The sequence below is a fragment of the Loxodonta africana genome, chromosome 7 (genome assembly GCF_030014295.1).
Source record: "Loxodonta africana isolate mLoxAfr1 chromosome 7, mLoxAfr1.hap2, whole genome shotgun sequence".
Lineage (NCBI taxonomy): Eukaryota > Metazoa > Chordata > Mammalia > Proboscidea > Elephantidae > Loxodonta > Loxodonta africana.
Genome location: NC_087348.1, coordinates 77,738,515 through 77,799,462, shown reverse-complemented (window position 1 = coordinate 77,799,462; position 60,948 = coordinate 77,738,515). Strand labels below are relative to the sequence as shown.

At 39.7% G+C, this 60,948-nt stretch overlaps 3 protein-coding genes and 1 pseudogene across 3 annotated transcripts; 1 reads left to right on the top strand and 3 right to left on the bottom strand.

The window, feature by feature from the left end:
- Positions 1–315: 315 nt before the first annotated feature.
- On the top strand, positions 316–3,589 carry LOC100657361 (olfactory receptor 10A4). The gene is given in 2 exon segments (XM_064288496.1): positions 316–646; positions 648–3,589. Coding segments are annotated over 2 exon segments (945 nt in total). The 5' UTR covers positions 316–553; the 3' UTR covers positions 1,500–3,589.
- A 5,521-nt stretch (positions 3,590–9,110) lies between these two features.
- Positions 9,111–12,464, bottom strand: LOC100662729 (olfactory receptor 2D2-like). Its single transcript, XM_064289477.1, has one exon. The coding sequence runs from the start codon at positions 10,056–10,058 to the stop codon at positions 9,111–9,113; it is 948 nt and encodes a 315-aa protein (XP_064145547.1). The 5' UTR covers positions 10,059–12,464.
- A 5,632-nt stretch (positions 12,465–18,096) lies between these two features.
- LOC100656790 (ubiquitin-conjugating enzyme E2 variant 2-like) lies at positions 18,097–20,427 on the bottom strand (annotated as a pseudogene).
- A 22,649-nt stretch (positions 20,428–43,076) lies between these two features.
- On the bottom strand, positions 43,077–44,475 carry LOC100656504 (olfactory receptor 2D2). Its single transcript, XM_003412200.4, has one exon. It carries the CDS (start codon positions 44,158–44,160, stop codon positions 43,213–43,215), a length of 948 nt encoding a protein of 315 aa, XP_003412248.2. The 5' UTR covers positions 44,161–44,475; the 3' UTR covers positions 43,077–43,212.
- Between the last annotated feature and the right edge of the window lie 16,473 nt (positions 44,476–60,948).

The following is a 60,948-nucleotide window of genomic DNA, read 5'->3' as shown; positions in this document are numbered from 1 at the left end:
TCCCCAGAATGAGGATGAGCTTCTCAAAACTGAGACACATTCAGGTCTCCTCTTGAAGGATCATTTGGTAATTCTTGGTTCACTTCCTTGATTTTCTCCTTCCCACTCTTTTGCAAAAAAAGGTAGCTGCTAGACCTTACCACCTTTCATTGTACATTAAGACCTCTCTATTCAGAAATGCTTAGATCTGATTTCTGTTTTAGCACCACTAATCGTTGAAGAGAAACACAGTAGAAGCACAAAAGTGAAGCTGTGACTGTGACCATCGTCGATACAGCAGAGAAAAGTCAGGCCAGCCATGTACAGATACACAATATGTCGCATTTCAGTCTGAAAATAAAAAAAGAAGTCAGTATTCTTCCCCCAAATTATGAATCCGGTGATCAGGTTTGTTTATTACATTTTGGGGAGTACAGCTGTTTGATTTTCAATAGCTAGGAAAAAAAAGAAGTGCAGGATGCTCCCTTTCTAAAAGTATAACAGAGGTCTAACATATGGAGACTTCCCCTGCCCTCCTGGGGTTTGAATATCCAGTGAAATCTTGGGCAGAAGAATGATGCGGGGAAATTGGACAACTGTCAGTGGGTTTGTTCTTGTGAGCTTCTCAGCTCTGTCCTCTGAACTACAGGCTGTACTCTTTCTCTCTTTTTTTGGCCATTTACATGGTTACCCTAATGAGCAATGTCCTCATTATCTTAGTCACTACAGCTGACTCTGCCCTACAAAGTCCTATGTACTTCTTCCTGAAAAACTTGTCCTTCCTGGAGATAGGTTTCAATTTGGTTATTGTGCCCAAGATGCTGGGGACTCTGATCATGCAGGACACAACCATCTCCTTCCTTGGCTGTGCAACTCAGATGTATTTCTTCTTCTTCTTTGGGGCTGCAGAGTGCTGCCTCCTAGCCACAATGGGATATGACCGCTATGTGGCCATCTGCAACCCTTTGCGCTACCCAGTCATCATGGGCCGCAGGGCCTGTGCCCACCTGGCAGCTGCCTCTTGGTTCTCAGGTTTTCCAGTGGCCACTGTACAAACTACATGGATTTTCAGCTTCCCATTTTGTGGCCCCAACAGGGTGAATCACTTCTTGTTTGACAGCCCCCCTGTCATTGCACTGGTCTGTGCTGATACTTCTCTGTTTGAACTGGAGGCTCTGACAGCTACTGTCTTATTCATCCTCTTCCCTTTCTTGCTGATCTTGGGGTCCTATGTCCATATCCTCTCTACCATATTCAGGATGCCATCAGCTGAGGGGAAATGCAAAGCCTTCTCCACATGTTCCTCCCACCTCCTGGTTGTCTCCCTCTTCTACAGCACTGCCATTCTCACATATTTCCGACCACGGTCTAGCACCTCTCCTGAGAGCAAGAAGATGCTCTCACTCTCCTACACAGTGGTGACTCCTATGTTGAATCCAATCATCTACAGCTTAAGGAACAGTGAAGTAAAGGCTGCATTGAAGCGGGTCATCCGCAAAACCCTGGCCTTCAGAAACTAAGACCAGGGTTTGATGGAACTGAGGCAGCAGAATGTAAGGAAAAAAGGAAAGAAAAATTAATTTCAAAATGGGTTTTTGGTCTCTACTCCTACCAAGATTCACAGTATACAAGCTGGGATTTTGGACTTTGCACTGGAATTAGTTTCTGAAGGAAAGAACGTAAGTGATAAAAGAAAGAACTATACTAGGCCCAGTATTCTGTGGGATTGTGGTATCAGTGACTCCAAGGATGCTGCTAGTTTTCACATATTGGAAACTTATCTGATGGTTGATAAAATCATTAAATTTCTGCCACTTTCTATTTATTTTAAACTTTCTTCAACTGTGTCAAATATTTTGTAATCTTCAGCAATATATTCTTCTACTTGTCAAAATACTCTGCAAATTTTCAGGCCTTGTTGTTGACAAGGCAATTAAAGAAATGATTTAAACAATCTTTTTTTTTAGTCATCAAATCATTTTTTCAGCAAATATTTATTCAGCAACCAACATGTTTCAGGCTCTATTCTAGACCAAGAAGATACAATAGTAAACAAAACAGATTTCTTGCCTCATGGAGTTTACATTCTAGCAAGAAAGAGAAGTAATAAAGAGGTGCTTAAAATCACTAGAGATTTATCAAGTACACATGTTTAGAGGGCAGCAATTGATGAGTTTTTCCTTTGTACCATAATCAATCTGTTTGTGCAATGTCTGGAGAAAGATGACTCTACATTGACAATTGCCTCAGTCTCAAATTATTTATTTGGTATATGAGAGTTTCTTGACAGGAATGGTGTACAGAATGCCCCAGTCAAGTGTAAGTGGACAGGTTATAGGAAACTGCTGTGAATAACCCAAGGATTCCCTGTTTTTTAGATTTTCTTCTGTAATCTTATTTTGAAGAGATGAAATCGTCTTTTTTCAAGCTTGCATATCACCCAACCAACACAGAAACCCCTCTTTGTGACTTTTTCCAGTGAACTAGCCCAATTCTTGACTCACAGAAAGCAGCAGCCATGAGCCATGGGAAATGTAGCTTTGTGTAAACACATCCTTGACAATCCATTGTTAATTCACGGGGTAGGCACGTGCTCTCTACAAACTCTATAGACAACCCTACCTCTGTGGGGTTGGCGAGAAGATACCAGGGCAAGTTGAATATTTCATACAAACTGTCTTTTTCCTCATGTAGCAGGGGTCCCAGAATGGCAGTTCATTCTAAAAAATCACCAGAAGAATTTATAAAATGAAAAGACAACTCATAGGGTCCAGTTTGCATAATGACAGTCACACAACTAAGCAGACTGGTACCATTCTAAATTTTAGACAAGCTTTAATCATTCCTCCACAATTATTTTACCTGAGGTTGGTGTGGTAGGGTGAATACTGACTCCTCTTGGTGTCCAACTGGTAATCCCCAGACTTCTGGATATATTACCTTGCATGGCAAAAGGTACTTTGCAAGTGTGATTAAGTTAAGGATCTTGAGATAGGGAGATTATCCTGAATTATCTGGATGTGCCCACACAATCACAAGGGTCCTTATAAGAGGAAAGCAAAGGGATCAGGCTGAGGGAGGAAAAAGTACAAAGGTGGAAGGAGAGGTAAGAGAGGAGTAGAGGAGATGCTATACCACTTACTGGCTTTGAATATGGAGGAAGGGGCCTTGGGCCAAGAAACATAGGCAGCCTTTAGGAGCTGGAAAAGTTAAGGGAATGAATTTACCCCCTAGAGCCTCCAGAAGGGCATGCAGGCCTGCCACTACCTTGATTTTAGCCCAAGGAAACTGATTTTGAACTTCTGGCCTCTAGAACTATAACATAATAAATCTATATTGTTTTAAAACACAAAGGCTAGGGCAATTTGAGGCCATATCCTATTCTTCTCAGCTGATGCCCCAAATGTTGCCATTCTTCCCTGTTCCACTCCTTTCCCCCTTCCATCCAAAACAATAACTTCTAACTTCTACTTCAAGATAACTGAGGTGATCAAACATAAACGACTTCTTTTTATGCCCTTACATCTAAAATCTGTCCATCTATGCCCACATCTTTATGTTTCTCTTTTGTCAGAAAAGATGACATGCTTTTCTTCTCCATCTGCATTCTTCATTGTATGTAATCCTCCCATTTCCTAATAGACCACTCATGGAATACTACTTAGCAATAAAATGGAAAAGACTATTGATACATACAGTGTCTCAAAATGGATATGTCTTAAAAATAATAATCTATATAAAAGAAGCCAGATCAAAAACTCCATACTGATTTATTTTATATACCTAAAATTTTAGAAAAAGTAAATATATAGCAACAAAAAGCAGATCAATGATAGCCAGGGGTTAGCAGCGGGTGGAAGTCATTGACTGAAATAGGGCATCAGGGACCTTTTCAGGGTGATTAAAATCTTCTATATCATGTGTGGTAGTGATTATAATATGGTTTACATCTAACAAAACTGAGTCATGATACAGCACTCTTTACCAAGAAAAGCAGTTGACCCCTGCTGATATGTTGATTACACAGGTCCACTGCCATCATTTAGGAGTTAGTAGTGCTATGTTCTCATATGAACAGACTTACGGAGTTTCATTTAACTTCACCATTCACTGATTTTTAGAACTCTTTTCAATATATAAATGTATCCTACGTAACATCAATCCCAGCTAGAAGACACATTTTATGGTGAAGAAAATTTTGGTAGTAGCCTCAACATCACTCTATCTTATCAACTGATTCAAACTCATAACAACCCTATTATCCATACGCAGTTGACTTGATAAAATTGTAGAATGACCTGCTGAAGTCTGAACTGCAACACCAGCTAGAGGACAACCTCTGAGAACTTGTCGTTCTGTCTCATAAAATGCAGGATACACTTTAAAATACTGGTCAACATATGATGCTGTCCCTACAATAACCAGAATGCAGTGGTTGGCAAACCAGGAGCTACAGGTGCAGTGGCTCATTTCGTGATTACACCAGCAACTCAAGAGTTTTTACTATCCATGTCTACATTCTTGGGTTTGGCTGATTTAGAGTTGTTACTGTTCAGAAGTTTTCACTGGTTGATCTTTCTCAGTAGACTGCCTGGGCCTTCCTTCTTTCCAGCTAAAAGCAGAGGATACCAGAAAGATGTTTACCTGTGTTTTATTGACTATGCAAAGGCATTTGACTGTGTGGATCATAACAAATTATGGATAACATTGCGAAGAATGGGAGTTCCAGAAGATTTAACTGTGCTCATGAGGAACCATTACATAGATCAAGAGGCAGTTGTTTGCACAGAACAAGGGGACACTACATGGTTTAAAGTCAGGAAAGGTGTGTGTCAGGGATACATCCTTTCACCATACTTATTCAATCTGAATACTGAGCAAATAATCTGAGAAGCTGGACTCTATGAAGAAGAACAGGGCATCAGGATTGGAGAAAGACTCATTAACAACCTGCATTACACAGAATGACACAACCTTGCTTGCTGAAAGTGAAGAGGACTTGAAGCACTTACTAATGAAGATCAAAGACCACAGCCTTCAGTATGGATTGCACCTCAACATAAAGAAAACAAAAATCCTCACATGGACCAATAAGCAAGATCACGATAAATGGAGAAAAGATTGAAGTTGTCAAGGATTTCATTTTACTTGGATCCACAATCAACAGCCATGGAAGCAGCAGTCAAGAAATCAAAAGACGCATTGCACTGGGCAAATCTGCTGCAAAGGACCTCTTTAAAATGTCGAAAAACAAAGATGTCACCTTGAAGACTAAGGTGTGCCTGACTCAAGTCATGGTATTTTCAATGGCATCACATGCATGTGAAAGGTGGACAATGAATAAGGAAGACCGAAGAAGAATTAATGCCTTTGAATTGTGGTGCTGATGAAGAATATTAGAATACACCATGGACTGCCAAAAGAACGAACAAATCTATCTTAGAAAAGAACAACCAGAATGCTCCTTAGAAGCAAGGATGGCGAGACTGCGTCTTACATACTTTGGACATATTGTCAGGAGTGATCTGTCTCTGGAGAAGGACATCATGCTTGTCAAAGTACAGGGTCAGCAGAAAAGAGGAAGACACTCAACCAGGTGGATTGACAGAGTGGCTGCAAAAATGGGCTCAAGCATAACAACGATTGTAAGGATGGTGCAGGACCGGGCAGTGTTTCGTTCTATTGTGCATAGGGTAGCTATGAGTTGGAACAAACTCGATGGCACCTAACAACAGTGCCCAAAGAAGGAATGCCTTCATGGTGGTCTTGAATCACTCATGATCCTAATAAACTGGAAACAGAAAATACCCACAGGTATTGGAGTCTTCAAATTACTGAACCAGAGGGCAGACAATAGGAGCCAATCCATTGTCTGAAGTGATCAATCAGCTCACAGCCAAGTCCATTAACTGTTTACACCACCCAGTGACACCTCCTTTAACAATAGCCCTGCTCAAAGGGAAACTTCAGGAATCCAATTAAAAAAAGTATCACCAACATGAATAGACACTTCACTAAAGAAGACATTCAGGTAGCTAACAGGTATATGAGGAAATGTTCATGATCATTAGCCATTAGAGAAATGCAGATCAAAACTACAATGAGATTTCATCTCATTCCAACAAGGCTGGCATTAATCCAAAAAACACAAAATAATAAATGTTGGAGAGGCTGTGGAGACATTGGAACACTTATAAACTGCTGGTGGGAATATAAAATGGTACAACCACTTTGGAAATCGATTTGGCGCTTCCTTAAAAAGCTACAAATAGAACTACCATATGATCCAGCAATCCCACTCCTTGGAATATATCCTAGAGAAAGAAGAGCCTTTACACAAACAGATATATGCACACCCATGTTTATTGCAGCACTGTTTACAATAGCAAAAGGATGGAAGCAAACAAGGTGCCCATCAATGGATGAATGGATAAACATCAAACTATGGTATATTCACACAATGGAATACAATGCATCGATAAAGAACAGTGAGGAATCTGTGAAACATTTCATAACATGGAATAACCTGGAAGGCATTATGCTGAGTGAAATTAGTCAGTTGCAAAAGGACAAATATTGTATAAGATCACTATTATAAGAACTTGAGAAATAGTTCAAACTGAGAAGAAAACATTCTTTTGTGGTTACGAGAAGGGGGAGGGAGGGGGGTGGGAGAGGGGCATTACTAATTAGATAGTAGATAAGAACAGCTTTAGGTGAAGGGAAAGACAACACACAATACAGGGGAGGTCAGCACAATTAGACTAAACCAAAAGCAAAGAAGTTTCCTGAATAAACTGAATGCTTCAAAGGCCACCGTAGCAGGGGCAGGGGTCTGGGACCATGGTTTCAGGGGACATCTAAGTCAATTGGCACAATAAAATCTATTAAGAAAACATTCTGCATCCCACTTTGAAGAGTGGCGTCTGGGGTCTTAAATGCTAGCAAGCAGCCACCTAAGATGCATCAATTGGTCTCAACACACCTGGATCAAAGGAGAATGAAGAACACCGAGGACACAAGGCGATTACGACCCCAAGAGACAGAAAGGGCCACATGAACCAGAGACTACATCATCCTGAGACCAGAAGAACTAGATGGTGCCCGGCTACAACCAATGACTGCCCTGAATGGGAACACAACAGATAACCCTTGAGGGAGCAGGAGAGCAGTGGGATGCAGACCCCAAATTCTCGTAAGACCAGACTTAATGGTCTGACTGAGACTAGAAGGACCCCGCTGGTCATGGACCCCAGACCTTCTCTTGCCCCAGAACAGGAACCATTCCTGAAGCCAACTCTTCAGACATGGATTGGACTGGACAATGGGTTGGAAAGGGATGCTGGTGAGGAGTGAGCTCCTTGGATCAGGTGGACACTTGAGACTATGTTGGCATCTCCTGCCTGGAGGGGAGATGAGAGGATGGAGGGGGTTAGAAGCTGGCAAAATGGACATTAAAATGAGAGAGTGGAGGGAGAGAGCAGGCTGTCTCATTAGGGGGAGAGTAATTGGGAGTGTGTAGCAAGGCGTATATGGGTTTTTGTGTGAGAGACTGACTTGATTTGTAATCTTTCACTTAAAGCACACACACACACACACACAAAAAGTATCACCAAGAACTCAAATCTGATAGGAAGGAAATTTTAGGTCATCACACCAGAGAACACAACAACAACACACCAGGTAAAGAACCCCATCCAAATGAGGCACTGGCAGGAAATAAGAAAATCATGAAAGGGTGGTGAAAAGAAAGAAGTTATGATTATCAACTTAGGTCCAGGGAGCAGAATCAAAAACTATAGCAGCTATGTTTCCTGTTGTTTGCTTTTTACCTGTTTATCCCTCAGCTTTCTTAGGTAAATAGTCCTTGTGGGAGCTATTATTTTAGATACTAAGTAGAAGTGTGACCTAACTGATGTCACATTGCTAGGGTTAAGGTGCTAATGAAGCTTTATGTGTTCCCTGTATTGGGGACTTGAATTCACCAGAAAAAGGACAAGTGCATCCTGAGGGTAAAGGGGTGTACCGCAGCTTACATTTGCCACGTCAGACCCAGTCTCTATCCTCTCCGCCTTCACATGTGCCTCAGAAACCTGACTTTTATCCATTCTATCAACACGTGCTCTTGCTCTCTGGCTTCTAGTTGAAATACAATAATAGACAATAAGGTTTAAATATTTATTTGCAAAACATCCTCACCTCCATATACCTATATCCGGTGGCCTTCTACATACAGCTACCCAATCCAGGTACTCTTGGTCCTTCAGGTGTAGGACTGGTAGTAGCTCCTCTCTCTTGCTAGCCCTGGGATATGTTACTATTTCATGTTGGTTTCCAAAATCCTCTCTTCATTTTTGTAAAGTGTATCCTGATAGAATCGATCCTGATATTTCTAAGAAGAATGTGAGAAGGCTAGTACAGGTCATAAGTTCTGCTTCACTGTACCCATGCTCTCCACTACCCACATAAAGCACACACACACATACTCACACAGCATCTAGCTCACAGTAAGCGATTAATGTTTGTTAATGGAGCACTGGTGGCACAAGGCTTAAGTGATCAGCTGCTTACCAAAAGTTTGGCAGTTCTAATCCACCCAGTGGCTCCGCAGGAGAACGAACTGGTGAACTGTTCCCATAAAGATTACAGCCTAATAAAGCCTATGCGACAGTTCTACTCTGTCACATCGGGTCACTATGAATCTGAATCAACTCGACAGCACCTAACAACAATGTTTTTAAACCTCTGGTCATTTGATGATGCAAAGAAATTCAGAAATATAAAACAATAAAAGAGTTGCAACAGGATCTGGGATAGACAGATATTATCATACAGAAAATTAAAAAGATAGATTTTACAGGTTCCAGGGCTTATAAACTATGAATGCTTCTCCAGAGATTTCTTAACCCTCATATGTCAAAGAACCAGTCAGAAGGAAGCACACACACCTTCTTATTGCTCCATGTGTTACTGTCCTTCTCCTTCTACAAAGGAAATCCTGGATGAGGCATGCTGGGTACACAGAAGGAAAGGCCCTAAGATGAGAATCTTTCCATGTTCCAGATTCACAAGAAAGGCGACTACTCATCAAATCTTACACATAGGGAGATGCAGGGTCTCTGAGCTCGCTATTAGTGGTAGATCCCAAGGTTGCATGCAAAATGACTTGTGGTTACTTTTCTCAGAGCTCCTTTCACATCCTTGTTCCTCAGGCTGTAGATGAGGGGATTGAGCATGGGGGTCACCACAGCATAGAAAACAGACACTATCTTTTCCTGCTCTTTGGAAGACTTCGGGGTCATGTAGGTGATAACTGCTGACCCATAAAAAAGGATGACCACTATGAGGTGGGAGCCACAGGTAGAGAATGCCTTGAGCCTCCCAGCAGCTGACTTCATCCTGACCATGGTCACTACAACACAGCCACAGGATACCAAAATTAGTGAAACAGGTATGAGAAGGATCATGACCCCCACAAGAAAAATGGCCATTTCTGAAGTGTGGGTGTCAGTGGATGCCAGGACCAACAGTGCAGGGGCCTCACAAAAAAAATGAGCGATGCTGTTGCTGCCTTGGTAGGGTAGCCTTAGAGTGTAGGTGGTATCCACAACAGACACCAGAATGCCACTTGTCCATGACCCTGTGGCCAGCTGGACACATATTCTCCACGTCATGACATCAGAGTAATGCAAAGGATTACAGATGGCCACATATCGATCACAGGACATCACTGCCAGAAGGGCACACTGCGTACCCCCAAAAATGAGGAAGAGTAGAAGCTGAGCTGCACAATGTATGAATGAAATGGTCTTCTTTCTGGATAGCAGGTGTACGAGGGCCTGAGGAATGATGTTAGTAGAGAAACAGAGATCAGCCAGAGACAAGTTGCAGAGAAAAAAATACATGGGTGTGTGAAGCCGGGAGTCAACCTGAACAAGGGACATAAGAAGTAGATTTCCAAGCACAGTGACTAGGTAGACACCCAGGAATAAGATGAAAAGCAGTTTCTGGGTGTATGGGTCATCAGAGAGTCCCAGAAGGAAGAATTCAGTCACCTGTGTCTGGTTTGACTGTCTCATAGTTTATCTCTATTTTTTCATGATATGCTAAACAACGGCATGCATGGCCTACAAAATTATATATTTCAGGGTTACAAGGCCCAGGATTTTCCCCTAATCACTCTCAACCATTTCTAGAATTCCCTTTATAGGGTCCTTAGCGGCAATCATCCTCCTTTAGTTGGAACATTTCCAGAGCTGCAAAACTCAGTACGTTATAAGATGTTGCAGTCCATCACTGGTGTAACCTGTCAAGAGAAGAGTAGAGCAAACTAATCATATTCTTTATTCTGCATTTCACACTTTGGATAATATAACGATAAACTGATTCATCTGTGAGTCATACCATTTAATCTCACTGTCTCTTAAGCTGCTCTTGCCACATGGCTCCTATCTCATGATTGTGTGGGCCTTTCTTTTTTTGGTAATGCTTCAGACATACAACTGTTTATGATGTCTCTTTTCTGAAAAGATAGTCACGAAGGCATATGAGATTAATGAGAGCCAAAGTATCTTTTAGATCTGACACGTTTCTCAGGAAAAGTAAGCTATCTTAAAGAAGGTGGAAGACCAAGGGGTAATTGCATACTGTGGATAATCTTTGAAAATCCTATCTCCTGATCAAGCTCTCTCTTAATTTTGACCATGAATGCGCTTCCAAAATAGCAAACACACTATCACAACATGATTTCCATTTAAACCATCAGCTTGGCTAGTTTCTTACTCCACTCAAACTCAGCGCTCAAACTCAGCACTATCCTCAGTCCGTTATCATCTTCCACTGCCTTGCATTATCTTTCTTCTACCTCCAGAGATTAAAAACTCTTTTGAAAACTATGTGTATGTTTTTTTTAATCAGGAAAATCTGGCAGGACTAAAACATTCTCAAATCAAGTCATGTAAACATAATGGTTACACTAACATTACCCTTACATCAGGTTAAGAGGGGGGGTGTTGATTTTGATTCAATATGAGAAAAATAAAAAGCAGTGCCACTAACCTCCAAAATCTTGTAAGTGGTAAAAAACTCTTTCATAATCTCCAAAAGAACTCTATATTCCTCCTCAATCTTCTCTATTTCAATTTTGTTTTCCTGTACACCCTGCCTTGAATAAAATATACTATTCCACTTTAAAATGTTTAATCATGCATATTTCAAGTATTTGTCAAATATACACATTTTCAGCAACAAAAGAAAAAAATAGAAAAATTGGATAGAGCCCATATGACTAAGCAATCCCACTACTAGGTATTTCTCAAGAGAACTGAAAACATGTCTGCACAAAAGAACTTGTATACAAATATTCATAGCAGCATAATTCATAACAGCCAAAAAGTAGAAACAATGCAAATCAACTCATGAATGTATAAATAAAATGTGATATATCCATAGAATGGAATATTATTCAGCCATAAAAAAGAAATGAAGTACTGATTCATGATAGGACATGGATGAAACTTGAAAACATTACACTTGGTGAAAAAAGCCAGTAACAAAGAAGCACATATTGAATGAATCCATTAATATGAAAAAACCAGAATAGGCAAATCTGTAGTGGCATAAAGTAGATTAGTGGTTGCTCAGGGATGGGAGGATGGAGGTATTGGGGGGTAGTAGCTAAGGGTTACAGGGTTTCTTTTTGATATGAATGAAAATGTTCTTAAACTACTGTCATGATTATTGTACAACTCTACAAATATATTAAAAGCCACTGAATTATGATCTTTAAGTGGATGAACTGTATGGTATGTAAATTCTAACTAAATAAAGTTGTTAAAAATAGTTAAGCAAGAGTGTGTTTTGCAAAGATGATGCAAAAATTCAGGTGTCTTTTTTTTTTAATTAAATATACATAAATGTATGTGTGGCATAGTAAAAATTACCCTACAAACACCATCAAATCCACTATTCCACAGATCATAGCTTGGCATATGTCTTTCCAGATGTCTCTCTATTAATTTAAATATGTGTGTATGTGAACTTGAGCATATGGACTTTTAGAATTTACATATAACTTAGCGATTTGCTTTTTAAATAAACAATGGACTTATCTTGGAGACACTTCGTTACCAGTACATATAGCTATACCTAAGTCTTGCTGTTAATTCCGTGGTATTCCACAGTACAAATAAACCAAAATTTAACTACTCTCTTATTGGAGCCCTGATGGCACAGTGGTTAAGAGCTCCACTGCTAACCAAAGAGGTCAGCAGTTCAAGTCCATCAGCCACTCCCTGGAAATCCTATGGAGCAGTTCTACTCTGTCCTATAGGGTTGCTATGAGACGGAATTGACTCAATGACAATGGGTTATTCCCTTACTAATGAACATTACGGTTGGGTCCAATTTGTACTAATACAAACAGTTCCCTTATGAACTTTCTTACATATATACTGATTTTCATCCATGACAATATACCTGTAGGATAATTTCCAAACAGATGAACTGCTAAGTACAAGCTTTATCCAAGGTTGGTGTCTTAGTTATCTAGTTCCGCTATAACAGAAATACCACAAGTGGGTGGTTTTAACAAACAGAAATTCATTGTCTCATGGTTTAGGAGGTTAGAAGTCCAAATGCAGGGAATGAGCTCTAGGGGAAGTCTTTCTTTCTCTGTTGGTTCTGGGGAAAAGGTGCTTGTCATCAGTCTTCTCTTGGTCTAGGAGCTTGTCAGCACAGGGACCCTGGGTCCAAAGGACATGCTGCTCCTGGCTCTTCTTGGCTGATGGTAATGAGGCCCCTATCTCTGTGCTTCTCTCTCATTTATGTCTCATAATATAAAAGGTGATGCAGGCCACACCACAGGGAAACTCCCCTTACACTGGATCATGGATGTGACCTGAGTAAGGGTGTTGCATCCCACCCTAATCCTCTTTATCATAACCTATTCTTGCTGCATTAACCACAGGCTGAAATTAGGATTTACAACACATAGGAAAATTGCATCAGATCATATAATGGAGGACAACAACATAATACTGGAAAATATGTCCTAACCAAGTTGATGCACATTTTTGGGCAACACATTTCAATCCATAACTTTTGGAATATAAGTGTAGGTGTATCTATAGTTTTGATGGATACTATCAATACCTAAAATAGTTCCTAGAACCATTATACAGGTTTCTATCTTTATACAGAAGAAATAAAACAAACATTTAATAAATGAACAAATAAAACATTAATATAAACCACCACATCTTTCCCTGATGATCATTTATGGCTCCATTTTACTGACTATAGATGAACCATAGACCCCTTTGCCAACAACTATCCCTACCAAATAACTAGGACACACTGCGTTTTTATACCTCACTGTTTTTCCTCAACATAGGCTCTCTACTCCAAGGCAAACCCGCTGCATAGGTATAGCACTACTTTCCTTTCAAACTCATCACACTGGGAATATTCAATCAACTGTATTTTTTGAGCAAATACTATGAGTCAATTAGCACAATCAACTTTAAAAATCTATTTGGAAACATACTGGAGACACAGAACAAGGACCCAGCTCCTGAAGCCAAATAATCCTACAGACAAGGGTACAAACCATACTCATGTTTTAACCACAGTGCCTGGTGTGCTCCCTGTAACATCACAGATTTGCAACAAATGCTGCTTTGATGAATGAATGTACTAAGCCAAGTAAGTCTGTATAATCTAATAATTACTTCAATAAAACAAACATAGAATTATTTCTAAAGGGAAATATAATCTATTGTCAAAATACCTGATATAACAATAAGTTCTGCTAACACAAGCTATTTCAAGTTAGGTACTTTCTGAATTACTATCCATCCAGTGTAAGGTGTTACCTGGTTGGTTCTTAGAATTCCAGGTTCTGGTTACGCTCAACATTAGACTTGCTCCTATCTTGGCCACAGTTTACACCCTTCCCAGAGAGAGATCTGCGTACAGTTGCATCAATCACATGTCTAGATATCAGAGAAAATTAAATGGTATGCTAACAATGTTTCTCAGATTCATGAAAGGAAACAGAGCATAAAACCAAACACTTGTCACAAAATTCAAGGTGATGCCTATAAACAGACAGTAACAAAATGAAACAGCAGCTACGAGATGTTGCTGTGATTTCTATCCCTTCAGAGCCCAGCTAATAATCACAGTTTTTTCAAGATCCCATATAGGAAAAATATTCTCCAAAAACACTTTCCTTACTGGTCCACCCAGTGCCTCATTCCTCACTTCCATTCCTAACACACACAGACACAGATACACACAAGCATGTAGTCTATCACAGATACACACATGCACCTACACCACCATGTACTTACCACCATTTTAGCACTAACAGATTATGTGGAAAGTATTTGTCTTTCTCAGTGACTATAAAATGTTCAAGAGCAGGGACCATAACTGAATCATCCTCAGTCACAAAAAATAAGATAAATCTGGCATACAGCAAGTGTTCAACACATGTGTCTTCAGCTGCCTTTACCTGAACCTGAGCAACCGCAGACAGGTGAATGTGAGTCAGAAACAGAAATTGCACTGGGCAAATCTGCTGCAAAAGACCTCTTTAAAGCATTAAAAAGCAAAAATGCAACTCTGAGGATTAAGGTGCACCTGACCCAAACCATGGTGTTTTTCAATCGCCTCATATGCATTCAAAAGCTGGACAGTGAATAGAGTAGATAGAAGAATAATTGATGTCTTTGAAATTATAGTATTGGTGAAAAATATTGAATATACGGATGACAGAGGTTCCCAAGCTGAACCCCCAACCTCTCCTGGTTTGATTTTTAAAAGCATGCTATTTCCCCAAGCAAATGTGAGGGAGAAGGCACTCTCACAGGTGACTGAATGGGTGCCCAGGGTCAGGAATCTTCCTTAAGAAAACATTATTTGCTGTTGACCTTTCTGTCATCTTATTCCCTTCCCCAAGATTTAACATCAATTTGTGCATTCAGTTCTCTAAAATGACATATGGCATTAAATGACAAGGTCACTGAGCTATGCACTGTCTAATCAGATGCTTCTTTTAGGAAGAAGAGACTAAGGAAGCCCATAGGTACCAAGGGAAAATAATCATTGCTCTTCTGATTTCAAGATTCTTTGTGTTTAGAATCACTTATCCCTATCCTCCATATCCACTTAGTATCTTCCAAATGCAGTCTCAACACAGGAATATCACTGGAAGGACCAGTACTGACTTCATGGATGTTCTGCTTAATGTCTCTATCAGTTGCGAACCAGGATTCTTCTTCACTGACAATTTGACGTTATAATCATGATGTCATAGATAGATTCAATGAATTCAAAGTTTTGGTCAGATCAATTACAGAAGATTTAGCACAAAGAATTAAATGGCTTGGACAAAATTAGCTGGAATTTATGAAGAAAGTGATACCAATTCACTCTCAACATATCCCAGGTTCTTTACTTTTTGTTCAGTATGTGACTTCTCTTCCCTTTCCTCTAAAAATATTACAGAAGAGTGTTCTCATGTTAGAGATAAAGGATCAAATTAGCATCTCAAAGCCAGTAAAACACCCCACATTGGGAAAGAGTTAAAGATGCATTCGCAGCAGCTAGAGCAGGGTAGAGACTACGCGCATCTTGTTTTACAGGCAGAGAGCTCAGTAAAATCTTCCACGTTCTTGGGCAAGGCAGGTGACGGAACCCCCACACCTCTTTATGTCCTCCTGCAACATGTAAAGGACTTATCACTGTCCTCAGGGCTCGTTGTGCAACAATAGTTCCACTTAAGTGAAGTGAGCAGGTGGATACTAGGAGCTGCCTCTGAACAGTGCTCAGGAAGATTTCTGAGTCCCTAGGGAGGATGAGCTGTGTTTCCTCTCAGATGGTTCCCTAGCGGTTATAAGGACAATAGAAAACAACAAAGAGTTACCTATCAAATCTCTGTTTAGAGCCCCCATCACCAGTTTTTCTTACAAGTCTTGTTTTTGGGAGAGCATTGTACTATTGTGATTAAGCATTTGGTTTCTGCAGGAAAAAATAATAGGTTGCACCCCAGATCTACCAAAAACTCTCTCTGTGATTCTGAGACAGGATTATATCATTTGCATAATGTGAGTATAATGCGCCCTTGAAAACAATAGATAAATGTGATTAACATAATACCTGCACATGTTAAGAGCTGAGTAAATATTACCTGTGATTATTATAGCCAGGGCTAAGTGGTTGATATTAGAATTAATATCTGAGTTTCGACAAATAATAGCATATGTTTGGCACAGTCACTCAAATTTGAAAATGATTCTGTTATTGAAAGATCAAGCTAGAAAATAATTTTATTTGGAAAACCAACATTCCAGAGAAAAAGGACCCACATCAAAATATGTCCAATATTTTACATGGCTTTTCCCCTAGAAGGAGCCCCTGGATGATGCAAATAATTCATACACTTGTCTGCTAACTGAAAGGTTGGAGGCTTGAATTCACCCAGAGATACAAAGGAAGAAAGGCCTGATATTCTACTTTCAAATCTCAGGCATTGAAAACCCTGTGAAGCACATAAAGGTTTGCAATGTGTAGGAATAGACTTCATGGCACCTGGTTATGGGTTTTCCTCAGACGCGTTCGTACAATTTTAAGCTGCCCCAAATTAGAAGCTGAGAAATCAAGAACAAATTAGTTACAAATATAAATTTATGAATAAAATTTTAAATAGATTTAAAAAATTCATTTTGCAAGAACACGTAAAAAGAAAGCATTACAAACAGTAGAATGGTAGAGGAGCAGTGGGAATGAGGCATGAATACGAACTAAGCAGAAATAAAAAAAAAAACAAATGCGTAGATAAATGAAACTGGAGGGGGTGTTGAACACACTAATCTTAGAAAAGTATTATTCACTGAAGAGTCTAACTAACTCAGTTCTCTCCTTTCTACATACTTATTCAACATGTATGCCAAGCAAATAATCTGAGAAATTGGATTATATGAAAAAGAACTCAACATCAGGATTGGAGGAAGACTCATTAACAAGCTGCAATATTCAAATGACACAGCCCTGCTAGCTGAAAGTGAGGACAACTTGAAACACTTACTAATGAAGATCAAAGGCTGCAGCCTTCAGTACGGATTACACCACAACATAAAGAAAACAAATATCCTCAAAACTAAATCAATAAGCAACATCATGATAAACAAAGAAAATACTGAAGTTGTCAAGATTTCATTTTACTTGAACCACAATTAACGCCCATGGAAGCAGCAGTCAAGAAATTAAACCATGTATTGCACTGGGCAAATCTGCTGCAAAAGACCTCTTTAAAGAGTTAAAAAGCACTAATGTAACCCTGAGGATTAAGGTGCACCTGACCCAAGCCATGGCGTTTTCAATTGCCCTCATATGCATGCGAAAGCTCAACAGTGAATAGAGTAGATAGAAGAATAATTGATGCCTTTGAATTATGCTGTTGGTGAAAAATATTGAATATATCATGGACTGCCAGAAGAAGGAACAAATCTGTCTTAGAAGGAGCACAGCCAGAATGCTCCTTAGAAACAAGGATGGCAAGACTTTGTCTCACATACTTTGGACACATTATAAGGAGGTACAGTCCCTCAAGAAGGACATCATGCTTGTTAGAGGATCAGTGAAAAAGAGGAAGACCCTTGTCTTAATTATCTAGTGCTCTATAAGAGAAATACAAGTGGATGCCTTTAACAAACACAAATTTATTGTCTCACAGTCTAGCAGGCTTTAAGTCCAAATTCAGAGTGCCAGCCCCAGGGGAAGTCTTCCCTTCTCTGTCAGTTCTGGAGGAAGGTCGTTGACATCAATGTTCCCTTAGTCTAGCAGTTTCTCAGCACAGTGGACCTCAGGTCCAAAGGATGCGTCCTACCTACCCCTGGCACTAATTTCTTGATGGTAGGAGATTCCTATCCTCTTTCTGCTCTATTCTCTCTTTTATATCTCAAAAGAGATGGACTCAAGATACAACCTAATCTTGTAGACTGAGTTCTACCTCATTGACATAACTGTCTCTAATCATGCCTCATTATCATCATAAAGGTTAGGATTTACAACACAGAGGATAATCACATCAGATCGCAAAATGGTAGACAACCACGACATACTGGGAATCGTGGCCTAGCCAAGTCAACACACAACCTTAATGATCTCAGTAAGATGGGCTGACACAGTGGCTGCAACAATGGGCTTAAACATAGCAAAATTGTGAGGATGGCATAGGACTGGGCAGTGTTTCCTTCTGTGGTACACAGGGTCACTATGACTACAGACTGACTCCACAGCACCTAACAACCACAAAAACAACTGTCATGCAAATGCCTTTATAACCATAATAATCCAGTTGTCTTTGAGTCAACTTCAACTCATGAGGACCCCAAGTCTATCAGAGCAGAACTGTGCTCCACATGGTTTTCAAAGGCTGATTTTTCTGAAGTATATGGCCAAGACTTTCTTCCAAGGTGCCTCTGGGTGGACTCAAACCTCCAAACTTTAAGGGAACAGCCAGGCACATTAATGCTTTGCATCCTCCAGGGGCTACTATTAGTTTTTAACACTAAAAACCCATTGCCATCAAGTCAATTCTGACTCATGGCAACCAATGGGCTACAGGGTCAAACCACTCCACGGAGTTTTCATGTGTGTAATCTTTGTGGAAGCAGATTGCCAGGCCTTTCTTTCACAACACCGCTGGGTGGGTTTGAAACACCAGCACCGAAGTTAGTTGATAAGAGCAAACCATTTGTACCACCTGGGGACCTCTCCATTAGTTACTGGGGAAATTCAAATCAAACCACGATGCAATATCACCTCACACTTGCTAGGATGATTTGTATCAAAAAAGAGAAACAGTAAGTCCTGGAGAGGATGTGGAGAAATTGGAATCCTCATCCATGGCTGGTAGGAATGTAAAAGGGTGCAGTCACTGTGGAAAATAGCTTGGCGGTTCCTCAAAAAATTTAAACATAAAATTACCATATGGCCAAGCAATTTCACTGCTAGGAATATACCAAGAGAATTTAAAGCAGGGACTCAAATAGACTCTATACACCAATATCCACTGCAACATTGTTTACAACAGCCAAAAGGAGGAAGCAACCCAAATGCCCATCAATAAATGAATGGATAAACAAAACGTGCTACATACATACAATGCAATATGATTCACCCATAAGAAGAAATGAGTTCTCATACATGCTAGGATGTGGACAGACCTTGAAAACATTATGCTAAGTAATTTAAGTCAGGCTCAAAAGGACAAATATTTTATGACTTCACTTACAAGAAATACTTAGAACAGGAAACTCAGAGACAAAAGTTTACCAGTGGTTACCAGAGGATGGAAGTGGAATGAGGAATTTCTGCTTAAAGGGTAAATAAAGCTTACTGTTATTTTTCTTTCCCTCTTGAGATTACTTTTCAGTAACATACATCCCTCCTCAGCAATCCGAGACTTCTTACCATGCTTCTATCTTATAAACTGGAATTCTATTTTAAGCACTCCATGTTTATGCTTAAATGACAGTACCTTGATAAAAGAGAAAAAAAATATTCTGCGGTTTTTTTCCTCTCTTTACCTGAAGCCACACTGGGTGTAATATATTAAATATATTTTTACAAATGTCCAGGTCATGTTCATCAGCTGGAATTCTTTTACTTAATGTGTGGGTTGTGATACTTAATCAAGACATTAACTTCAGTAGAAGGTTGTTGATTTAATACAAGTTTGAGATTCATTAAAAGTAATCGTATGTTTGTCCTTCTGGTGGCTGTAGAAGCTTATTTAGGCATCATTAGACGTCTCAGTACAACTCTAACCCTATACGAATTTTGCTGTTTTGCATTTTGGGGTGCTGTGTGCACCCACCAGCCCACTGGAATTATTTATTTCAATCATATTAATTTATGTAACAAATATAAGTGATGGGCGAGCTTCTGCGTATTTAGGTCCACATTCTACTTTCAGGCTATATACTTTCATAATCTATCTTTGATGGCACAATAATCATGACTGCCCACCCTGTAAGTCTATTTTCATTTCTTCAAGGCCCTATCCAACCATACCATCGACTACTCCTTTTTGTCCTTCTTCAAGTTCTTCCAACAAGCGAAAACCGCAAGGAATTTTAACTCCCACTGAGACCACTATCTTCTACAGCGGTCTAACTTAGTTGCTCCGCAAGCATGCACGCACGCACGCCCACACGCCAAAGTTACGTTGTGTCACTTCTGGAGAGTCTCCCTCCCTATTCTCCTGGTACACTAGGGACTTGAGGTGTAAGAAACTTTTCAGGGCCTGCGGGGAGAGGACAGCAAGGGCAGGAGGATAGCCAGGACGACCTGGGTGGGCGGGTCAGGAAAAGTTGGGCAGAGCATGAGTAAGGGACCCAGGGGGCGGGAGTGCAGGGGCCTGGAGTGCCAAGCCATGACGCCTGGCCAGGAAGACAAAAGCGACAAGGAGGTATTTAGAGGGACAGGGATACCAGGGAGGGCAGGGGTGAAGGACAGTGGGGCCCAATTGTCTTGTTTTTTAATTGACTATTGATATTGCTCCCAGCGTTTCGTCTCTTGGGGATCAGTTGTAAACAAAAGGCTGATGGTTTGAACAAATTTTCTGTAGACACATTTCCTTGGCTATTGCAATCAAACATGATTTAATAACTCATCATTGGTAAAGGTTTTGCTTACACCTGTATAAAAATCGAACCTCTTGTTAACTTAGTTTCATTGCAGTTTTCACTGCACCGAGCATCAGTGCAAAAAGATGAGACCGCCATTTAAGGATTGCGTTGCAACTGCAAAACTTTGCTCTTGGAGGAGGTAAGCAGCCATAGAGAATACATAAATGAATGAGCATGGCTGTGTTCCAATAAAATTTTATTAATGGATACAAAAATTTAAATTTCGTATAATTTTCACACATCTTCAAATGTTATTCTTTTTTTTTTTCCAGATATTTAAAAATGTGAGGGCTATTCTCAGTAGCCATATAAAAATTGTCACTTTAAGGACTAAAGTGCACCTGACATGAGCACTGTTATTTTCAATCGCCTCATATGCATGCGAAAGCTGCAGAATGAATAAGGACAACTGAAGAAGTGTTGACAGCTTTGAATTATGGTGCTAGTGGAGAATATTGAATATGCCATTGGCTGCCAGAAGAGCGAACAAATCTGTCTTGGAAGAAGTACAGCCAGAGTGTTCCTTAGATGCAAGCATGACAAGACTTTTGGACATGTTATCAGGAGGGACAAGTCCCTGGAGAAGGAAATCATGCTTCATAAAGCCGAGGGTCAGCCAAAAAGAGGAAGACCCTCAATAAAATGGATTGACAATGGGCTCAAGCATAACAATGGTTGTGAGGATGGCACAGGACTGGCAGCGTTTCGTTCTGTTGTACAAGAGGTCACTATGAGTGGAAACCGACTCAATGGCACCTAACAACACAACAACATAAAAATTGGTGGAACATTGCATTTGGTCCATGGGCTACAGCTTGCAGGCTTTGTTTGGGTGAGAACAAGAACTCCTGAATGAAAATGCGGGTTTTAATCCTAGCTCTTCACTCAATAACTTGGCCTGTAACATTAGATAAGTTACTTAATATTGCATTCTGTACCTCACTGCCCATTTCTGCAAAATGAAGACAATCATAGCAACTACTTCATGGCTTGTGAAAGAGGATGAAATGAGATAATATGTGTATTTCTCTAAAGAACAATGCTGGCATATAGTAATTTCCATCAAAATGTTAACTATTATGATATGCTGATGTCCATGGTCATGGTGTTGATGATAATCACAGTGATGAAAACTATGATAGGGAAGGAAAACTCAAGGGAGATTAGGATTTGGAGGTTGGAAGAAGTCAAATCTTCAGAAGTTTCTATGCTGAGGTGTTCAAAGATTATTTTGTAAACTATATAGATCCATTAAAGGGTTTTCAGCATGAAGTAATGATCAGACCTGTATTTTGGAAACATTACTCATGGCAGTGATGTGGAAAATGGTTACAACCTGTGAAGACACAGATCAGTCAAAGAGTTTTGTAATTGAGTAGTTGAGAGCACGTAAGGCCAAAATTAAGTGCATCACAGAATCATCTCTTAACTTCAGAAATTGAATTCCTCCATCAAAAAGCACCGGGACAACAGGCGTTAGGCAGAGCTGACAGCTCAGAGGAAAATCTCTGCTGATCTGGACCTCACGCATCCAGCATGCCTGTAGGCCAGCAGGGAATTGTGCTTCAAGTTGATCTGCTAAACAAGCTGAGCTATAAGGAACTGTGGGTCAGCAGCCTGAGTTCCTTAGTCCTGTCCTCAGATCTCATCCTGTCTATTCACCTAGGCTTTCCCACCAGGCCCCAGAATAGACCACTATGAGCCTCACTCAGCTATGTTCCCTGAATACCAGTATTCCTCATGAACAATTTTTTAATGAAGTCACAGCCTGTGACTGCTCATTAATAGAGTGGTCAGTCTGCAATGACATGGGTGGGAAAGATGGAAGATAGAACCCAGTGTTGAAAAGTGTAGCTGCATCCCAGAAAAACCCAGTGCCGTTGAGTCGATTCCAACTCATAGCGACCCTATAGGACAGAGTAGAACTGCCCCATAGAGTTTCCAAGGAGCGCCTGGTGAATTCGAACTGCCGACCCTTTCGCTAACAGCTGTAGCACTTAACCACTACGCTTAGCTGCATCAGAGGGAGAGAAAACTAGGTCCCCTTAGCTGAGAGCCTGCTAGAGTTTTACTCTCAGGTCTCCAGGGCACCAGCCAGCTTTCAGAGACTGTGGTTCTAGAGATAGGGATCTGGAGGGACCAAGGCCTTTTGTGCGGTGAAGTTATACAAAAGTCCATTGATCCCAGGCTTGGAACAAATCTTGGTCTAGAGAGATTCTTGAGGAAATCAAATACTCTTCAAGTTGTCTTTGATGCTTGTATAAATGAAAAATTGCTCTTGAAATTTTTGATCATCTTGCCATCCATAACCATGGATTCCTTTGCTATTCCTCTTACATATCCAATTGTACATTCTTTGTGTTAATTTTTAAGTCCTTTTAAACTATTATTTGTCTTGGAAATTCAATCATTTGGCACTCTTTTTCTCTCCTCCCTGTGCACTGTTGTTTGGAGAGCCTGTCTATTCCCAGTTTTTTAACATATCCCTCCTGTGGAGATGACCCTTGTTTCCCATCAAGATTATTGCTATTGATTCCTAGTTGCGCTCTCTGTCTCTAATCATACTCCAGACCTACATGTATACTTTATTGCATTCAATCCATCCTCCATATGCTCTCTGGAGTTCTTGCTAAAACACCAATGGGATGATCTATCATTTGCATGTTTAAAATCCTTGATTCACCCTCATCTTCAGTATAAAACTAATGTCCTTAGCATGTCATACCAGCACCTTTATAATTCAGCTCTAACTTATCTCCAATTCCAGTTATCATTCCCTTATTCATTCAACTATATTCATACTGGACTATTTTTCTTTCTCCTTACATCATGCTTTTTTCAGTTTTTTTAAACATAGTCTGTTTTTATTCCTCTTAACAATTTGGAGTCTGAGTGATCTAGGTTCAAACCCTGTCCTTACTATCCAGAAAGACTAGCTCTTGCAAATTACTCTTAATTTTTATGTCTGTTTCCTCCTTTGTAAATGGGGTAATAATACCTACTTCATGGGATTTATGCAAAAATTACATGAGAATAATAAAACCTACTATGAAAGTCTAGAACCAGTTCTGGAAAAGCAGAAGCACCATGTAGGCAAATCAAACATTAGCCAAGCACCTCCGCTTGTGGACCACTAGTGTTTTTGGCAGTTTAAAATAGAATATAAGTTATATAGTATTCTCAACAGATGTATGCTACTAATTGTAGTAAAAGTAAACTTAGTTCCTTCCTTTTCTTATGGAGCAGGGGAAATGATGGAACTAATATATATTGGCAGGCATAATGAGCTATGTATTTTTAAATAAACTATCCTTTAATCCTCACAGGTATTATAATGTATAGACCAGGTAAAGTCACAACTCATAAGTATCAGACCTTAGGTTTGAATATAGGTCTGTCTCACCCTGAAATATTATGTTATTTTTCAATATAGCATATAATTTCTCTAAAATATAAAGCAGAAGCTGTGAAGAGTTAAGTGGAAAATAAAAGAATAATAGGTAGCATTCAGGAGGATCATAAGAGAAAAAAATACTGAGACATACATGCATGATCTATAGGGTGTATGGTGAACTATTTGGTATCAATGAAAGCACTAATAAAGTTACTTTTATTTTGTAAAGAAAGCAACTTGGGACAGCGTAAGTCTTCAATAAAAGATAGAAATGATTATTCTATTTATATCTTTACTCAGTTCCTGCCGAGAATTGCCCACCCACCCCCTAGCAAGTTAACTCCTACTTATTATTTAGCATTTAAGTCTAATGTTTTCTTCTGTAAATTTTTCCCTGATTTCTCTAGAAAAGTAGAGTGCAGAGTACACTCTCTTTGTACATGTATGGTATACAAACTGGTATGTAACTGTAGGTATATAACTATTACAGCATTAAAAAATCACTATTTTTATATGCATAGAGAGTACAGTAAGGACAGGATATCATTCATGTTTGTATTCCTGAGGCCCAGCCATGTGCCTAGCATACAGTTGTTGTTAGGTGCCGTTGAGTTGGTTCCAACTCACAGCGACCCTATGCACAACAGAACAAAATACTGCCTGGTCCTGCGCCATCCTTACAATCGTTATGCTTGAGCCCATTGTTGCAGCCACTGTGTCGATCCACCTCGTTGAGGGTCTTCCTCTTTTTTGCTGACCCTGTACTTTACCAAGCATAATGTCCTTCTACAAGTTCTGATCCCTCCTGACAACATGTCCGAAGTATGTAAGATGCAGTCTCGCCATCCTTCCTTCTAAGGAACATTCTGGTTGTACCTCTTCCAAGACAGATTTGTTCATTCTTTTGGCAGTCCATGCTATGTTCAATGTTCTTTACCAATACCACAATACAAAGGCATCAATTCTTCGGTCTTCCTTATTCACTGTATACCTTTCACATGCATATGATGCCATTGAAAATACCGTGGCTTGGGTCAGGCACACCTTAGTCTTCAAGGCGACATCTTTGCTTTTCAACACTTTAAAGAGGTCCTTGCAATGCAATGCATCATTTGATTTCTTGACAGCTGCTTCCATGAGTGTTGATTGTGGAACCAAGTAAGATTAAATCCTTGACAACCTCAGTCTTTTCTCCATTTATCGTGATGTTGCTTACTGGTCCAGTTGGGAGGATTTTTGTTGTCTTTATGTTGAGGTGTAATCCATACCGAAGGCTGTGGTCTTTGATCTTCATTGGTAAGTGCTTCAAGTCCTCTTTACTTTCTGCAAACAAGGTTATGTCATCTGCATAACGCAGGTTGTTAACAAGGCTTCCACCAATCCCAATGCCACATTCTTCTTCACAGAGTCCAGCTTCTCTGATTATATGCTCAGTGTACAGATTGAATAGGTATAGTGAAAGGACACAACCCTGACGCACACATTTCCTGACTTGGCACACAGTAGGTGCTCAATAAATGATTACATGAATGACTAATCCCCAAATTATTTTCTCTAACCCCAACCTCTCACCCCAATGTGAATTCCATATTTTCTATGACCTCCAAGACATCTTTGCGTAGTTGTCAAGGTACAAGTCTAGCACATGCACCCAACCTCCTCAAAATCTTGAAAAAAAAATTTATTACTCATTTTTCATTTTTACCCCAAATATCAATGATGTATTCTTTCCTTGAATCAGTGAGCATTATATACTGAGCCCTGAGAGTACAACAATGCTGCCCGCTAGAGCTCCTGGCCCCATGAGTGAGACAGACAAGTGAACAAACAGCTATAGAACAAAAAGGCAGCACTGTGCAAAGCACTTTACTATATTACAATTCTACAGTTTCATAACTGCTGTTGTAGAAGTGGAGCCATGATGGTTCAGTGGTAAAGAGCTACGGCTGCTAACCAAAAGTTTGGCAGTTCAAATCCACCAGCCACTTCATGGAAACCCTATGGGGCAGTTCTACTCTGTCCTATAGGGTCTCTATGAGTCAGAATCAACAGCAATGGTTTTTTTTGTCTGTTTGTTTTGATTTTTGTTTTTTGATTGTAGAAGTACTCAGCCAGTCTCCTAATCCTGCTAACGCTTCCTTGACAAAATTCTTCTTACTCATCCCTTGGATTAATTCCCATTTCTATGGCCACATCTACTAGCCTAGCCAGGCCCTTATTCTGGAATTATTCTCATAAGAGAATTCTTATTGTTCTCACTACTTCCAGACTCACTACCTGTCTTAGGCTGTGTTCTCTAGAGAACCAAAACCAGTAAAGTGTATAAATAGATAGAGAGATTTACATCAAGGAAACGGCTTATGCGATTGTAGAGGCTGAAACATCGCAAGTCCATGGATCAGGATGGAGGCATCTGTCGATTCATGTAGCCACAGGGGCTGGCAAACTCAAGATCCGCATGTCACAGAGAGCAGGGCTCTTGCTCACAGGCTGTGATGATCACAAATCCCAAGATTGGCCGGCAAGACCACAAGGCTTCTCCGACTCACGTTGCTGCAGGGGCTGGTAAACCCAAGATCAGCAGGTCAGAGAGCAGGCTCCCACAATCAGACTGTGAAGATCCGTGAATCCCAAGATCAGCAGGTAAGCTGATAGCTCAGTTCCCAAGAGCCAGTGGTCAGACAAACAGGAGGCAGGGCAGGATCCAGAGAGAGCAAAAAAGCCAGAATGTCTGCTTTTATTCAGAAGCAGACCACACTCCCAAGGATATTCCCTTTCAACTGATTGGCTATTCACAGCAGATTCCATCATGGGTGTGATCGCATATAAACACCGAGAATCAAGGCCCAGCTAAGCTGACACACAATCTTAACCATCACAGTACCCAATCCTCCTCTACCCACAACTTGTAAGTACTGGGTTTACTGTGATGAACAAAACAGACCCCTACTCTCAGGGACTTATAGTCCAATGGAGATGAGAGACATTTTTAAAAATTGCACAAATAGATATGTAGTTAGAAATTTATATCATTGCTGTGAAGGAAAAGAGCATAGTACTCTGAGCAAGAATAAAAGGATGGACTTCTCATTTATATTTGGAACTAGCAAAGACCTTGCTGGGAGGTCTGATACCTTTTAATGTGGTATCAGAAGATTGAGTAGTGGAAATTAGGAGAAACAGTATTCAAAGTATATACAAAGACGTTAAAGCAGTAAAAAATTTGGTGCATTAGAGGAAAAGAAAGAAGTCAATCTGATAAGAACTGGAGTAATTGCAGGAATAGTGGTGTTGGTAGTAATAGAAGTGGTGGTGGACATCGGACCGGTTAACTGGAATGCCCCTTCCCTTCCTTGATTGCAACCTTCAAGTCCCAGGTCAAATATTATTCTGATGGAAACCTACCTTATATGACATTGGCCAGGGCTTAGCATGTTCACTATACTTTATCTCATTTCATACTCACAGCAGGTGTCTCACATTGCAGAAGTCAGAAATTGAAACAGAGAGAGTAATTTTTTCCAGGTCATGACGTTAAAAATCAATGGAAGAGAAACACAATGGAAGTTTTATTTTGTTTCAAATCTCTCTTTTTTATTAAAAAAAAAGTTTACACATGATAAAAATTGAGACTTCTTCGTCTTGGAGGTAGAGATTAATTCTCCTTCCTTACATGTTCCTTGGACTTAGTAACTCACTCTATGGCATAGTATGTAGAAAAGGAAAAAGAACAACTTTATAATGGGGAAATCTGACACACCATCTTAACCAAGTGATCAAAGTCAACATAACCAGTGATAACTCATGTTGATATCATGAGACCTGATATGATGTAATAAGAAAGGCACATTACCTTGTCATATTATTCATAGAAATCAATAAAGCAAGTCTTGGGTAGTCATGAAAAAGAAAAACAGAAAACCCTTCTTTGAAGGCCATTCCACAAAAGGCCTGATCAATAATCTTCATAAGTGCCAAGGCCATGATAAACAAGGATACACTGTGAAAATATTATAGATTGGAGAAAACTAAGGATACATGACAAATAAATGCAATAAGTTCACTGCTAGACTGAATTCTGGAAGAGAAAAAAGAAATTTGTGTGAAAACTGATCAAATTAGAATTAAGCCTGTAGTTTAATTAATAGTATTGTATAAATGTTAATTTTTTAGTTCTGATAAATGAACCATGGTTATAAAAGATGTTAAAATTAGGGAAACCTGGGTATAGGGTCGCTCTGAGTTGGAATCGACTTGACGGCAAAGGGTTTGGTTTGGGCTTTTTGGGGGGTGAAGTATATAACAGAACTATCCTTACAATCATTATACTCTTCTGTAAATCTAAATTATTTCAAAACAGGATAATTTTAAAGTCAAAAAATTCAATCAGTGCAAAATTATTTCTCCATGTTTCATGGGCACAGAAACCATACCTATATGTATTTTTTTATTTCTGCATCCTAATGACTAGAAGAGTACATGACATTTAGTACTCAATAAATATTTATTATATGGTGATTTTTATCAGTATAAGCCAACACATTCAATCATAATGTAGATGATAAAATACACATGTTATCATTAAACTGTATGGAAATTGAAACTCTAAAAATATTGCTAAAAATATCATAAACTAGAGTTTCAATGCCAGGTTTAAATTATGGTCACTCTGACTTCAACCCTCTGTGCTACTTGCTCTAGCCTAGAGTTTGGCTTTCCTTTCTTGAACTTCATTCTGTTGGCATCTGACATTTATCAGGGCCCCAGAGAACAAAAGATTCAAGAAAGGCCATGTTCCCATGAGGAAGGAAAGGAAGAGGACATAAGGTGAGCCCAGGAACACCTGGCGGAAATTCAAGTGCCAGCCCTTTGACTGGCCCTCAAGACAAAAAAGGCACTGGGAATAAGAAGCTGGGAATTCATGTCCTAAGATCAGGATTGGGAATATGGCCAACCCATATACTCATGTCTAATACAGAGAATAAACCAGTGGCATGGCTTCAGCTCCAGCCATTCATGGCTCATTCACGACAAGGAATGAGACTTCCCTGGTTCCTCTTCTGGCTCTGTGACAATAAATTCAGAGCGCTTCAATTACTGAAGGACATGCACAAAGTGCAGAGTTTCAAGTAGAGCCGAGCAAGGCATATCTCCCTGTTGGACACAGGTAAGTCTCCTTGCCCAGAGCCAGTGGCCCCTCTCTAGATTAATTTGCTCAACTGGCCAAGGTTTCACAGACTTTTCTGGCACACATAATTCTTTTTCTATGGCCACACTGGCAAGATCTCAGCAGTAAATCTCTTCCTTAGGCCGCGGTTTCCCACACTTATGTCTACCACTCACATGTCAGTTTTTCCTACAGTGATGGCTTGCATGCTTCTGTTATGCTAGAAGCTATACTACTGGTATTTCAAATACGAGCAGGGTCACATATGCTGGACAGCCTCAGAGGAAGTTCCAGACTAAGACAGACTAAGAAGAAGGACCTAGTGATCTATTTCTTAAAGAAATGGCCAGTGAAAACCTTTTGGATAGCAGCTGAACCTTGTCTGATACAGCACTGGAAGATGAGCCCCCCTGGTTGGAAGACACTCAAAATACAATTGGGGAAAGGCTGCCTCCTCAGAATAGAGTTGACCTTAATGATGTGGATGGAGTCAAGCTTTTGGAACCTTGGTTTGTTGATGTGGCACAACCCAAAATGAGAAGAAACACTTGCAAACATCCATTAATAATTGGAATGTGGAGTGCCCAAATTAGGAATCTAGGAAAATTTGAAGTTGTCAAAAATGAAATGCAATTCATAAGGATAGATATTATTAGTGAGCTATAATGGAAAACTTTTTTTTTTATATAATGGAATGATATTGGTCATCTTGAATCAGACAAGTCTTCTGATCTACTATGCCAGGAATGACAAGTTGAAGAGGAAGATCATGGCATTCATTGCCAAAAAGGTCATTTCAAGATCTATCCTAAACTACAAAGCTGTCAGTGATAGGATAACATCCATATGCCTACCAGGAAGACCAGTTAACACAACTATTATTCAAATTTAAGTACTATTACTAATGCCAAAGACAAAGAAAGATTTTTACCAACTTTGGCAGTCTGAAATTGATCAAACATGAAATCAAGATGCAGTAATAATTACTGGTCATTGGAAAGCAAAAGCTGGAAACAAAGAAGGACCAGTAGTTGGAAAATATGGCCTTGGTGATGCAAATAATGTGTGAGATTGAGTGATAGAATTTTGCCAGGACAACCATTTATTTATTGCAATATCTTTTTTCAACAACATAAATGGCAGTTATACACATGGACCTGGCCAGATGGAATAAACAGGAGTCAAATAGACTACATGTATGGAAAGAGACGATGGAGAAGCTCAATATTATCAGTGAGAACAAGGCCAGGGACTGACTGCCGAACACAGTATCAATCGCTCATACACAAGTTCAAGTTGAAGCTGAAGAAAATGAACACTAGTACATGAGGGCCAAAATATGACCTTGAGTATATCCCACCTATACTCGGAGACCATCTCAAAAATAGATTTGATGCATTGGATACTAATGACCAAAAATCAGACAAGTTGTGTGAAAATATCAAGGACATCATACATGAAGAAAGCAAAAAATTCATTAAAAAGACAAGAAAGAAAGCAAAGACCAAAATGAATGTCAGAAGAGAATCTGAAACTTGCTATTGAACATAAAGTAACTAAAGCAAACGCAAGAAATAATAAACTAAAAGAGCTGAACAGAGATTTTAAAGCAGCTCAACAAGGCAAAATAAGGTATTATAATGAAATGTGCAAAGATCTAGACTTAGAATACCAAAAGGGAGGAACATGCTCACCATTTCTCAAGCTGGTCAGAAGGAATTTCCCAAGCAGAAAGAACTGCAGAAAAAATTCAAGCCTTGAGGTGCAATTTTGAAGAATTCTATGGGAAAAGTATTGAAAGACCCAGGAAGCATCAAAAGAAGACAGAAGGCATATACAGAGTCACTATACCAAAAAGTATTGGTCGACATTCAGCCATTACAGGAGGTAGCATATGATCAAGAACCGCTGATACTGAAGGAAGAACTCCAAGCTGTACTGAAAAGAAGGCGGCACTGGCAAAAAACAAGTCTCCAGGAATTAATGGAATACCAACTAAGATTTTTCAACAAATGGTTGCAATACTGGAAACACTCACTCATTTATGCCAAGAAATTTGGAAGACAACTACCTGGCCAACAGACTGGAAGAGATCCATATCTGTGCCCATTCCAAAGAAAGATGATGCAACAGAACTCAGAAATTATCAAACTACATTCTTAACATCACACACAAATAAAATTTTGCTGAAGACAATTCAAAAACGGTTGCAGCAGTACAAGGGCAGGGAAATTCCAGAAATTCAAGCCAGATTCAGAAGATGATGTGGTAGGAGGGATATCATTGCTAATGCTAGATGGATCTTGGCTGAAAGAAAAGAATACCAGAAAGATATTTACCTGTGTTTTATTGACTATGCAAAGATATTCAGCTGTGTGGATCATAACAAAGTGTGGATAAAATTGCAAAGAATCAAAATTCCAGAATACTTAATGATGCTCATGTGGAACCTGTACATAAGCCAACAGGCAATCATTTGACTGGAACATGAGATACTGCATGGTTTAAAGTCAGGAAAAACATGCATCGGGATTGTATCCTTTCACCATAATTATTCTGTATGCTGAGCAAATCATCGAGAAGCTGGATTATGTGAAGAAAATAATGGTATCAGGATTGAAGGAAGACTCATTAAAAACCTACAATATGCAGATGACACAACCTTGCTTGCTGAAATGAAAGAGGACTTGAAGCACTTACTGAAGTATATAAATCAAAAATCCTCAAATTGGACCAATAAGTAACATCATGATAAAAGGACAAAATATTGAACTTCTCAAGGATTTCATTTTACTTGGATCCACAATCAACACCAATGGAAGCAGCAGTCAGGAAATCAAACAACACATTGCATTGGGCAAATCTGCTGCAAAAGACCTCTTTAAGGTGTTAAAAAGCACAGATGTCACTTTGAGGACGAAGGTTTGCCTGACTCAAGCTGGTATATTTTCAATCAACTCATGTGCATGCAAAATCTGGACAACAAATCAGGAAGACAGAAAAAGAGTTGATGCCTTTGAATTACGGTGTTGGCTAAGAATATTGAACATACCATGGATGTGTAGAAAAACCAAATAATCAGTCTTAGAAGTAGAGCATAACGCTCCTTAGAAGGGTGGATGGTGAGACTTCATTTCACGTACTTTGGATATGTTATCAGGAGGGACCAGTTCCTGAAGAAGGAATTCTTGCTTGGTAAAGTAGAGGCTCATCAAAAAAGAGGAAGACCTCAACGAGATGGATTGACACAATAGCTATGACAATGGGATCAAATATAGCAAGGACTGTGAGAATGGCACAAAACTGGGCAGTATTTTCATTCTGTTATACAAATGGTCATTATGAGTCAAAACCGACTCAACAGCACCTAACAGCAACAATATGTCACAGGATAAATGATATCCGTGCCTACAAGATTTTTTGTTGTTGTTGTTGTGAGGTGCCGTCGAGTCGGTTCCAACTCATAGCAACCCAACAGAACGAAAAACTGCCCAGTCCTGCACCATCCTTACAATCGTTATGCTTGAGCTCATTGTTACAGCCACTGTGTCAATCCACCTCGTTGAGGGTCTTCCTCTTTTCTGCTGACCCTGTACTCTGCCAAGCATGATGTCCTTTTCCAGGAATTGATCCCTCCTGACAACATGTCCAAAGTATGGAAGACGCAGTCTCGCCATCCTTACCTCTAAGGAGCATTCTGGTTGTACTTATTCTAAGGCAGATTTGTTCGTTCTTTTGGCAGTCCATGGTATATTCAATATATTTCACCAATGCCACAACTCAAAGGAGTCAACTCTTCTTCTGTCTTCCTTATTCATTGTTCAGCTTTCACATGCATATAATGAGGCTGACAATACCATGGCTTGGGTCAGGTGCACCTTAGTCTTCAAGGTGACATCTTTGCTCTTCAACACTTTGAAGAGGTCCTTTGAAGCACTTTTATCCAATGCAATACATCTTTTATTTGTTGACTGCTGCTTCCACGGCTGTTGACTGTGGATCCCAGTAAAATGAAATCCTTGACAACTTCAATCTTTTCTCCATTTATCATGATGCTGCTCATTGGTCCAGTTGTGAGGATTTTTGTTTGCCTTATGTTGAGGTGCAATCCATACTGAAGGCTGTGGTCTTTGATCTTCATTTGTAAGTGCTTCAAGTCCTCTTCACCTTCACCAAGCAAGTTATCTCATCTGCGTAACGCAGATTGTTAATGAGTCTTCCTCCAATCCTGATGCCCCGTTCTTCTTCATATAGTCCAGCTTCTCGGATTATTTGCTCAGCATACAGATTGAATAGGTATGGTGAAAGAATACAACCCTGATGCACACCTTTCCTGACTTTAAAACAATCAGTATCCCCTTGTTCTGTGTGATCTATGTAAAGGTTCCTCATGAGCACAATTAAGTGTTCTGGAATCCCCATTCTTCGCAAAGTTATCCATAAGTTGTTATGATCCACACAGTCAAATGCCTTTGCACAGTCAATAAAACAGGTAAACATCCTTCTGGTATTCCCTGCTTTCAGCCAGGATCCATCTGACATCAGCAATTATATCCCTGGTTCCATGTCCTCTTCTGAAACCAGCCTGAATTTTCTGACAGTTCCCTGTCGATTTTCCATCTCCAGCTCTTTGCACATGTCATTATAATACTTTACTTTGTCTTCTCGAGACGCCCTTTGAAATCTTTCGTTCAGTTCTTTAACTTCATCAATTCTTCCTTTTGCTTTAGCTGCTCGAGGTTCAAGAGCAAGTTTCAGAGTCTCCTCTGACATCCACCTTGGTCTTTTCTTTCTTTCCTGTCTTTCTAATGGCCTCTTGCTTTCTTCATGGATGACATCCTTAATGTCATTCCACAACTCATCTCGTCTTCGGTCACTAGTGTTCAATGCATCAAATCTATTCTTCAGATGGTCTCTAAATTCAGGTGGGATATATTCAAGGTCATTTTTTGGCTCTCATGGACTTGTTCTGATTTTCCTCAGTTTCAGCTTGAACTTGCATATGAGCAACTGATGGTCTATTCCACGGTCGGCCCCGGCCTTGTTCTGACTGATGATATTGAGCTTTTCCATCGTTTCTTTCCACAGATGTAGTCAATTTGATTTCTGTGTGTTCCTTCTGGCAAGGTCCATGTGTATAGTCACCATTTATGTTGGTGAAAGAAGGTATTTGCAATGAAGAAGTCGTTGGCCTTCCAAAATTCTATCATTCCATCTCCGGTATTGTTTCTATCACTAAGGCGATATTTTCCAACTACATAGGTTCACTATGAGTTGGAATCAATTTGACAGCACCTAGAAATAATTAAAGTACATTTTCAACATGGTGAACCACTACTTCTGTGACAGCCCCCTGTCATTGCACTGGTCTGCACTGATAACTGTGTTTGAACTACAGTCTCTAACAGCTGCTGTCTTATTCATCCTTTTCCTTTTCTTGCTGATCCTGGAGTCTTTTGTCCATATCCTCTTTACTTTCTTCAGGATGCCCTCAGCTGACGAGAAATGAAAAGCCTTCTTCATGTGTCCTTCCCACCTCCTGGTTTTCTCCCTCTTCTACAGCACTGCCATCCTCACGTACATCCTACCCCAGTCTAGCATTTCTCCTGAGAGCAGGAAACTGCTCTCACTGTCCTACACAGTGTTGACTCCCATGTTGAGCCCCATCATCTACAGCTTAAGGAACAGTGAAATAAAGGCTGTACTGAGGAGGGTTGTCCTCAGGACACTGGACATCAGGAAACTAACACTGACTTAGATGGAACCAAAGAAGCAGAATGCAAGGACTAAAGGAAAGAAAAATGAATTCCAAAATGGGTTTTTTTCTCTACTCTTTCCAAGTGCCACAGTATACCTGCTGGGATTTTGGAATTTCCACTGGGATTATTTTCTGAATTAAAGGATATAAAACAACAAAAACAAGAAAAAAAAAAAACCCAAACCCATAGCATTGAGTCAATTACAACTCATAGCGATCCTATAGGACATAGTAGAACTGCCCCATATTGTTTCCAAGGAGTGCGTGGTAGATTCAAACTGCCGACCTTTTGGTTAACGGCTGAACTCTTAACCACTAAGCGACCAGAGTTACCAAATTAAAGAATATAAGTGATAAAAGAAAGAACTTTTAGTAGGCCTCTGGCTCTGGTGGTACACTGGTTACGCACTGGGTTGCTAACCAAAACTTTAGCCGTTCTAATCCACCAGCCACTCTTTGGAAATCCTGTGAGGCAGTTCTACTCTGTCCTACTGGATAACCAGGAGTAATAATCGACTAGGCAGCAATGGGTTTTGGTAGTAGGCCCAGTATTCTACGGGACTGTGGTAACAGTGACTCCAAGGATGCTGCTAGTTTTCACAGATTGGGAACTTACCTCAATGTTGATAACTTCAATACAATCTATCATTTGTAAATTTTATTTAAAACTTTCTTATACTTCATAGATTTTACTTTGTAATCTGCTTTATATCTTGCTTTTTGTCCAAATACTCTAACTACAAATTTCCAGGGTCTCTTTGTTTACAAGGTAAGCAATGATTTAAAAAAACATTTTTTAATCATTCATTAAACCATTTTTTCAACAAATACTCAACAACCAGCATGTATCAGGCTGTGTCTTAGGCCCCAAAGATATATTAGTAAACAAAAGAGATTTCTTGTCTCATGGAGCTTAAATTCCAGTACAAAAGATAGATAATAAAAAGATAACTTAAAATCTCCAGTGATTTATCGAGTATACATGTTTAGAGGGCTAGCAAATGATGACTTTTTTCTTTGCTACCATAATCGATCAGTTTGTGAAATGTCAAGGAAAAGATGATTCTGCACTGACAATTGACTGACTCTGTCTCAAATTGTTTATTTGGGATATGACAGTTCTTTGACAGGAAGAGTATACAGAATGCCCCAGGCAAGTATAAGTGGACAGATTACGGGAAACTGCAGTGAATTACCCAAGAATTCCTTGTTTTCTAGATTTTTTTTTCTGTAATCTTATTTCCATTAGATGAAATTGTCTTTTTTCAAGCTTGCATATCACTCAGCTAATACAGTAGCCCCTTTTATGACATTTCCCAGTGAACATAGTCCAATTCTTGACTCACAGGAAACAACTGAGATGGGCCATGGGCAATACAGCTTTGTGAAAACATATTCCTAACAATCCATGATAATTAAAGGGGTAACATTGTCCTCTCTAGAAACTCTATAGACAAACCTACCTCTATGGAGTTTGCATGAAGATACCAGGGAAAGTCGCATCTCCCATACAAAGTGTCCTACTCTCATGTAGCAAGCACCCCAGAATGATAGTCCACTCTGAAAAATCAACACAAGAATTTGTAAATAAAAAGCTCATGGGGTCCTATTTGCATAATGACAGTAACACAACTAAGCAGATTGGCACCATTATAAATTTTACACAAGCTTTAATCATTCCTCCACAATTATTTTACTTGACCTTGGTGTGGTGGGCTGAATACTCACCCCCCAAAGATGTCCACTTTTAATCCCTAGAATTTGTGAAAATGTTACCTTGCATGGTAAAAGTACTTTGCAGGTGTGATTAAGTTAAGGATCTTGAAATAGGGAGATTATCCTGAACTATCCGGATATGCCATTACAATCACAAGGGTCCTTATAAGAGGAGGGCAGAAGGATCACAGTGAGAGAAAAAGTGCAAAGATGGAAGCAGAGGTAAGACAGGAGAAGAGAAGATACTATGCTACTGGCTTTGAAGATGGAGGAAGGGGCCTGGAGCCAAGGAACAGAGGCAGCCTTCAGAAGCTGGAGACGTCAAGGGAATGAATTCATCCCTAGAACCTCCACAAAGGCATGCAGGTTGCCAATACCCTGATTTTAGTCCAGTGAAGCTGACTATGGACTTCTAAATTCCAGAAATGTACAATAATAAATCTATGTTGCTTTCAGGCACAAAGTTTTTGGTAATTTCTTACAGCAGCAACAGAAAATGAATACATTTGGTTATATATTCTTCTCAGCTGAGGTTCCAAACTGTTGCCATTCTTCCCTGTTCCATTCCTTTCTTCCTTCCATCCAAAGCAACAACTTCTACTTCATTAAGGAAAGTGGGATGATCAGACATGAACGGCTTCTTTTTATGCCCTTACATCTAAAATGTGTCCCTCTATGCCCACATCTTTGTCTGTTTCTCTTTTGTGAGAAAAGATGAAATGCCTCTCTGCTCTGCCTGCATTCTTGATTATATGCAATCCTCCCATTTCCGCATGGACTATGCACGGACTACTACTCAGCAATAAAATGGAACAGACTATTGATACGTATACAGTATCTCAGAATGGATGTGTCTTAAAAGCATTAATCTATGTAAAAGAATCCAGACCAAAAAACTTCATATGTTTGATTTTATTTAGGTAAATTTTAGAAAAAGTAATTATATAGTGACAAAAAGCAGATCAACGGTTGCCAGGGGTTAGGAGCAGTTGGAAAGCATTGACTAAAATGGGTCATTAGGGGTCCTTTCAAGGTGATTAAAATATTTTATATCATGTGTGGTAGTGACTGTAATATGATTTACATTTATCAAAACTGAGTGCCGATACAGCACTCTTCACCAAGAGAACTAGTTGACCTCTAGTGGTATGTTGATTACACAGGACCATGTCCATCATTGAGAGTTTAGTAATTTTTTGTTCTTATATGAACATACTCACGATGTTTCTTTTAGCATCACCATTTGCTGATTTTTAGAACTCTTATCAGTAGATAAATATATCCCACACCACATCAATCCCAGTTAGAAGACACATTTTATGGTGAAGAAAATTGTGGTAATGGGTTTAAGACCACTCAATTTATTTATCTTATCAGTTGATTCCAAGTCATAGTGACCCCACTATCTATAAGCAGTTGACTTGATAAAATTGTAGAATGGCCTGCTGAAGTCTGAATTGCAGCACTAGCTAGAGGACAACCTCTGAGCGATTGGAGTGCTGTCTCATAAGATGCAGAATATGTTTTAAAATAGTGGTCAATATATGATGCCGTCCCTACAATAACCAGAATGTGATGGTTGGCAAACCAGGAGATACAGGTAGAGGGCTTATTCCATGATTACCCCAGTAACCCACTGAAGAGTCTTTGCTACCCATGTCCACATTCTTGGGTTTGGCTGATTTAGAGTTCCTAGTTCCCAAAGAAGAAATGCTTTCATGGTGGCCTTGAACCACTCACCATTCTAATGAATTGGAAGCAGGGACTACTCACTGGTATTGGAGTCTTCACATTACTGAACCAGAAGGCAAACAGTGGGAGTTACTCTATAGCCTGAAGTGATTAATCCTGATTTCCAAGGGCAAATTAGGTTACTAATACAATTAGTGGTAAAGAGAACCAGGTTTAGAACCAAGGGCGCCCCATTGAGATACTTTATAACACTTACATTAACAATAAAAAATCAATTGCCATCAAGTTGATTTCAATTAATGGTGAACCCAAGTGGGTCATAGGAGAGCTGAGCTCTGTAGGGTTTTCAATGGCTAATTTTTTGGAAGTAGATAAGCCAGGCCTTTATTCCAAGTACCTATGGGTAAACTAGAACCTCCAAACTTTCAGTTCACAGCCAAGAGCACTAATTGTTTGTAGCACCCAGTGATATGTCCTTTAACAATAGCCGTGCTCAAGGGGAAACTGCAGAAATCCGGTAAAAAAGTATCACCAAGATCTCAAATCTGACAGGAAAGAAATTTCAGGTCATCCACTCCAGAGAACACCACCACAACAACAAAGCAGGTAAGGAACCCCATCCAAATGAGGTGCTGGCAGAAAATAAGAAAACCGTGAAAGGATAATGAAAAGAAGGAAGCTATGATTATCAGCTTAGGCCAAGTGACCAGAATCAGGAACTACAAACAAACAAAAAAACCCGTTGCCATCAAGTCAATTCCAACTCATAACGATCCTATAGAACACAGTAGAACTACTCCATAGGGTTTCCAAGAAGCAGCTGGTGGATTTGAACTGCTGACCTTATGCTTAGCTGTCAACTACTTAACCACTGTACCACCAGGGCTCCAAAAGCAGCTACATTTCCTGTTGTTCACTTTTTGCCTGTTTCTCCCCCAAATAGTTGAGGTAAATAGCCCAGGTACCAAAAAACAAACCAAACCTCTTGCCGTCGAGTCGAGTCTGACTCATAGTGACCCAATAGGACAGAGTAGAACTGCCCCATAGAGTTTCCAAGGAGCACCTGGTGGATTTGAACTGCCAACCTCTTGATTAACAGCTGTAGGACTTAACCACTACTCTACCAGGGTTTCCAATAGTCCAGGTAAGGATCTGTTATTTTAGATATCAAGTAGAAGTGCGACCTAACAGTTATCACATTGCTATGACAGAGTTACTAATGAAGCTTTATGTGTTGCCTGTATTGAGGACTTGAATTAACCACCAGGAAAAGAATTGGTGGATCCTAAGGTTAAAAGGGGTATACTGCAGCTTATGTTTACCATATCAGACCCACTCTCTATCTCTTTCCACCTTCATATGTACCCCAGAATGCTGATTTTTATTTATTGTATCAACAGCTTCCCTTGCTCTCTCACTTCTAATTGAAATACAATAGCAGGGAAGCAGAAAGTGGATAGAGAATAAGCTTTTTAAATATTTACTCCCATGGCATCTTCACCTCCATATACCTCTATCTGCTGGCCTTCTATATAGAGTTACCCACTCCAGTTCAATTTCCCTCCTCTTGGACCTTCAGTTGTAGGATTGGTAACAACTCCTCACACTTGCTAGCCTTAGGACAGGTTACCATTTTATGTTGGTTCCCAAAATCCTCTCTTCATTTTGGTAAAGGTATATCCTGAGAGAATCGATCCTTATGTTTCTAAGAAGACAGCATGTGAGAAGGACAGTACAGGTCATATGTTCTGCGTCACTGTACCCACATCAAGCACACACACACTCAGACAGCATTTAGGTCATAGTAAGTGATTAAAAAAAAAAAAAAGTGATTGAGTAGTTGGAAAATATGGCCTTGGTGATAGGAACAATGCCAGAGATCAAATGATAGAATTTTGCAAGACCAGTGACTTCTTCATTGCAAATACCTTCTTTCACCAACATAAATGGCAACTATATACATGGACCTCACCAGATGGAGCACACAGAAATCAAGTTGACTACATCTGTGGAAAGAGACGATGGAAAAGCTCAACATCATCAGTCAGAACAAGGCCAGGGGCAGACCGTGGAACAGACCATCAATTGCTCATATGCAAGTTCAAGCTGAAACTGAAGAAATCAGAGCAAGTCCACAAGAGCCAAAATATGACCTTGAGTATATCCCACCTGAATTTAGAGACCATCTGAAGAATAGATTTGACACATTTAACACTAGTGACCGAAGACCAGATGAGTTGTGGAATGACATCAAGGACATCATACGTGAAGAAAGGAAGTACTCATTGAAAAGACAGAAAGGAAAGAAAAGACCAAGATGGATATCAGAGGAGACTCTGAAACGTCAAACAGCTAAAGAAAAAGGAAGAATTCATGAAGTGAAAGAACTGAACAAAAGATTTCAAAGGGCAGCTCAAGAAGACAAAGTATTATAATGACATGTGAAAGAGCTGGAGATCAAAAACCAAAAGGGAAAAACACGCTCAGCGTTTCTCAAGCTGAAAGAACTGAAGAAAAAATTCAAGCCTCGAGTTGCAATAGTGAAGGATTCTATGGGGAAAATATTAAACAACGCAGGAAGCATCAAAAGAAGATGGAAGGAATACACAGAGTCATTATACCAAAAAGAATTAGTCGGTATTCACCCATTTCAAGAGGTGGCATATGGCCAGGAACCGATGGTACTGAAGGAAGAAGTCCAAGCGGCTTTGAAGGCATTGGCAAAAATCAAGGCTCCAGGAATGATGGAGTATCAATGGAGATGTTTCAACAAACAGATGCAGCACTGGAGGTGCTCACTCATCTATGCCAAGAAATATGAAAGACAGCTTCCTGGCCAACGGACTGGAAGAGATCCATATTTATACCTATTCCCATGAAAGGTGATCCAACCGAATGTGGAAATTATAGAACAATATCATTAATATCACACGCAAGCAAAATTTTGCTGAAGATCATTTAAAAATGGCTGTAGCAGTATATCGACAGGGAACTGCCAGAAATTCGGGCCAGTTTCAGAAGAGGACGTGGAACCAGGGATATAATTGCTGATGTCAGATGGATCCTGGCTGAAAGCAGAGAATACCAGAAGGATGTTTACCTGTGTCTTATTGACTATGCAAAGGCATTCGACTGTGTGGATCTTAACAAATTATGGATAACTTTGCAAAGAATGGGGATTCCAGAGCACTTAATTGTGCTCATGAGGAAACTTTACATAGATCAAGAGGCAGTTGTTCAGACAGAACAAGGGGATACTGATTGGTTTAAAGTCAGGAAAGGTGTGTTTCAGGGTTGTATTCTTTCACCATTCCTATTCAGTCTGCATGTTGAGCAAATGACACGAGTAGTTGGACTGTATGAAGAAAAACTGGGCATCAGGATTGGAGGAAGACTCATTAACAACCTGCGTTATGCAGATGACACCTTGCTTACTGAAAGTGAAGAGGACTTGGAACACTTACCAATGAAGGTCAAAGACCACAGCCTTCAGTATGGATTGCACCTCAACATAAAGAAAACAAAAATCCTCACAACTGAAACAATGAGCAACATGATAAATGGAGAAAAGATTGAAGTTGTCCAGGATTTCATTTTACTTGGATCTACAATCAACAGCCATGAAAGCAGCAGTCAAGAAATCAACAGACGCATTGCATTGGGCAAATCTGCTGCAAAGAACCTCTTCAAAGTGTTGAAGAGCAAAGATGTCACCCCGAAGACTAAGGTGCACCTGACCCAAGCCATGGTATTTTCAATCACATCATATGCATGTGAAAGATGAACAATGAATAAGGAAGACCAAAGAAGAACTGACACCTTTGAACTGTGGTGTTGCCAGGAATATTGAATATACCATGGGCTGAAAAAAGTACGAACAAATCTGTCTTAGAAGAAGTACAACCAGAATGCTCCTTAGAAGCAAGGATGGCAAGACTGTGTCTTACATACTTTGGACACATTGTCAGGAGGGATGAACCCGTGGAGAAGGACATCATGCTTGGCAGAGTACAGGGTCAGTGAAAAAGAGGAACACCCTCAACGAGGTGGACTGACACAGTGGTTGCGACAATGAGCTCAAGCAGAACAACGATTGTAAGGATGGCGTAGAACTGGGCAGTGTTTCGTTCTGTTGTGCATAGGGTAGCTATGAGTCTGAACTGACTCGACGGCACCTAACAACAACAAGTGATTAATGCCTGTTAACTGAGCATTGGTGCTACAATTGTTAAATACTTTGCTGTTAACAAAAATGTTGGCGATTTGAAATCACGCAGCGGATCTATGGGAGAAAGACCTGGAAATCTGCTTCCATAAAGGTTACAGCCTAGTAAATACTATGTAGCAGTTCTACTCTGTCATATTGGGTCACTGTGAGTCAGAATCATTTCTACAGCACTTAACGTTTGTTAGTTTTTGATCATTTGATCAGGCAAAGAGTTTCAGAAATAGCAAACAATAAAGGGGTTGGAGTAGGGTCTAGGATAGAAGGATGATAATATACAGCAAAATTAAAAATATAGATTTTACAGGTTTCATGGTTTATATACTATGAATGCGGCTCCAGAGACTTCCTAATCCTTACATGCTAAAGGACTAACCAGAAGGAAGCACATACACCTTCTTAGTGCTCCCTGAGTTATTGTCCTTCTCCGTCTACAAAGGAAATCCTGGATGAAGCACGGAGGGTGGACCAAGGACAGCACCCTAAGATGAGAATCTTACCTTGTTTCAGACTCACAAAGAAAGGGGATTATTCATCAAGTCTTCCAAGTAGGGAGAGACAGGGTCCCTGAGCTCACTATCAGTGATAGATCCCAAGGCTGCATGGGAAATTCCTTGTGGTTACTTTTCTCAGAGCTCCTTTCACATCCTTGTTCCTCAGGCTGTAGATGAGGGGATTGAGCATGGGGGTCACCGCTGCATAGAACACAGACATTACCTTTTCCTGCTTTTTAGAAGACTTTGGGGTCATGTAGGTCATAATTGCTGACCCAAAAAAAAGGATGACCACAATGAGGTGGGAGCCACAGGTAGAGAATGCCTTGAGCCTCCCAGCAGCTGACTTCATCCTGACCACAGTCACTATAATGCGGCCATAGGATACCAAAATTAGGGAAACAGGTATGAGGAGGAACACGACGCCCACAAGAAAAATGACCATTTCTGAAGTGTGGGTGTCAGTGGATGCCAGGACCAACAGTGCAGGGGCCTCACAAAAGAAATGAGCAATGCTCTTGCAGCCTTGGTAGGGTAACATTAGTGTGAAGGTGGTTTCTACAACAGATCCCAGAACGCCACTGGCCCATGACCCTGTGGCCAGCTGGACACACACCTTCCAGGTCATTATGTTAGTGTAATGCAAAGGATTGCAGATGGCCACATATCGATCATAGGACATCACTGACAGAAGGGCACACTGAGTACCCCCCAAAATGAGGAAGAGTAGAAGCTGAGCTGCACAATGTATGAATGAAATGGCCTTCTTCCTGGATAGCAGGTGACCAAGGGCCTGAGGGACGATGTTGGTAGAGAAACAGAGATCAGCCAGAGACAAGTTGCAGAGAAAAAAATACATGGGCGTGTGAAGTCGGGAGTCAACCCAAACAAGGGACATAAGAAGCAGATTTCCAAGCACAGTGACCAGGTAGACAACCAGGAATAAGATGAAAAGCAGTTTCTGGGTGTATGGGTCATCAGAGAGTCCCAGAAGGAAGAATTCAGTCACCTGTGTCTGGTTTGTCTGTCCCATAGTTTTGACTCTCTTTTTTCACTATGTGCTAAACAATGGCATGCTTGGCCTACGAAATTATATTAGAGTGAGAAGCCTCAGGATTTTCCCTCAATTGCTATCAACCATTTCTAGAATCCCCTTTATAAGGTCCTTAGCAGCAATCAGAAACCCTGGTGGCATAGTGGTTAAGTGCTATGGCTGCGAACCAAAGGGTCGGCAATTCAAATCTGCCAGGCGCTCCTTGGAAACTCTATGGAGTGATTCTACTCTGTCCTATAGGGTTGCTATGAGTCGGAATCGACTCGACTGCACTGGGTTTGGTTTGTTTTTGGTAGCAACAATCATACTCCTTCAGTTGGTACATTTCCAGAGCTGCAAAACTCAGTACTTTATAAGATGCTGCATTCCATTCTTGGTGTAACCTGTCGAGAGAAGAGTAGAGCAATGTAATCATATGTTTACTCTGCATTTCACACTTCTGATAATGTAAAAATAGGCTGAATTCATCTGTAAATCATGCTATTTAATCTTAGTTTATTAATAACTAAAACTACTATATCTTAAGCTGCTCTTCCTACATGGCTCTTATGATTGTGTGGTGGGTTTTGTTTTGTTTTGTTTTGTTTTGTTTTTTTCTGGTAACACTTTGGACATACAACTGTTCATGATGTCTCCAAACAGAGAGACATCAGTGTATATGAGATGAATGAGAGCCAAAGTCCCTTGTAGACCTGACATGTTTCTCAGAGAAAGTAACCTGTCTTAAAGAAGCTGAAGAACCAAGTAGTAACTGCATACTATGATTTTTTTTTTTATGGCAGTCCTATCTCCCACTCAACCTCTCTGTTAATTTCATGAATGAGCTTCCAAAACAGCAAATGCACCATTACAACAGAATTTCCATTTAAACTACCAGCCTGACTAGGTTCTTACTCAACCCAAATTCAGGACTATTCCCCCACCTCCAGTCCATCATCGTCTTATACAGTCTTGCATTATCTTTTTACTTCCAGAGATTAAAAACTCCTTTGAAAACTATGTGTTTTGTTTCATTTCAAGGATATCAGGGAAAACCAAAACATTCTTATATCAAGTCATATAAACGTAATGGTTACACTAATATCACCCTTACATCAGGTTAAGAGGGAGGTGTTGATTTTTATTCAGTTTTACTAAAATAAAAACCAATGTTACCAACCTCTAAAATCTTTTAAGTGATTAAAGACTCTTTCATAATTTCCAAAAGAATGCTATATTCCTCCTCACTCTTCCCCCTTCCTGTTTTTGTTTTTCCATACTCCCTGTTTTGAATAAAATATACTGTTTAATTTTTAAATGGTTATAACCCATATTTCAAATATGTATCAATATATACCTATGCAGCAACAAAAGAAAAAAATAGAAAAATTTGACATTGTCAAAATAAAAAAAATTTTTGTTCTTCAAAGGGCGTCATTTAGAAAGTGAAAAGACAACCCACAAAATGGGAGAAAAATTTGGCAAACTATGTAACTGATAAAAGACTTGTATCTAGAATACATAAAGAACTCTTACAACTTAATAATAAAATCACAAATATACTAATTTAAAATGGGTAAAGCACCTGAATAGACATTTTTCCAAAGAAGGTATGCAAATGGTCAATAAGCATATGAAAATATGCTCAATATCACTAAACTAAACCAAACCCATTACCCTTGAGTCAATTCCAACTCACAAGCAATTCTATAGAAGAGAGTGGATCTGCCCTATAGGGTTTCAATGTCATTAACAAAACAAACAAACAAAAAAGCCATTGCTATAGAGTTGACTCCAAATCACAGCAACCCTATAGGACAAAGTAGAACTGACTCATAGGGTTTACCAGGAGCAGCTGGTATATTTGAACTGCCAGCTTTTTGGTTAGCAGCTGTAGCTCTTGATGACGATCCCATTAGGGCTCCTCAATGTCATTGGGGAAATGCAGTCAAAACCACAGTGAGATACCACTTGGATGGCTATAATAAAAAAGACATATATTAGCAAGCTTTGGTGAGGATGTGTAGAAATTGGATCCCTCAAACATTGTTGGGAAACACCGTTGGCAGTTCCTCAAAAAGTTAAACATAGAGTCCATGTTACCCAGCAATTCCACTACTAAGTATTACCCACGAGAACTGAAAACATGTCTGCACAAAAAAGTTGTATACAAATGTTTATAGCAGCATTATTCATAATAGTCAAAATGAAGGAACAACCCAAATGTCCATCAACTGATGAATACATAAATAAAATGTAACATATTCATAGAATGGAATATTCCTGAGCCATGAAAAAGAAAATGCATTACTGATCCATGATACAACATGGATGAACTTTGAAAACATTACACTAAGTGAATGAATCCATTTATATGAAATATCCAGAATAGGCAAATCTGTAGTGGCATAAAGTAGATTAATGGTTACCGAGAGTTGGGAGGATGAAGGTACTGTGGGGTAACAGCTAAGGAGAGACAGGGTTTTTGTTTGTTTGTTTGTTTGTTTGTTTGTTTTGGAGTGATGAAAATATTCTAAAATTATTGTATTGATTATTGCACAACTCTGCAAACATACTAAAAGCCAATGAATTATACTCTTTAAGTGGATGAATTGTATGGTATGTGGATTCTAACTAAAGTTGTTAAAAATAGTTAAATAAAACTGTGTAAAAGTGACACAGAAATTCAGATGTCTCATTTTTTTAAATTTTAAAGTTACATAAAAGTATATGTGGCACAGTAAAAGTTACCCTCTAAACACCCTCAAGCCCACTAGTCTCCCATCGGTAACTACAGATTTTACTACTCAGTATATGTCTTTATGGATGTCTGTTATTTTAACTATGTACGTGTGTGTGTACATGAGCATGTGAACCTTGAGAATTTACATATAACGTAGTGACTTTTTTTTTTTAATAAACAACATAAATTTAGTATATATAGCTATACCTATAGGGTCGCTATGAGTCAGAATCGAGGGCAGCGAGTTTGATTAAGTCTTGCTGTTAATTATGTGGTAATCCACAATACAGATAAATCAAAATTTAGTTAACTGCTCTCTTAAAATGTACATTACAGTTGGGTCCAATTTGTAGTACAAGCAATTCCCTCATGAACATTCTTACACATTTAGTGATTTTCGCCTACGCCAATATATCTGTAGGGTAAATTCCAAACACCTGTATTGCAAAGCACAGACTTTATCCAAGGTTGGGATATAAAGGTAGGGGTATCTATACTTTTGATTAAAAAAAAAACAACACAAACCCATTGCCTTCTAGTTGATTCCAACTCATAGCGACCCTATAGGACAGGGTAGAACTGCCCCATAGTTTCCAAGGAGCACCTGGCAGATTCAAACAGCCAACCCTTTGGTTAGCAGCCATAGCTCTTAACCACTACGCCACCAGGGTTTCCATACTTTTGATAGATACTGTCAGTATCTAAAACAGTTCCTGGCACCATAATAGAAGTTTTTACCTTTATGTAGAAGAAACATAAAAAAAAAATAATAAATGAACCAATAAAACATTAATATAAACAACCATATCTCTTCTTGATGACAATTTATGGCTCCTCACTGACTACAAATGAAATTTGTCCTCCTTATCTGACCATAGAACACCTAGCCAGCCATTATCCCTACCAAATAACTAGGACACACTGCATTTTTACACCTCACTGTTTCTTTCCTCAACATAGGCTCTCTACTTAGAGGCATGTCCCTACACAGATGTAACATCACTTCTCTTGTATACTTATCACACTGGGAATATTCAGTCAACCTTATTTGTTGAGCAAATACTATGGGTCAACTAGTACAGTCAACTTTAAAAATCCATTTGGAAACATACTGGAGATACAGACCAAAGACCCAGCTCCTAGAACCAAAGAATCCTGGGGAGAATGGCACAAACCATAGTTATGTTTTATCTGCAGTACCTAGTGTGGTTCCTGGAATATCATAGATTTGCAGCAAATATTTGTTTGATGAATGAATGTACTTAAGGCAAGTGGGTCTCCATGATCTAACAATTAACTTAAACTAACAGAATTGTTTCTAAAGGAAAATATAATCTATTGTCAAAACAGCTGACATAACAATAAATTCTGGCAACACAAGCTATTTCAAGTTAGGTACTTCCTGAATTACTATCCACCTAATGTAAGGTGATACCTGATTGGCTCTTAGAGTCTCCAGGTTTTAGCTAAGCTCAGCATTAGACTTGCTCCTCTCTTGGCCACAGTTTGCACCCTTCCCAGAACTGAAATTTGAGTGCAACTGCATCAAACATGTGTCTAGATATCAGGGAAAATTAAATGATATACTAACAATGTTCTTCACCTTCATGAAAGGAGACAAAGAGCATAAAACCAAACACTTGTCATAAAATTCAAAGAGATGTCTACAAACAGAGAGTAACATAATCACAGGTTTTTCAAGATCCCATTTAGGAAAAACATTCTCCAAGAACAATTTCCTTACTGATCCACACATTTGCCTCATTCCTCACTTCCATTACCAACACACATGGACACAGATATGCACAAATACTTTCACAAGCATGTAGTCTATCACAGGTACACAAGCGCACCTACATTACCATGTACTTACCTCCATCTTCATGCTAACAGATTATACTGAAATTATGTCTTCCCCTGTGATGTAAGATGTTCAAGGGCCTGGACCATAACTGAATCATCTTTATTCACAGAAAATAAGACAAATCCTGTCATAAAACCAGTGTTCAACACATTTCTTCAGCTGCTTTTACCTGAACCAAAGCAGCAGGAGACAAGTGAATGTGAGTCAGAAACGGGCCTGTCAAATGACAGAGATTTCTACTGATGCTGGTATTATAGCATCGGTAGGCAGAAACCCTGAACTCTCCTGGTTTGATTTCTTAAAAGCATGCTATTTCTCCATAAAAATGTGGAGGAGAAAATATACTACTCCACATGACTGTGACTATGTTCCCACAGTCAGGAATTCTCCATAAAAAAAATCAGGTTTACTGTCAACCTTTCTCTCATCTTATTCCCTTTCCCCAGATTTAACATCAACTTGTGCATTCATTTCTCTAAAATGATATATGACACTAGATGACAGGGTCACTAAGCCATGCATTGTCTAATCTGACACTTCTTTTAGGAAGAGGACACTGAGGAAATCCATCGGAACCAAGGGAAAATGATAATTGCTCTTCTGATTTCAAGAGCCTTTGTGTTCAGAATCACTTATTCCTATCCACCATCCCCACTTACTATCTTCCAAATACAGCCTTAACACAGGAATAAGAATCTCACAAAAAGGACCAATATTGACTTCATGGAGGTTCTGCTTGTGTCTCTATCTGTGGAGAACCAGGATTCTTCTTCACAGAGAATTCAACATTCTAATCACGATGTCATAGATAGAGCCCCTGTGGACAAAACCTTGGTTAGATGAATTACAGAAGATTTAGCACTAAGAATCATATCGCTTGTTGGAATTTAAAAATCAAATCTATTCATATCAAGTCTATGAAGAAATTGCTATCAATTTATTCCCAACATACCCCAGGTTCTTCGCTTTTCATTCAATGCATGATTCCTCTTCCCTTCCCTCTAATAATTTTAGAAAAACATCCTCACCTGTTACAGAAAAAAGATGAAATTTGCATCTCAAAGCCAGTAAAACACCGCATGGTTGGGAAAATGTTACAGGTGCATCAGCAGCAGGGAGGGCATCTTGTTATAAAGGCAGAGAGCTCTGGAAAATCTCCGGTGTTCATGGACAAGGCAGGAAAGGGAACCCCCACATCTCCTATGTCATCCTTCTCCACACAAAGAGCTTATCATTGACCTCCAGGCTGGTTGTGCAACAGTAGTTCCACTTAAGTGAAGTGAGCAGTGGGATACGAGGAGTGGCCTCTGCAGCAGTGCTCAAGAAGATTTCTGAATCATTAGGGTGGATCCTGAGCTCTGTTTCCTCTCAAATGGCTCCCTAGTGGTCATAAGGAGGACATAAGATAACAAACATGTAGTTATCACTCAAATCTCTACACCAGGGTCCATCGCCAGTTTTTCTTATATGTTTTAATTTTAGGGGAGAATTGTACTGTTGTAATTAATTATTTGGTTTATGAAGGAAAAAATACTAGGTTACACCCAGGTCTACCACATACTGTCTCTGTGATTTTGAAAAATGATTACATCATTTGTAGAATGTGAGTGTATTGTGTCCTTGAAAATAGTAATTAGATAAATGTGATTAACATAATACCTGCACACAGTAAAAACTGAATAAATATTACCTCTGATTATTATAACCAGGGCTAGGTGGTTGACATTAGGATAAGTGTCTGAGTTTTGGCATTGTTCAGGAAAACCGTCACTCCATTTGTGAAAATTGTTCTGTTATTGAAGGATCAAGCTAAACGATAATTTTATTTGAAAAGCCAGCATTCCAGAGAAAAAAGGACCACATCAAAATGTGTTCAGCATCTTACATGGCTTTTTCGCCAGAAGCAGTCCCTGAGTGATGCAAATAATTAATGCATTTGTCAGCTAACTGAAAGATTGGAGGTGAGAATTCACCCAGAGGCACAAAGGAAGAAAGGCCTGGAGATCTATTTCTAAAAACTCAGCCATTGAAAACACTATGAGTAGGAATGGACTTGGTGGCAACTGGTTTTTCGTTTTCCCTAGATACATTTTGTATAATTCTAAACTGCCCCAGATAAGAGACTGAGAAACCAAGCACAGATCAGTTACAAATATAAACTTATAAATATACTTTAAAATAGATGCATAAAACAAATTCATTTACAGGAACACATTTTAAAAAGGCATTAATTACACACAGTAGAATGGTAGAGGGGCACTGAGAATGAGGTGTGAATATTAACTAAGCAAAAATAAATAAAAGAAATACATAGATAATGAAACAAGACAGAAGCCTTGAAATCACTAATCAGAGTAATGTGTCATGTACTGAATTAACCAATTAACTCAAGTCTCTTTACCTAAGAATCAAACAGGAACCAGAAGAAATTAAGATAGTGTGGTACGTGTACAAAAATACAAAGTAAGAAAGGAATAGAGAATATAAAAATATTTCTAATCAAGCAGTTTAGTATCTCATATGGGATATTTAAAATTGAGGGATAATTTTAAAGAATTTTTCCATATAAGGTGCTATGTGAACATCTGGAGAAAAAAATTAAGGTGGATTCCTACCTCACTCTTTACATCAAAAAAAAAAAAAATTCTAGGTGTATCAAATTGTAAATGGAACCACACATAAGCAAAATTATGAAACACTTAGGGAAAAAAAGGGGGCATTTTTTAAAAAGCATAATCTTTTAGCCACAGTGACCTTTCAAATATTAATATAAAGTCAGGAGTCATAAGGGAAAAGATTGATTGATTTGCCTAGATTAAATTATAAAGCATATGTGTGAAACAAAAATCCATAAAGTAGAAAAATCTTATTTTTTCATAATATTCAAAGGCTTTTACAAATTTTTAAAACAAAGATAAGTGTACCAATAAAACTAGCTGAGCAAAGTAAACAGTTGCTTCACAGAAAAATAAATGCAAATGATCAATAAATATAAAAAAATGCTCATCCTTAAGTATAATTAAAGTACCATATAGTAGATTAACATTGATATCCTATATTTTACCTAACAGATTAGCAAAATTTAGTAAAGATATAACCAAATAAGAACTTTCATGCAATTTCGATGAGAGTGTAAATTAATGCAACTTTTTCTGTAGTGCTATTTGACAATACCAATCAATATTTAAATGCTTGTGGTGTGATGGATCGCTTTTGTGCGGCCTTTCTCACCATGATCTTATAACCCCTACCCAAGTAATTGGGTGGAACCATGCAAATGAGGGTATTGTGGCCCACCAAAGGGATTCGTCAGTTTGCCATCCTGCTAGGCTAAGAGAGAATCTCACCACTACCAAGGAAGAAGGGCCAAGAGCAGAGCGCATCCTTTGGACCTGGGATCCCCGCACTGAGTAGCTTCTGGAACCAGGAGACTGAGAGAGAGAGAGCTCTAACACTGAAGTCAGCAAGAAGTGGTGGCAGACAAAAGGCAGCAGGAGAGATCAGCAGAGAATGGCATGGTGGGTTATCTGGCCCACGGAGCAAGAAAGCTGAGTGCTTTGGGGCAAGAGGCTTACTGGTGGAGTAGGGTGCCTCTGGGCAGTAGGTGGAGCTAGGTTTGCTGACACATGGAGTTAGAGCTAAGCACCTTCGGGCCAAGATTACTGCTGGTGTGGGGTGCCAAAAAAAAAAAAAAAGGGTACTTAGCAGAGTTAAAAGGGCTTTGTGACACTTGTCTGAGCAGGGCAGAGGCCAAGGGGCCAGAGAGAGGTGTGTTTGTGGGCACAGCTATAAAGAGGCTTCCCGATGGAAGAACTGTATCCAGAGTATTCCTGGACCAGAATTGTAACCTGTTACTTCCCCCATAAACACCATGATCATGAGTATTGTCTGTGAGTTCTTTGTGGCCATTGCTAATGAATTATTGAACGCGGGAAAGACATACAGAGTTCCGTGGGAGGGACAGCTGGTGCCAGAATTGGTAAAGACGGTGGAGAGAGAAGGCATGTCTGACCTCTGCCTCAAGGAATCAGCCTTGGGCTATTGATCTTGGTCCTTCTTCCTGCCTTGAGCAATTAGATTAGGTCAGATGCCATCCACATGCCATTATTACAGCTGGTATCAGAAGCAGGATTCTCGGGAGGCCAAGATGGTGCAATAGACAGATACTTCCAGCAAGCCGTCTTAAAACAAAGACCAGAAAAAATAAGCAAAATGACTATATTTATGAAAAGCTAGGAGCCCTGAACATCAAAGGCAAGTTTAGGAAATGAACTGAGGGGCAGGGGGAAAAGAGAAGGTTCAGAAGTGGAGAGGAGTTACTGGACCTGAACCACAGGGAGCCATCAGGCATCATTCCTGGGAGCAGCGGTAGTGAGCTGGTACTGGCATTTGGCTGCAGTTTCCTCAGGGAGAAGCAGCCTGCTGCACAGCCTACTCGCACCTCTGGAACCAGAGAAGAACGGAGCTCTCGGCAAAAGCTAAGTACTTATATACATTTTACCGTGCCCCACCGCCCCCCAACTCCCAAGTCAGCTTCAGCAGCTGATTTCCCAGGACCTGAGATGGGCCCTGTTGAGCACCTAGAACTATCCTCCCAGCCTTGCAGAAGAAAAAAATTTGCAATTGGGGGAAAAGATAATTTGCCAGCTCCACTAACCAGGGGAGCTCAGGACGGAAGCTGCTCCTGCCCAGGCATAAACGGTCCACGGACTTTGAGTAACTTTCCTGACTGCATGGTCCTGTGTGGGCCTATTTCAGGAGAATAGGCCCTTGTTGGCAAACTACAACTATTTCACCTGTACGGTGGAGAAGTGGGCATTTGATGGTTGACATTGCTTTGCCTAATAAACAGGGTCCTCACCTACCCACATCAGGGGCCTAAGGACTGGTGGCTCCACTCAGGTCACACAGCCACCTGCAACAGGGGTCCAAGGATAACTGGTACCTCCCAGTCCATACAACCAAAAACACTGTGTGCCCATGGTCCGTTTGCAGAATCCACCTACCTATACGCTCTAGGGAACAGACACGCTTTCCTAAGAGAAACTCAGGGGATGATTCTCAGCACCCTGTCTTGTTCAGAGGATGGTACTCTGCTGCAACCAGATACTGGTACCTATATCAATCACCCCTGCCCCTCCAAAACTGTAGGACAGAGCCTGTACCACACACTTCATGATCAGATACCTGGACACCTGAGCTGAATCCATACAAGAAAAGTGAATGCACTCCTAGACTGATATACCTAATAACACCTCTAGCCATCTCGGGACAGGACGTCAGAGCTCCAAAGCCGAAAATAATTAAGCTAGCTCACTCAAGCAACCCATCTAGACATATTGAAACAAAACTAAGCAAGAAGCTACGACACAGTAAGCAAACATAAAATAAACTAATAAAATAACTTATAGATGGCTCGGAAACAACAGTCAACATCAAGTCACATAAAGAAACAGAGCATGATCACCTCAACAAGCTCCCAAAACAATGAATCAAGGGATCTTCTAGATGAAAGTGCCTTCCTGGAATTACCGGAGGCAAAATACAAAAGATTAATATACAGAACACTTGAAGACATGAGGAAGGAAATGAGGCAATACGCAGAACAAGCCAAGGAACACACTGATAAAGCAGCTGAAGAAATTAAAAAGATTATTCAGGAACATAATGAAGAATTCAATAAGCTGGAAAAATCCACAGACACACAGAAATCAGAAATTCAGAAGATTAACAATAAAATGACAGAAGTAGACAACTCAATAGAAACTCAGAGGAGCAGAATTGAGCAAGTAGAAGCCAGAAATTGTGAACTTGAAGATAATGCACTTGGCACCAATATATTTAAAGAAAAATCAGATAAAAGAATTTAAAAATTGAAGAAAATTAAGAATCCTGTGGGACTCTATCAAAAGAAATAACCCACGAGTGACTGGAGTACCAGAAAAGGGAGGGATAACAGAAAATACAGAAAGAATTGTTGAAGATTTGTTGGCAGAAAAAGACCCTGATATCATGAAAGACAAGAAGATATCTATCCAAGATGCTCATCAACTCCACATAAGGTAGATGTTAAAAGAAAGTCACCAAAACATATTATAATCAAACTTGCCAAAACCAAAGATAAAGAGAGAATTTTAAGAGCAGCTAGGGATAAATGAAAAGTCACCTACAAAGGAGAGTCAATAAGAATAAGCTCAAACTGGCGGAGCCAAGATGGCGGACTAGGCAGACGCTACCTCGGATCCCTCTTACAACAAAGACACGGAAAAACAAGTGAATCGATCACATACATAACAATCTACGAACCCTGAACAACAATCACAGATTTAGAGACGGAGAACGAACTAATACGGGGAAGCAGCGATTGTTTCCAGAGCCTGGAGCCAGCGTACCAGTCAGGTACGGCACAAGCACAGAGAGCTGCCCCACCCCCCTGAACTAACCCCGGGAGGGGGACCAGCCGGTTCCGCGGGCGGCGTGGGACGCAGCCGGTAGGAGAAGTCCCCGGGAGGTAGTGACTGGTCTTGGAGCAGAAAGAGCAGCGTCCGAGCCAGGGAACCGTCCAGCAGGGATTTGGACTGGACGCAGTTACGGCATAAACACGGACAGTTGCTCCACCCCCCTGAACTAACCCCGGGAAGGGGACCAAGCAGGTCGCGCGGGCGGCATGGGACTCAGCCGGTAGGAGAAGTCCCCGGTAGGCAGCGACTGGTATTGGAGCGGGGAGAACAGCATCCCAGCTGGGACACTCGGTCACGGCACAAGCACGGGGAGCTGCTCCACCCATCTGAACTAACCCTGGGGGGAGGCCCAACTGGTTCTCGGGGGCGACACGGCCACGCGGCTGGAGGGACGAGAAGTCCCCGGGAGGCAGTGACTGATTTTGGAGTCGAGAGTGCACCGTCCCAGTAGGGGAGCCTTGACGCTGGGCGTGGGGCTGGAAGCGGAGGATCTGACCGTGACTCCAGCGGGCCAGACCCCCCGGGGGCAATCTCCACACAGCCAGCATACATAGGCGATGCGCCCGCAGGAATCTCAGATATAATAGTCATTCCAAGCAAGACAAGCAACTCTAGCTATATTCTGAGGTGCTACTCTCCTATCTCTCTGTTTCCTCCCCCACCCTCCCCAGGCGGCTTCATTAACATCTGAATAGCCTGAGCCAGAGGGAGAACGCTGATAGGGATCTGACTGCATTTTTTTTAGCGGATTTTCTGGAAAAACTAGTTTCCCAGTGATGGCTCGGAGACAACAATCCATATCAAACCACTTAAAGAAGCAGATCATGACAGCTTCTACAACCCCCCAAACAAAAGAATCAAAACCTTTCCCAAATGAAGATACAATCTTGGAATTATCAGATACAGAAAATAAAAAACTAATTTACAGAATGCTTAATGATATCACAAATGAAATTAGGATAACTGCAGAAAAAGCCAAGGAACACACTGATAAAACTGTTGAAGAACTCAAAAAGATTATTCAAGAACATACTGGAAAAATTAATAAGTTGCAAGAATCCATAGAGAGACATGTAGAAATCCAAAAGATTAACAATAAAATAACAGAATTAGACAACGCACTAGGAAGTCAGAGGAGCAGACTCGAACAATTAGAATGCAGGCTGGGACATCTGGAGGACCAGGGAATCAACACCAACATAGCTAAAAAAAATCAGATAAAAGAATTAAAAAAAATGAAGAAACCCTAAGAATTATGTGGGACTCTATCAAGAAGGATAACCTGCGGGTGATTGGAGTCCCAGAACAGGGAGGGCGGACAGAAAACACAGAGAAAATAGTTGAAGAACTCCTGACACAAAACTTCCCTGACATCATGAAAGACGAAAGGATATCTATCCAAGATGCTCATCGAACTCCATTTAGGATTGATTCAAAAAGAAAAACACCAAGACATATTATCATCAAACTTGCCAAAACCAAAGATAAACAGAAAATTTTAAAAGCAGCCAGGGAGAAAAGAAATGTTTCCTTCAAGGGAGAATCAATAAGAATATGTTCTGGCTACTCAGCAGAAACCATGCAGGCAAGAAGGGAATGGGACGACATATACAGAACACTGAAGGAGAAAAACTGCCAGCCAAGGATCATATATCCAGCAAAACTCTCTCTGAAATATGAAGGCGAAATTAAGATATTTACAGACAAACACAAGTTTAGAGAATTTGCAAAAACCAAACCAAAGCTACAAGAAATACTAAAGGATATTGTTTGGTCAGAGAACCAATAATATCAGATATCAGCACAACACAAGGACACAAAACAGAACGTCCTGATATCAACTCAAATAGGGAAATCACAAAAACAAACAAATTAAGATTAATTAAAAAAAAAAAATACACATAACAGGGAATCATGGAAGTCAATAGGTAAAAGATCACAATAATCAAAAAGAGGGACTAAATACAGGAGGCATTGAACTGCCAGATGGAGAGTGATACAAGGCGATATAGAACAATACAAGTTAGGTTTTTACTTAGAAAAATAGGGATAAATAATAAGGTAACCACAAAAAGGTATAACAACTCTATAACTCAAGATAAAAACCAAGAAAAACGTAACGACTCAACTAACATAAAGTAAAGCACTATGAAAATGAGGATCTCACAATTTACTAAGAAAAACGCCTCAGCACAAAAAAGTATGTGGAAAAATGAAATCGTCAACAACACACATAAAAAGGCATCAAAATGACGGCACTAAAAACTTATTTATCTATAATTACGCTGAATGTAAATGGACTAAATGCACCAATAAAGAGACAGAGAGTCACAGACTGGATAAAGAAACACGATCCATCTATATGCTGCCTACAAGAGACACACCTTAGACTTAGAGACACAAACAAACTAAAACTCAAAGGATGGAAAAAAGTATATCAAGCAAACAATAAGCAAAAAAGAAGAGGAGTAGCAATATTAATTTCTGACAAAATAGACTTTATACTTAAATCCACCACAAAGGATAAAGAAGGACACTATATAATGATAAAAGGGACAATTGATCAGGAAGACATAACCATATTAAATATTTACGCACCCAATGACAGGGCTGCAAGATACATAAATCAAATTTTAACAGAATTGAAAAGCGAGATAGATACCTCCACAATTATAGTAGGAGACCTCAACACACCACTTTCGGAGAAGGACAGGACATCCAGTAAGAAGCTCAACAGAGACACGGAAGATCTAATTACAACAATCAACCAACTTGACCTCATTGACTTATACAGAACTCTCCACCCAACTGCTGCAAAATATACTTTTTTTTCTAGCGCACATGGAACATTCTCTAGAATAGACCACATATTAGGTCATAAAACAAACCTTTGCAGAGTCCAAAACATCGAAATATTACAAAGCATCTTCTCAGACCACAAGGCAATAAAACTAGAGATCAATAACAGAAAAACTAGGGAAAAGAAATCAAATACTTGGAAAATGAACAATACCCTCCTGAAAAAAGACTGGGTTATAGAAGACATCAAGGAGGGAATAAGGAAATTCATAGAAAGCAACGAGAATGAAAACACTTCCTATCAAAAACTCTCAGACACAGCAAAAGCAGTGCTCAGGGGCCAATTTATATCAATAAATGCACACATACAAAAAGAAGAAAGAGCCAAAATCAGAGAACTGTCCCTACAACTTGAACAAATAGAAACTGAGCAACAAAAGAATCCATCAGGCACCAGAAGAAAACAAATAATAAAAATTAGAGCCGAACTAAATGAATTAGAGAACAGAAAAACAATTGAAAGAATTAACAAAGCCAAAAGCTGGTTCTTTGAAAAAATTAACAAAATTGATAAACCATTGGCTAGACTGACTAAAGAAATACAGGAAAGGAAACAAATAACCCGAATAAGAAATGAGAAGGACCACATCACAACAGAACCAAATGAAATTAAAAGAATCATTTCAGATTATTATGAAAAATTGTACTCTAACAAATTTGAAAACCTAAAAGAAATGGATGAATTCCTGGAAAAACACTACCTACCTAAACTAACACACTCAGAAGTAGAACAAGTAAATAGACCCATAACAAAAAAAGAGATTGAAACAGTAATCAAAAAACTCCCAACAAAAAAAAGCCCTGGCCCAGACGGCTTCACTGCAGAGTTCTACCAAACTTTCAGAGAAGAGTTAACACCACTACTACTAAAGGTATTCCAAAGCATAGAAAATGACGGAATACTACCCAACTCATTCTATGAAGCCACCATCTCCCTGATACCAAAACCAGGTAAAGACATTACAAAAAAAGAAAATTATAGACCTATATCCCCCATGAACATTGATGCAAAAATCCTCAACAAAATTCTAGCCAATAGAATCCAACAACACATCAAAAAAATAATTCACCCTGATCAAGTGGGATTTATACCAGGTATGCAAGGTTGGTTTAATATCAGAAAAACCATTAATGTAATCCATCACATAAATAAAACAAAAGACAAAAACCACATGATCTTATCAATTGATGCAGAAAAGGCATTTGACAAAGTCCAACACCCATTCATGATAAAAACTCTTACCAAAATAGGAATTGAAGGAAAATTCCTCAACATAATAAAGGGCATCTATGCAAAGCCAACAGCCAATATCACTCTAAATGGAGAGAACCTGAAAGCATTTCCCTTGAGAACGGGAACCAGACAAGGATGCCCTTTATCACTGCTCTTATTCAACATCGTGTTGGAAGTCCTAGCCAGGGCAATTAGGGTAGACAAAGAAATAAAAGGTATCCGGATTGGCAAGGAAGAAGTAAAGTTATCACTATTTGCAGATGACATGATTATATACACAGAAAACCCTAAGGAATCCTCCAGAAAACTACTGAAACTAATAGAAGAGTTTGGCAGAGTCTCAGGTTATAAAATAAACATACAAAAATCACTTGGATTCCTCTACATCAACAAAAAGAACACCGAAGAGGAAATAACCAAATCAATACCATTCACAGTAGCCCCCAAGAAGATAAGATACTTAGGAATAAATCTTACCAAGGATGTAAAAGACCTATACAAAGAAAACTACAAAGCTCTACTACAAGAAATTCAAAAGGACATGCTTAAGTGGAAAAACATACCCTGCTCAGGGATAGGAAGACTTAACATAGTAAAAATGTCTATTCTACCAAAAGCCATCTATACATTTAACGCACTTCCGATCCAAATTCCAATGTCATATTTTAAGGGGATAGAGAAACAAATCACCAATTTCATATGAAAGGGAAAGAAGCCCCGGATAAGCAAAGCACTACTGAAAAAGAAGAAGAAAGTGGGAGGCCTCACCTTACCTGACTTCAGAACCTATTATACAGCCACAGTAGTCAAAACAGCCTGGTATTGGTACAACAACAGACACATAGACCAATGGAACAGAATTGAGAACCCAGACATAGATCCATCCATGTATGAGCAGCTGATATTTGACAAAGGACCAGTGTCAATTAACTGGGGAAAAGATAGCCTTTTTAACAAATGGTGCTGGCATAACTGGATATCCATTTGCAAAAAAATGAAACAGGTCCCATACCTCACACCATGCACAAAAACTAACTCCAAGTGGATCAAAGACCTAAACATAAAGACTAAAACGATAAAGATCATGGAAGAAAAAATAGGGACAACCCTAGGAGCCCTAATACAAGGTATAAACAGAATACAAAACATTACCAAAAATGATGAAGAGAAACCCGGTAACTGGGAGCTCCTAAAAATCAAACACCTATGCTCATCTAAAGACTTCACCAAAAGAGTAAGAAGACCACCTACAGATTGGGAAAGAATTTTCAGCTATGACATCTCCGACCAGCGCCTGATCTCTAAAATCTACATGATTCTGTCAAAACTCAACCACAAAAAGACAAACAACCCAATCAAGAAGTGGGCAAAGGATATGAACACACATTTCACTAAACAAGATATTCAGGCAGCCAACAGATACATGAGAAAATGCTCTCGATCATTAGCCATTAGAGAAATGCAAATTAAAACTACGATGAGATTCCATCTCACACCAACTAGACTGGCATTAATCCAAAAAACACAAAATAATAAATGTTGGAGAGGCTGCGGAGAGATTGGAACTCTCATACACTGCTGGTGGGAATGTAAAATGGTACAACCACTTTGGAAATCTATCTGGCGT

Coding starts and splice junctions, on each gene's coding strand:
- LOC100662729 (XM_064289477.1), bottom strand. CDS start 10,058: ATGAGACAGTCAAACCAGACACAGGTGACTGAATTCTTCCTTCTGGGA.
- LOC100656504 (XM_003412200.4), bottom strand. CDS start 44,160: ATGGGACAGACAAACCAGACACAGGTGACTGAATTCTTCCTTCTGGGA.